The 62,619-nt window shown below is 43.8% G+C and overlaps 1 protein-coding gene and 1 pseudogene across 1 annotated transcript; one reads left to right on the top strand and one right to left on the bottom strand.

The window, feature by feature from the left end:
* Window positions 1-5,722: 5,722 nt before the first annotated feature.
* Window positions 5,723-7,413, bottom strand: LOC150066372 (cytoplasmic dynein 1 light intermediate chain 1 pseudogene; annotated as a pseudogene).
* Window positions 7,414-32,517: 25,104 nt separating this feature from the next.
* On the top strand, window positions 32,518-35,603 carry LOC150066371 (protein O-mannosyl-transferase TMTC1-like). The gene is made up of 3 exons (XM_090320137.1): window positions 32,518-32,676; window positions 33,836-33,958; window positions 35,443-35,603. The coding sequence occupies exons 1-3, from the start codon at window positions 32,557-32,559 to the stop codon at window positions 35,578-35,580; spliced, it is 381 nt and encodes a 126-aa protein (XP_090176263.1). The 5' UTR covers window positions 32,518-32,556; the 3' UTR covers window positions 35,581-35,603.
* Window positions 35,604-62,619: the final 27,016 nt, after the last annotated feature.

Genomic DNA, 62,619 nt, shown 5'->3' with positions numbered 1-62,619 from the left:
AATTTCTACTTGTATTTTTTCAAGTTACTGGAAATCAATGGAAGTATTATATCATTTGTTATATTCATACGGAAGAATAATCTTCAACATGCAATTAGAACTTCTATTTCTTTCTTTCTTTGTTTTTTTTTTTTTTTGCCAATCCTGGGCTTGAGCTCAAGGCCTGAAGACTGTCCTTGGATTTTTTTCTCAAGGCTAGAACTGTACCACTTGAGCCTCAGCACCATTTCTGGCTTTTTCTAAGTATGTGGTACCAAGGAATTGAACCCGGGTCTTCATGCATGCTGGGCAAGCACTCTACCACTAGGCCAAACTCCTGGCCCCAGAACTTCTATTTCTTTGATAAATGGGGAAGAGGGGATGGAAGAGAGAGAGAGTAACAGAGAAGATGAGACTGAGGTACATTGTATGCATGTATGGACATGGCAAAATGAAACCTCCTTTAATATTAAGGTGCTAATTAAAAAGTATGAAAGAAAAGCCTTCTACTTCCATAACTAATTTTGCATGTTAAACTTAAAATAACGATTTGGTTAACATCGGGGACTGAAATGTAGTCGTCTTTGTTCATATTTCAGTGGGCTTCTATCTAACCATCACATTAGGCCAATGTAATGGATTCTGGATATCAAAGTTAAAAGGAAACTAGGTGCTGCTGGTTCACAATTTCCATCCTAGTTACACAGGAGGCTGAGATCTGAGGATCACTGTTTGAAGTCAGTCTGGACAGGAAAGTCCCTGTGACTCTTCTCTCCAATTAATCACCGAAGAGCAGGAAGTGGATCTGTGGCTTAAGTGCTGGAGCACCAGACTTGAGCGCAAAGAAGCTCAGAGACAGCACTCAGGCTCTGAATTCAAGCCCCAGGACTGGCACACACACTCATAAAGACAAAACACAAAACAAAGAAACAAAACAAAACCAAAACATGTTTTCCTAATTCAAATACAGACATTAGAAAGTGTATGAAATGGAAGGCAATGAGCAGTGTAAGTCAGAGAGGCTATAGCATTTTCCTAGATGACTTCCTGGGACACATTCTTATCCAATGGCTTTTTATTTCTGTTTTTGCTATTCCTTTCTTCTTCTTCTTCTTCTTCTTCTTCTTCTTCTTCTTCTTCTTCTTCTTCTTCTTCTTCTTCCTCTTCTTCTTCCTCTTCCTCTTCCTCTTCCTCTTCCTCTTCCTCTTCTTCTTCCTCTTCTTCTTCTTCTTCTTCTTCTTCTTCTTCTTCTTCTTCTTCTTCTTCTTCTTCTTCTTTTTCTTTCTTCTTGTTATTATTATTATTTTGTCTCTCTTAGGGCTTGAACATAGGAGTTAGGCTCTGTTCCTAAGGTATATTTGATCAAGGCAAGTACTCTACCACTTGAGCCACAGCTCCAGTGGCTTTTTGTTGGTTAATGAGGATAAGAGTTTCACAGATTTTCCCACCCAGGGTCCTCAGACCTCAGCCTCCTAAAGGGCTAGAATTCCGGGCATGAGTTACTGACACCTAGCTCATTTGAGTTTTGTATCTATAAGTGTTCTCTGTCAACAAATGTTATTGAAATTCTTCTGTGGATTGTTGCTCTCAGATATACAGGTGTGTTTCTCCTAAAGAAAAATAGACTACATTCATTTGCCATAATATTTTTCAACCTGCCTAGACAAATTAGGTGAGAAAAATAATTAGGTGATAAAATGCAAAATTTGAAATACTATAACATTTACTTAATGTCATTATGTCTCTGCGTTCTAAGAATTTTCCTTAATAGATTATTAAATTTATATAATTTGTGTATACATGTGTAATCTACATAATTATTTAATCACTGCAAAGTAAATATTACCTTCACATTACAGATGATGAAATGCAAGCTCAAAGAAGTCAAGAATCTTGCCCCAAGAACAGAGAGCTAATGAGTGCAGACCTCTGTGGAGTTCAAATATGATTCCAATTTTGTTCAGGGAATAAGGGAACAGCATCATATCAGCTCTCTATTGAGGATGTAAAAATGCAGAATAGTGATTATGACGGTATCTAAAGATATGTGGATCATTTCTTTGAAGCAAATAAGTAAATTAATACTAAGTTCTGCTTATCATAAATGAACACATTTCTCCTGTAATACATTTCCATCAGTTCAAGATAGAAGAGATGAACATTATTTAATCAAGTGTAAATTTAATCTGTAATAAATGTTTTCAACTCTATATATTGAATAATTGCTTGAAGACTCAAAACAAGAGCTGGGAGCGGGGGACTGACGCCTGTCACCCTAGTATCAAGAGGCTGAGCTCCAAAGACTGGTTTGAAGTCATCTTGGGCAGAAAAGTCTGTGAGACTCTTTTCTCCAATTAATGAGCCAAAAGTCAGAAGTGAAGCTGGGGCGCAAGTGGTAGAGCACTGACTTTATCATAAAAGCTCAGAGACAATGCCTAGCCCCAGGACCACCTCCTCCAAAGAGGACTTTGATCCCACCCCCCCAAAATACATGACTGTGTGGAATATAGTGTTGGCTATTTAAGTATGAAATTACTGGCTGTGTAATGTTGTTCAGTCATTATTCCTCCAAAGTTGCCTAAAAGAACAGCTGTCCATGTAGCAAACTACCTTCACAGGAGTGAAGGAAACAGATGAGGCCCATAGGCCTAAATTTACTTCTTCCCGCCTGTCGGGCTCAAGGCCTCTCACACTTGAGGCCTCAAAGGCTTTGTTCCTTGAGCCACAGCCCATAGTATAACATGATGAAAAACAAAACGAAACAACAATTTGAGGAAGCAGAGGAAAGAGTTGCCTCTACCTCTCTCAGCTTGGAGCAACCCAGACCTGGAAGAGAGATGCCTCTCACTTGGGAAAAAGAAATAGAATTAACCAGGTGCTGGTGGTTCACGCCTGTAATCCTAGCTACTCAGGACGTTGAGATCTGAAGATTGCAGTTGTAAGTCAGCCAGGGCAGGAAAAGTCTGTGAGACTCTTCTTTCCGTCTATAATCACAGCTCTACTTCCAGCTTTTGGGTAGTTAATTGGACATTAAAAAAAGTTTCTTGGATTTTCCTACCAGGGCTGCCTTTGAACTATGATCCTCAGATCTCAGCCTCCTGAGTTGCTAGGGTTCCATGTATGAGCCCCATACTGAGTAAGGCTGTACTTGTATACAGTAGTGATTCATTATCTGCCTTCTGTCTATGTGTTCTCCTTTACAATGGAGTCTCTATGGTCTGGAAGGTAAGATGTGAAAATATTCAAATCAACCAAGGAAATAAGCACTGTGTTGTGTCTTCTTCTCAACTCCTCCCAACACAGTTGCCTCAGTTTCTAGTGAGTTCTTCTATCCTCTGTGGGTATAACATACAGGGCACCACTGTAAGTTAGGACTATACTCCAGAAAAACCTGCCTGAAATCTATGTATATGCTCCTCTGCAGTCTCAATTTCCACAGGGATAAATAGCAATAAGCTCATCCCACAAAGTCATGATACATGAGCTGAATACTAAAGACATTTACCTCCTTTTCCAAATAGCTCTAGATGCATCTTAAAAAGTGTTTGTTATCTGTAATCTAACCTCTACCTTAAAATATGATGAGGAGGAAGAATAAGAGGAGGAGGAGGAAGAATAGGATGTTGTTACTGGGGAGATTATGTGACTATCATAATGAATTCAAAGAATTGGGAAGCCATAGCAATTGCCCATCCCTTCTATGATATAGAAGAGAAGGGTACAGGGCCAGGAGTTTGGCCTAGTGAAAGAATGCTTGCCTAGCATGCATGAAGACCAGGGTTTGATTCCTCCACACCACATGCATAGAAAAAGCTGGAAGTGGTGCCATGCCTCAAATGGTAGAGCTCTAGCTTTATGAAAGGAAAGTCCAAGGATAGTGCTCAGGCCCTGAGTTTAAGCCCCAGGACTGGCAAAAGAAAGAAAATAAATAAGAGAAGGCTACAGGCATGCGAGCAACAATATAGAATGGGTACTAACCAGAAAAAGATCAACAGGTCAAGGACTCTATTCTTTATTCTGACTAAATCCTTGGTATTTTCAATTCTGCTTTATCTAGTAGTCTGTAAGGAGATGAACTTTACTTTTCCCTGAGAAAAATTGTTAAGAACATTACATTGCCTCTGGGTTAAAAAAAAAGAAAGAAGAAAAGAAACCAACTATGAAAACAAATTACGTAATGCTATTCCTGAAAGAGACAGAGAAAAAAAAATATATGTACACACACACACACACACACACACACACACACACACACACACAGACACATATTGTTTTTGCTTTGACTGTCCTGACTTTAACTTAAGGCCTAAGCACTGCCCTTGGGCTTTCTCAAGGTTAGAGCTTTACCACTTGAGCCACAGCACCACTTCTGGCTTTTTCTTTTTTTCTTTTCTTTTTTTTTGCCAGTCTTAGGGCTTGTATTCAGGGCCTGAGCACTGTCCTTGGGCTTTCCTCAAGGCTAGTTCTCTACCACTGGAACCACAACACCACTTCTGCACTTCTGGCTTTTCTATATATGTCGTACCAAGGAATCGAAACCCAGGTCTTTGGTGCATGCTAGGCAAGCACTCTACCACTAGGCAAAACTCCCAGCTCCACAAGTACATTTTTAAACACACATTTTCAGAAGAAAATGTAATGATATTATCATTTCTTGAAAGGCAGTAAAAATGTATGTATATATATGGGCTGGGAGTTTGGCCTAGTGGCTAAAGTGCTTGCCTAGCATACATGAAGACCCGGGTTCGATTCCTCGGTACCACATACATAGAAAAAAGCCAAAAGTGGTGCTGAGGCTCAAGTGGCAGAGCTCTATCCTTGAGAAAGTCCAAGGACAGTGCTCAGGCCCTGAGCTCAAGCCCAGGACTGGCAAAGAAAAAGTATGTATATATGTATGCAATGTATAAATACATATGTATCTATTATGTATGTATATATATATGTGGCACCTTATTATATTTTTTTTTCAAAGGCAGATGCCCCATTGTAAAAAAAAATTAGGGATTTCTAGTCTGTAGAGGTTAGGGAATTTGTCTTACAGTTAGGGAAAAAAATCACATAATTTCATCATTTTTCTTTTTTTTTGCAGAGAATAAATACTTTATTAACTGATTACAGTTGAAAGTCACAAACAAAAAAAGGAGTATATTAAGGCAGAGCCATATATATAGATATATATGTATAGACAAATCCAAAGACTGTTATCTCTTTACATTTTTATAACCTCTGCATTTTTCTTTTACACATTTAGGCAGTGTGCTTTCTTTCCTTCGAAGTTAAAGAAATGTTTTGGCCAATAAACCTAAATCATATTTTGATGATTTCTGATTAGAGACAATGACTAGTTTGCCACACACTATCTGATAAGTTTCCTCAGTATTTCCCGATGTACATTTATGTTGGTGTGCAAAATCTGACAATTGATCACTTTTTCTTTTTCAGCAAAAGACACAATTATTTTTTAAAAATGATTTTAATAGTCTTAACTAAAACAAGTTTGGACTTCCAAGTCAGTCAAATGCCCAAACTATATATTTTCTGCCCTTCCCAAGCCCCTGTGTATGGTTTATATAACCTTTAGAATATGATCACATGGTTCTATTTTAGGTCTATAAATTCGGACATTTTCAAAATCCCAAATTATTTCCTTATGCAAAATGGCAATGCAAATAATAATTCCACATAATGCAGAATAAGATTTCTTTGTATAGCTCCTTTTACAAAAATGGGTAGCCACAAAAAAAAAGAGAGACATAAACTTAATTGTCTGTAAAGCACTCCAGCTCCCTAATTCCACCTTTAAAGAAAAGGCAGAGGCAAGTTTACATTATCCCAGAAAACTGAGTACATGGCTTTATTTGGTATCTTCAAGAAGCTTCTCCTTCTGTAGGAGATGTGGGTGATGTGGGAGAAACTGGAACTGGTTTCCATGTAATTCTGTCTAGTTCCGCGTGAACGTCTGATAAGACAGGCTTCTGACCTGACTTTTTGGCAGATGGTGGAAGAGCGCTGCTTCCACCTCCAGCCTCAGGACTTCCACCACCAACACCAGGGCCCCCAGGAGAGCCAGTCTTTTTACTCAGCAGGCTATTGAAGAAGTTCGCCAGGACACCCTCGCTGGTAGCTCCAGCTTTCATATTTGGATCAATTTTTTTTGAGCCAGCAGGGATAGGTGACACACTGGCAACATTGGATGACACAGATCTGTTTGGTGTCCGAGGGGAGCCTCCAGGGACTCTTGGTGATGCATCCACAGGCCTTCCAGCTGTAGTTGGTGGCTGCTTTGCTAAAAGAGACTGTAACTTCATAAGAAACACTTGGTCATCTTCTGCCATGATTTCTTTCTCATGTACAAACTTTCGGACAGGTGGTTTAGTTACGATGTCTTCAAAATTATCTTCTACTTTCAGTGTTTGAAAATTCTCATGTAATATTCCTATTTTCTTATCATTATCCCACCCTGCTGGAATAAATACTGCATCCTTTTCCACAACAACAGCAGGAATCTTATAGGGAAATCCATAGAGTTTTTGAACAATGTATTTATACACTAAGTCTATATTTTTGTTTTCTTTTACTGAAGTGTAAATAAGTGCTGTGCCATATTGTACACAAAACTTCCGGATGTGTGACTGGATAAAATCAAAATGTTCATCTCTGTAGTCATGTTCTTTCTCCAATATACTAATGGCATCACACTTGGTGCAAACGACTAGCACCGGAATGCCCAGGTTATGTGTAAGTGTGTCCGCACCCAGAGGTAAAACGATGCTGTCATCTCTGTCTTCCTGTGCTGCAGTGTTTCTTCTCTGAGGAGAAGCTGGAAAGTCTTCTCCTGGTTCTGTGTATTCCTGAAAGTCTCTAATCAACTTTTGTTCCATTTCTTTCATCTCTTCAGGAGGAATTTTCAACTTATCAACGTGCTCTCTCACAACACGTGCCCATTTCTGTAAAGAATCCAAAGCAGTCCACGGCGTTGACACATCGACGACCAGCATAACCAGAGTGTCCTTTAGAGAAATGGCATCCAGTGGACATGTAAGGAGCACTTTGTGATACAGGTCTCCATCTAAGATCCACACATGACATCTTGTTTGATCGTCCCTACCTTCATCGTGCACATGTCAGTACAAATATTCCAATCCTCCTCCTTTCTTGTATTCTTCTAGTCCCTGAATTTTTCTTATTAAGCTTGGTTTTCCAGCTCCATCTTCACCCAGCAGAAGCACGTTCTTTCCCGCCGGGAGCTTGGAGCACGAGCACGTGCAGACCTCGCTGAGGATGCAGGACCAAAGGTTCTGCTGGTCCTCGTCGTCGCCCCCTGGGGCACCGCCACTGCCCGACGCCAGCTCGTGGGTCAGGGGGCCGCCAGAGTAAGCCGAACCCGGTCCCGGTGGAGAGGAACCAAGGAGCCTACCGCCCCACAGCCGCCATCTCGGTGGGAATCACACCACCCCCAGCCGGACTGAATGAGCATGGCTGAGGCACCGCGGCGGCGGGACCCGGATATGGTCATTCAGCTCACGGAGTCTTCATCATTTTCCTTTTAAGTAAAAAGTTTTTCCTGAGAATTAAATTGTACGAACAATCTGTTCTGAGTTCGGCTACAATAAGCCTCATAAATATTCAATTCTGCATGTAAATCTAGTGTTTGGTGTTTAGTTTTGTGAGTACATTTCTGTTCAGAAAAAGGAAATATTTGTGGTCAAGAAGAACTGTCTGGTTTTGCTGCTTTGACAAAGATTCTGGATACTGAATAGAGCATATCAAAGAATCATGAAATAAGGCTTGCAATTTCATAAAATCGAGGGAGAGAACTGTCAGGGAACTGGAAAAATATTCGCCTTAATATTGTTAGAATCACAGTCATGAAAGGAACCTGGGTGTTTTATTTAACTTTCTGTTAATCTCACATGGAAATCATCTTCCACAAAAAAATCCTGCTGTTTGTTCAATTCCCAAGTCAAAAAAGAATTTTTGACATCCCCAAGAATGGATCAGGACAGAGCACATGTTTGAAGGACATTTGGCTTTACTATGAAAGTATTTCTTCTATGTTTTATATACATTTCTGTCCCTAAAAGGGTTCAAGGCTTCTACACCATGGCCTCTGTAATAATAAATAAAAAGTAACCTCTGGTTACTACTATTTTACCCAAATTCTCTCCGCTAAGATCTAGGTTTGTTCACTTTTGCCTTTCTCACATAAGCCACGGTAGCCATTTTATCCAATCTCCAATTACTCTATGAACTCTGGCAGATTTTTTTTTTTTGGTGGGTCATGGGGCTTGAAATTCTGGGCCTGGGCGCTGATCCTGAGCTCTTCAGTTCAAGGCTGGAGCTCTATCACTTAGTCACCGCTCCACTTCCAATTTTCTGGTGGTTAATTAGAGATAAGAGTCTCACTTTATTACCTGGGCTGGCTACTTTTTGCCCTGCTACTCTGGCAGGTTTTTTAATCCAGTTTTTAGTACCAACAAGCATTTATTCATTGGATTTTCCCAGGGAAAAATAAAAAAATAAGGGTTAACATGCATTAAAAATAATTCGAACACTGAAAAGAAAGTAAGTGCTGTGATATAGCAAAATCCATCATGAAATAAAGCGCTCTGGGGCCAGGGTTACTTACTTAAAGCTGAAGGGCTCTAGTCTTCAGAAAAGAGAAATAAATAGGGAGGTAAACCAGCAAACAGACACACAGTTCCCCAAACTCTCTCCCCGTAAATTCAGAATTTCATCTGGGTGCCTGTGACTCACACCTGTAATCCTTGCTGCTCAGGAGGCTGAGATCTGAGGATTGCAGTTAGAAGCCACCTTGGGTAGGAAAGTCCATGAGACTTAACTCAAATTAATCACCAAAAAACAAAAGAAGCTTGGGGATAGTGCCCAGGTCCTGAGTTTAAGCCCTAGGACCAGCAAATACATACATACATACGTACGTACATACAATTATTTCTCTTAAAATGTTCATTCCTAGTAGTAAAAATGAAATTATTTTCATCTGACTCCTATCAAACATTCTTGTTTTTACACTTGTATACAAGTTCCTGAATAATTTGAATATTCCCTTTCCTGGTCCACTGACCCCAATTTCTACATGGAAGAATCTCTGATTACTTTTCTTTACCTTAGGATTAAAGCATAAGTATATTTGATCATCCAAACACATCAGTTAAGATCAGTGAGAAGTGCATCAAGAAAATGGGCTTAGCAGGCTGAGAGCAAGGGGTGGACAGGTTTAGCTTAGTTTCTTCAGGGTTTTTGCTTAAGTCATATCAAAGTTCAAAAGATACTCCAAAGAATTAAGTGTGTGTGGACATGAGTGTGCAGGTTTTCATTGGAGGGAGATGGTGGGATGGAACTCATTATTAGGACAGATGATCTAGTCCAAAATGAGAACTAGGAAAAGGAGAGCTGAAAAAAAATAGTGGTTCAAAATGATCACTTTAGGGTACCCCAAACTTTGATGCAGAACTTCTGTCCCAGATGTTTTTTCTAGGTGGCTCACTCCTTTTTTTTTTGGTGGCTTACACCTGTAATCCTAGCTACTCAGGAGGCTGAGATCTGAGGATCACAGTTCAAAGCCAGAAGACATGTTTGTGAGGCATTTTTTTAAAATCTTTTTTTAACCACCAAAAAGCCTGAAGTGGAGCTATGGGTCAAATGGTGGAGAGCCAACCTTGTGGAAAACAAAACAAAACATTGTGCTTTTTCTGCCAGTTTTTTACCTTTACAATTAAACAGGGCTCCCAAATGTCAGCAAGGTAAGTATTATTAAAATCATCATCTTCATCATTGTTCTCATCATTTTTCCAGCTGCAGTGGCTCAAGCCTATAATCTTAGCTGTTTGGGGGAAAGAGAACACTGATATTCATGGTTCAAAGCCAGCCTGGACATACAGGTGAGTCTCCATGCACACCAATAGCTGGATGTGATGGCACAGGCCTGTCACCCCAAGTTCTCAGGGTGACATGGTTATGCAGTGGCGTGCACAGGAAAGTATACATAGGAATATTACAGTTCAGGTCAGATTAGGTATAAGCTGAGACTTAACCACAAAACGAAGCAACTAACTCTAAAACTAACTCTAGCTGCTTGAGTAGTTATGCTTGTATTTAGTGTACATAGCAAGTAGGAAACATCATTTTTTCTTGTATTACCTATAGTAATTCATTAATTTTATCTGTATGTTTGTGTGTGCTTGCCAGTCTTTGAACTCAGGGCTTAGGCTCTGTCCTTGAGCTTCTTTGACTCAAGGCCAGCGCACTAGCACTTGAGCTGCTTGTGGCTTTTTGGGTTCTTAGTTAGAGAGAAGAATCTCACAGACTTTCTTGCTGAGGCTAGCTTTGAACCATGATCATCATTAGCCTCCTGAGTAGCTGGGATTACAGGTGTGAGTCACCTGCACCAGGCACAAATGGTAGAGTGCTAGATTTGAGCAAAAACTGCTCAGATATGGGAGTTCAAGGCCAGGCCTTGAGTTAATACAAACCTAAGACCTAAGGCTCACCGACTTTCCTGCTCAGGTAGACTTCAAACTATGATCCTCAGATCTCAGCCTCACGAGTAGCTAGGATTACAGGTGTGAGCCACAGGGCATACCTAGTCTCTCATTTTTAAGGCACTGAAGCTTTAAAAGTGTAAAAGATTACATAGAAACAGTCAAAACAAATGCTATTGTGAGTGAGTTTTTTGGACTTGAGATAGAGGGGAAAGCCCTTTGCCAATTGAATGAATTTTTGGTTTTCTTTTTTCATTTCTTGTTTTAATTTTCAGCATTAGTCCTGGGGCTGGGAGCTATCCTTAAGCTTTCCTGCTCAAGGCTAGCACTCTTTCAACTAGAGTCACAGCTCCATGTCTGGCTTCTTGCTGATTAATTGGAGTCAAAAGTCTCAACAAATTTTCCTGCCCAGGCTGCACTTGAACCATGGATCTCAGCCTCCTGAGTAGCTAGGATTACAGATATAAGCCACTGGAGGCCAGCTTGAATTATTATTTTTTATGGTGGGTTTTTATTAACAGAATCTATTGGAATATCCTTTAGTGCTTATTTTAGTTCTAGGAACCCCATGCTGTGAGCCTAAGTTGTACCACTGCACTTATTGTCCTTTGTGGCAAGGTGGGTTCTCTGGGGGTGTGTTGTTGGTTTCTGGAGGTGTTTGCTGTGAGAGGACATGATTTTATTTCTCTCTGATTCTGCGTGCCTTTTTCACCCAGCTGCTGTGTGCCCAGGCAGTCCTGTCCTGAAAGACAAAGACTCTGAAAGCAGCCAGAGTGAGAAGCAGGGTTACCACGGAGCACACACAGTGCCGGGCTGTGGCCAGGGACTGTGCTGTGCCAGTACCAGATGCTTAGGGTGCAGATGTGCATCAGGCACATGCATGGGTGGGTATTATGACACCTGATGTGTTGCCAGGGGGTTGTTGCAGAGATGATGATCTTGGCATCTGCAACAAAGAATTTTGTACACACACACACACACACACACACACACACACACACACACACCCATACACACATACACAGAGGTGCTAGGAGAATGGGAGGCATTCATGGGTATGATAGTGGCTGGTCTTAGGGAGATGGGGTTGTGACTTGGATAGATGGTTGGGAAGGGATCTGTGCATGTTCCAGTTGCCATCCCACAGCGTTCAGTAAGCTTGAGCCTTAAGTAGAAATTTGTTAGGCAGAGAGAGGTTAGGGTGAGGACTCAAAGGTTTACTGGCCTGGAATTCCTTCCCGGAAGAAGCTCTAAGCACAACTGACCACTAATTACGCACAGCAGGAGCAGCTGTGGGAGGACTAGGGGTGCTTTTCAGGACATGACTCTAGAGGGAGGGGATTGGTTTCAGAGTTCTCTCTCTACCTAAGCTGCCTCCATTCCAGCCTGGAGCCTTCGGTGCTCAACTCAGTCCTCATCCAAATGTGTGTCACTCGTCATTCTTCCTGGGCCCTACATGTGACTGTGGAACTAAACAAGTCCCTTTGTCCTCCCTTCTGTGTTTCAGAGGCTGGAGCATAAGGAGGTGCTGGTGGGCCTGCTCTTCCTGGCATTCCCGTTCCTTCCAGCCAGCAACCTCTTCTTCAGGGTGGGGTTTGTGGTGGCTGAGAGAGTCCTGTACATGCCCAGGTAATTGTCCTACTTCTGTCCCCAACTTGGGCAGCTGCAGAGACAGTCTACTGTGTATAATGACGCCTGAAGTTGGGGGGAGGGGAGAATTTAGCTTCAAGTGATTTCAACAACAGCTTTGTGCAAATATATATTTTTTAAAGATTTTATTAACACTGATTTTTATATCATATTTCAAATGTCATGTTTAACAAACAAGCATTCAAGAAGGGAATCTATATGCAACCACTGGCACATAGATTGTAGAACATAATTAAAATTAAGCAGAAGGTTTGTATGTCATAGATTCATATTAATCTATATAATAAAACATTATGCCTATAGAGTATACATCCCATCATAGATTTTATGTCTATGTAGTTATGTTTATGTCTCCAAGACCATGGCCATAATCTTGGGTTCCCAAATATTGAGTTATTGCTCTTGTACTGTTTGGATCTAATATCCACATATCAAGGAGACCATGCGCCTTTTGTTCCTTTGGTCTTGACTTACCTCACTCAACATGATTCACTCTAGTTTCATCCACTTCCTAGTGAATGCCATTATTTTATCTCGTCTGTTGGCTACATAGAATTGAAATATATATATATATATCCTGTAGTGCAGCATCTGGGTTGACTATTGTGAACATGGCTAAGCAGGTGTACTTATCATAGCAAATTTTTTTTTGCCAGTCTTAGGCCTTGAACTCAGGGCCTGGGCACTGTCCTTGGGCTTTCTCAAGGCTAGCGCTCTACCACTTGAGCCTCAGCACCATCTCTGGCTTTTTTCTATGTATGTGGTACTGAGGAATCAAACCCGGGTCTTTGTGCTAGGCAAGCCCTCCACCACTAGGCCAAACTCCTGGCCCACAAATATAATTTTTATGTGCCAGTACTGGTGCTAGCCCTACACCACTTGAGCCATCGCTCCACTTCAGGCTTTGCTTTTTGCTGGTCAATTGGAAATAAGAATCTCATGGACTTTCCTGCTTGGGCTGGCTTTGAACTTTGATCCACAGAGCACAGCCTTCTAAGTAGCTAGGATTACAAATGTGAGCCATTTGTGCCTGGCCAAATATATTACGTAAAACCATAAGAATTTTTTTCAGCTGGGTGCAGTGGCTCACACTTGTAATCCTACTAGCTACTCAGGAGGCTAAGATCTGAGGATCAAGGTTCAAAGGCAGCCCACGCACAAAAGACCTTGAGACTCTTGTCTCCAATTAATCACTAGAAAACAGGAAGTGGGGCTGTGGCTCAAGGGTAGGGCATTAGCCATGAGCTGAAGAGCTCAGGGACAGGGCCCAGACCCAGCGTTCAAGCCGTATGACCCACCAAAAAAAAAAAAAAAAAAGGAGAGAGAATTTCTTCATAAAGATCTTCCCCTCTGAGGTTTTTTTTCTGTTTAAAACCTCAAAAACATTCATTTATGTGGAGGAAACTGATTTTCAAAAAGCCTTGTACTAGTGATTTACACTTGTAATCAATCCTAGCTACTCAGGAGGCTGACATATGAGGTTCATAGTTCAAAGCTAGCCCGAGCAGACAAACCTAAGAGACTCTAATCTTCAGTTAACCTCTCAAAATCCAGAAGTAGAGATGTGGCTCAAGTAGCAGAGTACCAGCAGTGAATGAAAAGCCAAGCAAGAACACCAGACCCTGGGTTCAAGCCCCAGTACCAGTACAAAATCAGTCACTATGAAAAACTAACTGGCAAGTATGTTAATGTGGCACTGAAAGCTATGTAGTTATGCCAAGCTAGGGAATCCAGAGCCCACTTAGTAACTTTGTACCTGGGCTTATTTTTCAACATGGGCTACTGCATCCTGTTTGTGCATGGACTGAGCAAGCTCTATACATGGCTGAACCGGTGTGGAGCCACTTTGTGTCCAAGTGCTGCTACTGCTTCTCTTCTCTTGGAAAACTGTGAAACAGAATGAAATCTGGCTGTCCAGAGAGTCCCTATTCAGGTATGAATAGATGGGCAGATGGTTACCAAGCTGGATGCTGAGGGCTCACATCTGTCATCCTCCCTACTCAGAAGCCCAAGGATTGAGGTTCAAAGCCATTTGAGCAGTCAAGTCTAGGAGACTTGTATCTCCAGTTAGTCAAGAAAAAGCCAGAAGTAAAGCTATTGCTCACGTGGTAGAGGGCAAACCTTGAGGGCAAAAGCTCAGAGAAGTGTCCAGGCCTTGAGTGTAAGCCCCAGAACTGCCACCAAAAATAAATACATATAATAGATTTCAAACCATGGGTAATAGTTTTGATCCATAAAATTGCATTCACTCCTGGGTATCAGTGGCTCACACCTGTAATCCTGGCTACTCAGGAAGCTGAGTCTGAGGTTCTTGATTCAAAGTCAGGAAAATACATGAGACTTATTGCCAATAAAGAGTACTAAAAACCCAGAAGCTGAGCTGTTACTCAACTGATGGAGTTCTAGTCTTGAGCAAAAGAGTCTCCAGGGCAGTGCCCAGGCCCTGAGTTCAAGCCCTAGGACTGGGTCAAAACCTAGAATAAGTTTTAACTTTAGTTGTTGCTTTTTTTCTTCTTCCCCGATTTGTGTTTTTTGAGTATGTTTGTATGTACTGATATTGAGGCTTGAACTCCAGACCACTCTTCCTTGCTTTTTCACTGAAGGCTGGTGCTCTACCATTTGAGCCACAGTTCCAATCCCAGCTTTTTTGTTGTTGTTAATTTGAGATAGAATCTTAGGCCAGTTCTTGCCTGGGCTGGCTGGCTTTGAACTGTGATCCTTATATCTCAGCCTTCTGAGTAGTTAGAATTGTGTGTGAGCCACCAGGCCTTGGCTAATTTTAGATTTCCAAAATGATACTCTAAATGAATGTATGAAAATAAGACTCCTGGGAAAGCTTTGTGTCTGTGAATTCAGGTGGAAACAGCCTGCTGATGAGCCAGGCTGTGAAGTCAGCCATAAACAAAATGAAACCAATAAGCCTAATGTCATTGTTTAGTAAAGTGAGTGGCAAAGGCAAGAACCCAGCAAGGAGGAAGAGAAATACAGTGCATCTGTATAGAATATTCCAGTGTGTTAAGCAGTGATCAGTTCTAATTGCCTTATTTTGAACACTAGTTTTGAATGAGAAAATGAAAGATTTTTCATCTCCCAGGGTGTGAGTATGTTAGGTATAACCATGTCATGTAAGTGGGGTGTTGGCTCGGACTATGAGTTCCTGGATGCCTGTTTCATATGAGGCCCCAAGCTCATACTTGAATATGTTTTAGATAACCATTTAATAATAGCATCTGAGAATTTCTCTAAGTATTTCTACCAGATGTAGTGGTGGAGAGGGTTACATAATAATGCGTTGTTACTCTGTTTTATTTAGTGGCATTTAAAGCTTCTTATTCTGTTTTATTTAGTGGCATTTAAAGCTTCTTACTTACAAATAGGACATATGGCAAGAAAAAAAAATGATGGATCATAGAAGTTCTTTTTGTGTGTCTGTGGTAGTCCTGGGGCTCAAAGTCAGGGCTTGGGTGCTATCCCTGAGCTTGCTTTGCTCAGGGCTAGTACTCTACCACTTGAGCCAAACCTCCACTTCTGGCTTTTTAGTGTTTAATTGGAAATAAGAGTCTCATGGACTTTCCTGTCCTAGGTATCTTTGAACCTCATTTCTCAGACCCCAGCTAGGATTACAGGCATGAACACCGGCCATGCTGGTGATGTAGCTGACACCAGTCATGAAAACATAAAAACAAAGGCACACTGATGGCCTCTGGAAGATTCAGGACATTCCAGAACAAGTGGGTAGCCTTTAGGAACCTTTGCTAGGCAAATAGAATATTTTTTGTTAAAAATAAAGTTTCCAGGGGCCAGGAGTTTGGCCTAGTGGTAGAGTGCTTGCCTAGAATGCAGGAAGACCTGCGGTCGATTCCTCAGTACCACATACATAGAAAAAGCCAGAAGTGGTGCTGTGGCTCAAGTGGTAGAGCTCTAGCCTTGAGAAAGTCAACGACAGTGCTCAGGCCCTGAGTTCAAGCCCCCGGGCTGTCAAAAAAAACCCAAAAGCTTCTAGTATGCTATTTTCTTTTTTGTGATGGGAATCAAAAGTTACACATGCAGCCTCCTGAAAGAACAAAACCTTGACAAACGGTTCTGATCAGATCCAAAGCCAAAACCGGTCTGGTGCTTGGCTCCTCTTGACAGCTGTAGGCCTTTGCTGCTGACTCCACTACTTTCTTGCTGCACTTATACTCACTCCTATTTTAACTTCTTTCTGCTCCCCTCATTGCTATCCCAGGATTTTGCTTGCTGCCTTGCAGCTGCTAGGCCTCCTCATGGCTTTTAGGGCTTCATGTTTTATTAATCCATGAATTCTTTTCAGCTTCTTTTCATCTGGCAGCTTCTGCTACCTTTTCCATTGTTGCCACCTTGACGACACATGGTTTGCTGCCTCGTGGTTGTTGCAGGCTCCTGGTTCTGCCTCATGACTCTCCCATGCCATCTCATGGTTTCTTTTCTGCAGGGTTCATATTGTTTCATGGCATCTGCACCCTTTGGGTCCACTGGTGACTTACTACCCCATCCCAGCTGTCTCTTTGCTCATCCACCTCTGAATCAGAATCTCCTAGCCTAGACACCAGAACCCCTCCCTCCACTTAAACATCTGTGTGGTATGTTGTGTCCTCACTCCCCAACCATAGCTATTGACCCATTCATCCAATTAGTAAGTCTTGACTACGTCCTGTGTAAAATCCTGGCTCTTCCAAGCCGGGACTCCATCTCCCTCTTTCTCCCATCAAAAGATGTTTTTAAGGGCTCATTCCTTACCTGATAACATGTCCTGAGCTGCCTAGAATATAAACCTCTAAAGGAGCACAGAGACTGTCCACCCCCTCCTCAGGCCCAGGAAGGAGTATTAACTTTCCAGGGTCCCACTGCTAGACAGTTTTGAACCCAGAACTGGATCCAAAGTTCTCTGATATTTTAGTGCTTTTTAAGAAAACTTGACCATTTACCTAAATCCTGATCCGTTGAGAACCTGACACTTAAAGACTCTACTGTTTCCTGTAAGACCACATGATGAGTTCATGTGTGAGGGATAATGTTGAGATGAGTCAGGCAGACATTCACCAGTAATTTGAGGTGGACCACCTGGGGCTTGGAGGAGAGGTATGGAGTGGGCTTTGTGACTCTGTCCACAGTTGGATCTTGGGTAGGTCATACTGGTTTGTGCATTTCAAAAGTTAGAATAGTAATGTGTCTGTCTAGGATAGCGGGCAAGGATGCAGTTGTTTGTGAAGAGGCATGAAGTAGTATCTATGCAGGGTAAACACCATATCTAAAGCTTCCAGGACATTCCCATGCTATGTGTTCTAGGATAGGAGAGAAACATACACGGGAGGCACCGGTGAGTCAGGCACATGAACACACTAATACTCTGTAGTAGGAGATACAGAACACTAAGTAAGTGTGGAAGGTGACGAACATCAATCATTCTATTGCAGATCTGAGAGGAGTATTAAAAGATGAGAAAAGGTGGACGTAGAAAGTACACATGTAATCCCAACCACTCAAAAGGCAAGGTAGAGCTAGGAAGATCATAAGTTCAAGGCCAGTTTGAATGAAGTTGGTGAGACCCTATCTCAAAAACATAATGGAAAACAGAAGTTTTGGAATTGGGGTTCTGGTGCACTTGCCTTGCATGTGAGAAGCCCTGAGTTTAGTCCCCAGTACTACAACAGTAAGAGCAGGGGAAGGATGGGGGCAGGGATGTCAAATATAAAAAAGCCATAGTGAGCCAGGTGAGGTGGCTCTTGCCTGTAATCCTAGCTACTCTGGAGGCTGAGATCTGAGGATCACAGTTCAAAGCCAGACTAGGCACTAAAGAATGTGAGACTATTATCTCTAACAACTAGAAAACCAGAAGCGGGGCTGAGGTTCAAGAATAGAGTGGTAGCCTTGAGCTGAAGAGCTCAGGGACAGTGCCCACTGAGACCTGGCTGACCGGGAGATGGTTTGGGCTTAGCAATGCCATGAGGTTCTTCATTGAGTATCTGAAGACAGACCGTTGATTAGTGAGAAGAGAGTGTTGGCCAGGCCCCAGCACTTCCAGCAAGACCTCGTCTCACATGACACACCGCCCCTGACTGTGTTTGTAGATCCAGCTCAGCTGCCCTTCCTAGCTCTGTCTTACACACGTGGCAGAGTTTGAGCTGAACTTTCAAGGTTTGACCCTAAATCTGGCCTAAAACCTCCAAAACAGAAACCTTGCTCTCCTTTTTAAACTTTATTTACCCAGCTACCACTGCCTGGGTAAGAACATTCTTATTAAAACTAGTGTAAGAACAGGGTGGTCACACCTACAATCCTAGCTACTCAGGAGGCTGAGATCTTAGGATCGCAGTCCAGACTACAAAGTTGTGAGACTCCTATCTCCAGTGAACTCATCAGAAAAAGCTGGCCATGACACTGTGGCTCAAGTGGTAGAGCATTAACCTTGAGTCTTGAATCAAAGCTCAGGGACAGTGCCCAGCCTCCAGAGTTCAAGCCACAAGACTGGCCAAAAAAAACTGTTCCTAGAGTAGGGCCATCTATGTATGTAATATAAAAACCCTGCGCCCACACAACGTTCAAAATTAGGAGCTTGAACCTGGGTCTCACTCTCTTTGTGTTTTCCACTCAAGAGTGGTGCTCTACAGCTTGAGACACACTTCCACTTCCAGGACTAATTGTGAATAAGTCTCCTGCTCAGGCTGGCTTCACCCTTGATCCTTAGACCTCAGCCTCCTGAGTAGCTACGACTGCAGGCAGGAGCCACCAGAACGTGGCTTCAGAGTGACTATTTTCTTTCTGGTTTCTCTCAAGTCTTCTTCGAAGAAGAGGTGTGGAGGAGAAGCATGAAATGCATATGTTAAACTACTGAATTAAAGGGTGATTTTTACCAGGTGCTGGTGGCTTACTTCTGTAATCCTAGCTACTCAGGAGGCTGAGGTCCGAGAATCATGGTTCAAAGACAGCCTGAGCATGAAAGTCTGTGAGACTTATTCTCCAATTAACCACCAAAGAGCTGAAAGTTGACCTGTGGAGCACTAGCCTTGAGCACAGAAGCTCAGAGGCAGAGTCTAGGCACTTAATTCAAGCCCCAGGACCAGCATTAAGCAAATGAATGAGTGAATCATTGCAGTTATTAACCAGGCTTTGATCCAGCCATGTGGTGTATGAACGTTGCGTTGTTTTTGCAGAGTGTGCACTGCACAGCTGGGCATTACCACAGAAACAAATGGTAATCAGAGCTTGAAGGCAAGGATGGGGTCCCCTGCTCAGGCTCAAGGCTGGGGTCATCTGGCCATTTGCGGGGAAAATGTTTTCTTTGGCTAATTGTTGACTTTCACAAGCTATTCATTGTACAATGAGATCTGGGAAAACAGCAGAAAAATACCCATGAAGGTCAAGATCAGCCATGGGAACAGCCCTGTGGTGGAGTGTTAGTTACCCCACCCACCTGCCACCTGTGCAGGTTTCCTCTCCACCACCCAGCTCCACCCTGACCCCATGCAGGCCTGGGGTTGCTCATGCACCACAGGAAGTCCCACAGAGGACACGCTCGGGGACAGGACTGTGCCAGTGGCATCCAAGTTCATCTGAGAACCTAATACCATGCACTGTTGAATTCTACATGGAAAGCACTGAAATTTCCATGAATAGAAATTTGATTTTCTTTTTTTTTTTCAGTCCAAGATGGAGACTTGAACTCAGTACCTGATGCTTTTGCTCACTGACTAGTGCTCTACCAACTCAGCCATGCCTCCCACCAGAAATTTAATTCTTTTTTTTTTTTTTGCCAGTCCTGGGTTTGAGCTCAGGGCCTGAGCACTGTCCTTGGACTTCTTTCTCAAGGCTAGAGCTCTACCACTTGAGCCTTAGCACCACTTCGGCTTTTTTTCTATGTATGTTCGAGGAATCGAACCTGGGTCTTCATGCATGGTAGGCAAGCACTCCACCACTAGACCAAACTCCTGGCCCAAATTGAATTCTTTTTGAACTGTTACATTCACCCTGATCTAGATCCTGTGTGTGACTTCACCCTGAGTAATACTCATTTCAAAATCTGATTTATTTTTATTTTGTGTGCCGCGGAGCTTGAACTCAGGCCCTCGAAGTCTTGCTTCGCTGGTTCTCTACCACTGGAGCCTACCTGCATTTCTGTGACAGCCCCTGTCAGGACTCTGAGCATCCAGCCTTTCCTCCTTCTACTCAATTTCTGCATGGCTGCCATTACAGCCCTTCTCTGATGCTCAACTATTAATTCTGGCTTCTATGCTTGGAACCACTCATCCTGCAAAAACTCAAAAGTTGCAGTGGCCATAAGACCCTTTGGTGTCTCCATACTCTCAAGACTTGTCCTTCTATAATCTGTCACCTGAATTTCTTTCAGTCCCTGAAAAGCTCCTGCTTTCTTTTCTCTGAGTTCACTGCTCAGAATGGTCCCTTGCCTATTCTCAAAAGTTAATTCAGTTCTTTTTGTTGTTGTTGTTGTTGTTGTTGTTGTTCTTCTTCTTCTTCTTCTTCTCCTACTCCTCCTCCTCTCTCTGTCTCTCTCTGTCTCTCTCTCTGTCTCTCTCTCTGTCTCTCTCTCTGTCTCTCTCTCTCTGCCCCTCTCTCTCTGTCTCTCTGTCTCTGTCTCTGTCTCTGTCTCTGTCTCTCTCTCTCTCTCTCTCTCTCTCTCTCTCTCTCTCTCTCTCTTTCTCCTTTCTTTTGTTGCTGTTCCTGGTACTTAAAAACTCAGGGCCCTGGGGACTGTCCCTGAGCTTTTTTTTGTGCAGGGATATTACTCTACCATGGAGCCACAGCTCTACTTCTGGGACTTGAACTCAGAGCCTGAGCACTGTCCTTGGGTTTTCTCAAGGCTAGAGCTGTATCACTTGAGCCACAGCACCACTTCCGGCTTTTTCTATGTATGTGGTACTGAGGAATCGAACCCGGGTCTTTGTGCATGCTAGGCGAGCACTCTACCACTACCAGCCAAACTCCCAGCCCCTACTTCTGGAATTTTGTGTGATTAACTGAAGATAAGAGCCTTAGAGACTTTCCTGCTCCAGCTGGCTTTGAACCGTGATCCTTAGAACTCCAATCTCCTGAGTTGATAGGATTATATGCTTGAGCCACCAGTGCTCAGTTCACTTCTTTGTCTTTAAAATCTCAGTTTTCCTATCATTGCCATAATCCTATCACACTTAATTGACAGATGGTGTGCAAATCACTCCAGTTGTCTAGCTGCCTTTATCTCCTCACCCCAGTAAGTTCCCAAAAGGGAGATACTTGAACTAATGTATATCTGCATCCTGGGGATAGGGCATGACACTCCATAGCTGTTGAACAGGTGAACAGGTGTGCTGCTTACTGCACTGCAGAGGAATGCGTGCAAGCCAATTTTACCAAACCATCAGACTTCTGCAAGAACTTCTCTAACCATTCTACTGGGCTGCATTTCTTCACGTGTGTGTGTGTGTGTGTGTGTGTGTGTGTGTGTGTGTGTGTGTGTTTGTGTGTCTTTTTTAAATTTGTTCTACACTATCCATTCTAGGGCCACACATGTGATCACTTCCCTGAAGGAACGCCAAATTTTCCACCCACTGTTTCTGTGGGCCCAGTGCTGCAGGAAACTATAATCAGGGATAAAGCAAAGGGTCTGCACAGCAGCTCTCATCTCAGCTTTTTCTTTTTGTGGGTCATGGAGCTTGAACTTGACCTGGGTGTTGTCCCTGAGCTCTTCAGCTCAAGGCTACTGCCCTACCCTTGAGCCAAGCCCCACTTCCCATTTTCTAGAGGTTAACTGGAGATAAGAGACTCAGGTCCTTTTGTGCCTGGGCTGGTTTTGAACCTCAGTCCTCAGATCTCAACCCCCTAGTAGATTAGGATTACAGGCATGAGCCACTTCGACCAGCTCCATCTCAGCTTTTGTGGGTACAGTGGCTATGGGCTTTGCCTGCTCTTGTCTGGTGTCCCCTCAAACCATGCTGTCTGTATTGACACACAGAGACCGCTGGGACCTTTTCACTGAGTCTCAGTGTAAAAGCCTGCTCCTGACATAGACATGAAAGGGAGTCAGGTCTTGTCTAATTCTGAGCCTCTTGCAAAGTGGGATTTCTCATCATGCCCTTCAGAATTCCCAAAGCTCCTGCCTCTTCTTTGGGTGAGGTACCCCCAGGTCTGTAACTAGCTCCTGAGAACAAGCCTCGGCAGATGACCACAGTGTCTTCAGGTTCAGGTGTGCCTCCAGCGTATTTTATTTTTAAGCCCTTCTAGCCAGCACCAGTGGCTCACACCTTTAATCCCACCCACTCGGAGGGCTGAGATCTGAGGATCACAGTTCAAGGCCAGCCCAGGCAAGAAAGTCCTTGAAACTCTTATTTCAAATGAACCACCAGAAAACCAGAAGTGGAGCTGTGGCTCAAAGTGGTAGAGCATGAGCCTAGAGCAAAAAAGCTCAGATAGTGCCCAGGCCCTGAGTTCAAGCCCCGGGACCAAAACAAAACAAAGCAACAAAAAAGAAAACCCTCTTTTTAAAAAAATTATATTTTATTGTCAGGGTAATGTACAGAGGGCTACAGTTACATTAGTCAGGTAGTGGGGAAAAACTTCCTTATAATGCATGTATTTCAGGTCTGGAGTTGAGACTCTGCCGCACAATGCCAAGGTTCATTACAACTACTCCAACTTCCTGAAGGAAGTCAGAACCAGGAAGCCGTGTACCACTACAGCACCGCCCTCAAGTAAGCACGTTGCCAGGAATATGTCCCGGAGGTGGCACCATGCTTGAGCTCTGTCTCAGAAGAGAAGCTCAGGGTTCCAGCCTGCTCTAATGTGGCAACTCTTGTCTATTTCTGATTCAATGTTTTATTTGTTTGGTTTTGTACTAGTAATATGCCTTTAGCTCAGGGCCTTATGCTTTAACTTAACTTTCTCCACTCCACCACTTGAGCCACTGCTCCACATCCAGCTTTTTGCTGGTTAATTGGAGTTAAAAGTCTCACAAACTTTCCTGCCTGCGCTGGCTGTGAACCATGATCCTCAGATCTCAGCCTCCTACATAGTTCGAGTTACAGCCATTGATGCCCTGCTGGCTTCTGTCACACTGTGTAAGAAAGAAGGGTAAATACAGAGATACCATTTTGATAATTTTCTATTTGCTGTGAGTAGAAGCTTGCCCTTATTTTCTTCGTGGAAGTTGCTGAGACAGACTTCTGTCCCTCTCAGCTACTCAGCGCCTGCTTCAGCCACCTTCTGCATTCCCCCATTGCAGGAAGAGCCACCAGAGAAGGCAGGTTAAAGACCTTGGGATTTGATATCAGTTCCAGCAGCTATTCCCACTGCTCTAATGATCAGCGCCACCCTAGAAGTTGTAGTGGAATTTGTTGTAAAAGTTGAATCTATACTGTCTCTTGGATGTGTATGTGGGGGAGTGTGTGCCAGTTTTGGGCCTTGAACTGAGGACCTGTGTATAGTCTTTGAGCTTTTTTTGTTCATGGCTAATACTCTACCACTTGAACCACACTGCTGCACTTCTGCCTTTTCTGCTTTGTTTTGTTTTAATGCTTACATTGGAGACAAGAGCCTCCTGAATGGCTAGGATTACAGGCATGAGCCACCAGTGCCCAGTGTAGACTCTTATTTAACACTAAAAAGCCAGACGGAGAAGTCTGGCTCAAACTGAAGTATACCACAAAAAAGCTAAGAGCTTTGAGTTCAAACCCCAGTACATCATATATACAAAAAGGTTCACACGAGGGTATTAGCTACTTGCTCCAGCCCAGCAGGATGATTGTAACCCAGTCCCGTCTCCAGAGAATCCACACAGGAACCTGGATATGGCAGCGAGTGCTGGCACGGGTGTGGTGACGGGAGTTTCACAAGCACAGATGCAGATCCAAAGATCACACAGCTGGACAGTCATTCTTGTTTTGTAATTCCTTGTCTGTCATATTTCCATGTACCAAGGCAGTTTTCTACCCATCCTATGACAAGAAAAGTAAATAAATAACAAAGTTCACTGTGGTCACTCCGGGTCTCTGAGAAAGACTGCTTACATTCACGGAGCCATTTAAACAAGTAGTGGCATTCATTCCGTGTATTTCCTCCTACCTCACAAGTTGGGAGAATTCCACCATTAGGAGTGACTCCTTTCCTCAGGACATCCGAAAGCCATGACTTCACTCTCAGAACCTGGGTGCTGGGCTGGGAGGAGGGAGGCCTTTTGACATTACTCTTGGAGGTCAGATGACACACCCACCCTTCCAGTGGAGGGTGTGTCACATCTCTCTAACTTGTCCTTGACATTTTGTCCCCAAGGCTGTCTTTCATGACATGAATCAGAAGGGGGTACAGTGCCAAAAATACAGGGGAAAAAAAGTAGGAAGACATACTTTCTAGGTGTTTATGATCATTTTAGACAAGCCGGTCAGGGTGGAAGGAGACCAATTGAAAGGGTGACATTGATCAGAATGTATTGTACGATTCACAGTTGAACAACAGGAATGCCAAGAAGCTGAAACATGCTTTGGGTAGGGGGGGGTAGACAAACAAATGGAGAAAGGAAGAGTGGGGCAATACTGTATAATGTTCAGTGTACATGTTTCAGAAAGGAATGAGGTGACTTGAGATGAGAGGGGTTACAATGGGGAGGCATAAACTGCCATGTCAAATTGCAAGCCCTTTGTACAACTACTTAAAGATAAATACTCAGGGCCCTGGTGGCTCATCCTATCTCACCTCAAAGTCAGCCTGGGAAAGAAAGGCCATGAGATTCTTTTTTTTTTTTTTTTGCCAGTCCTGGGCTTGAGCTCAGGGCCTGAGCACTGTCCTTGGACTTTCTCAAGGCTAGAGCTCTACCACTTGAGCCTCAGCACCACTTCTGGCTTTTTTTTCCTATGTATGTGGTACTGAGGAATCGAACCCGGGTCTTCATGCATGCTAGGCAAACACTTTAACCACTAGGCCAAACTCCCGGCCCGGCCATGAGATTCTTATCTCCAATTAATGAGCAAAAAGCCAGAAGTAGAGCTGTGGCTCAAGTTGTAGAACACCAACCTTGAGTGAAAAAGCTAAAGGAGAACATCCAGGCTCTGAGTTCAAACCCAGTTATCAGTGTCAAAAACATATGTATGAAAACAGGTCAATAAAGTTAACAGATGTACATGGGTGCAGTTTAATCACATGCTCACTTGAATTTTGTGACACGAAAGAATCAAGAATTTTTTAAAATGTCAGTGACTGAGCTGATTGAAAATATCCTGTCGACCCTTAAAACCAAAGTTTCATTTGTATATATTTCAGTCTAGGGAAATTTGGCTTTTATAGTTGTTTTTCTTTTCCCCTCTAGACCCAGTGTCCTTTTGGATTATTTTGTTGTTGTCGTTCTACAAGAAGTAGAAAATAGACTTCCGGCGGCGCGGGCAGCGCGCGTGGGCGGGGCGCGGGGCGCCATTGGCACCAGCTCCGATCTTCCCACGGCGGCGAGCGGCGGGAGCTGGGGCCGAGACTGGGGGCGGTGGTCCCGAGGACCGAAGCCCTAGAGTACGGGCCTCCGCCGGAAGCGCGGCCGGCCCCGCCCCACAGCCCCCCCACTCCTGGTCCCGCTCGCTCCTATGGGTCGCGCCCCTCGCGCCCGGGCCCGCCCCCTCGCGCCCGGCCCCGCCCCGCCCCATCCCCGCCCTCCTCCCCGCCCTCTGCGGGATTCCCGCAGCTGCAGCGGGGCGGGCGGAGCGGGCGGCAGGTCCCGGGTTCGGGCACTGAGGCGCGCGGAATGTGAGGCCGGCAGGGCGGGCCGAAGCGCGCGCGGACGTCCGCACCGTCCCCGGCCAACGACCCCTCGCGGACGCTGGGCCGCGCGCCCGGCCAGGGACTCGTGCTCCAGGCTCGCCCTTGGAATCTCCCGCTGCCCCGCGGTGCGCCAGCGGGACCATGAAGTTCTTGGGGATGCCCAAGTCGGAGGGCAGCGGAGGCGGTGGCGCGTCCGGTGGCGGGGCCCCCGGGGCGGGGCCGGCGGCGGCGGCCAGGTCACCCTGGAGGAGTCGCTGGCCGAAGGTACGGGAGGCCGGGGAGGCGCGGGCGGGCAGGTGAGGGAGGGCTCCGGGGTGTGGCCGCGGGGGTTCTCCCGCGTCCTCCGCGTCGACCCCACTCTTCCTGGTTCTGCCGGGCCGCCGGCGGGCTGGGGGAAGGAGTAGCCCGGGGCCGTTCGCTGCCGGGCTGGCCCCGCAGCGCGCAGCCGGGCAGCTCTCCCCGGGACTTTTGAGTCCATTTGGGTCGTGGACGCGAGGAAATACACACAAGATGTCCTAGCAAAGTGATGTGGTATCTCGATGGAAGCCGTGACTCAGGAGAGGGTCAGATGGAGCGGGGCTGAGGCTCGGGCCGGGCCAGCTGTGGCTCAGGTGGGTGTCAGGAGACGCAGGGCACCGAGCATGTGGAGCCCGGGCTCCCTTCAGCCACCCGGTGACAGCTGCATACATCATCTCTCTCTCTCGTTTATTAACGTATATGTATACACGCACATCTGTATGTGCACACCCATATACACGCACGCACGAACCAAGTGTGTGGGGTGCCTGGACACCGCCCCAAGCCCAGCTGCCTGGTTTTGGGGGGGGGGGAGCACGTACACTTGAAGCCCATTTGTGTCTGTTAACTTAGGCACACGTCTTCTCTGTGGGACCAGGTACCATTCTTGCCGCCAAGGGCACGTTGAAAGATGAGGTGAAGCTGGTTAGCTTTTCATCTGAGCCCTCCCCTTCTCTTCCTCCCTACCCCCCTTCTCTTCCTCCCTATCCCCCCCCCCCCCCCCCCCGCCCGCCCGTGTTGGATCCTTCATTGTCTGAAACAGACAAAAGCAGTTTACTCAGCATTAGAAACAAAACAGAAAGCTGGTCTCAGACTTAGTTTTCTAATCCTGGTGTAATTGGCTTCTAGGAGACACTTTTATTTTTACTACATAGCCCACTGACCTTTGAGGTTTTTTTTTTTTTTTTTTTTTTTTACTTGCAACTGAAGTTGTTACAGACTAAGGATTCATAGATTTTTGGTTGTTGCTGATGAATGGCTCTTCTAAGTTCTAACGTTAGGAGAAAAGAAATCCAAGAGTGAAGTTTTGGGCTTTTCCAAGTTATGAAAATGAGTATGATTGAAAATGATGTGGTCTGAAAACAGAAGACTGAGATTCTGCCTCTACTTTTTGGAATGTCATCGACAATAGTAAATTAATGCGAGGAAACGCTGATTTTTTTTTTTTTGTATAAACTAAGGAGAGGGAAATCTTGGAATTATCTGGAGTAGATGTCCTTGTTTGGCAAACTACTTTCCAGCGTGTTGAACCTTTCTGTATGTTGGAGATGTGGAGGGAATACCTTAATTTTCAAAAGATTGAATTATGGTAATTAGTTTTGCTAGATTTACCACGCTGAGAAATTTATTACATGCAATTTATTATACATGAATTTCAGGTGTTGGTTTAGATTGGTTTGTAGATTTCAAGTGCACATGGATATTACTCAGAGGTTATACTTCTATCTTTTGAGTTGCATTAGTATTTGTTTGAAATGTACCTTGAGCAATGTTATACTTTCTCACTAAATCCTAGATAAGTTATTTAGTTATTGCCAATTAAATCTAGTTTATGGACTAGATTTTGAATTTGTAACTTTCATTGGCAAAGTATGTTACTCAAAAAGCATGTCTTACACATGAAAAGCAAGAATGAATTTCAAAGGGACAGCCTATATTCAATCATAAAAACAAAAACTCTCTTTAAGTGCTAATATTACTGTTAAAATTACCCATTGGCCTTTTCTAGAAGTTTGTCATTTGTTTTGAAAAATGAGTAAGTGCTTGGAGGAAATAAAAGTCGAAGGCTCTTAAAAAAAAAGAAGTAGAAAATAAACAGGTGGCTTTAGCAAAATTAGCCTCAAATAATGTGTGGAATAGAAATCTGAGTGCCAACTAAGGGTGTGTGAACTCAGAAAGGAAATTACAAATGGTAGCACAGGATCCAATAATATTTGAACAATGAAGTGTTTTATAAAGCACTAAAAGTATACAAAGTAATAACATTTTTACATCTAAATAGATTGTACAACATTTCAGATAAGTCATTGATATAAGTATGACACCAAGACTTTAGTTGTAAGCTATCTGTAGGTTAAAAGTTTTTTTTTGTGTACCAGTACTGGGGCTTGAACTCTTGCTCCCTTTAGCTTTTTTTTTTCTTTGTAATTTTTTTATTGTTGTATAAAGGTTATAGTTATATAAGTCAGGCAATACCACATTTCTTTCTCTCTCTCTCTGTCTCTCTCTCTCTCTCTCTTTCTCTCTTTCTTTCTTTTCTTTCCTTTCTTTCCTTTCTTTCTTTCTTTCTGTCTTTCTTTCTTTCTTTATTTCTTTCTTTCTCTCTCTCTCTCCTTCCTCCCTCCCTCCCTTTTCTTTCTTTCTTTCTTTCTTTCTTTCTTTCTTTCTTTCTTTCTTTCTTTCTCTCTCTCTCTCTTTCTTTCTTTCTTTCTTTCTCCTTCCTTCCTTCCTTCTTTCTTTCTTTCTTTCTTTCTTTCTTTCTTTCTTTCTTTCTTTTTTTCTTTCTTTCGCCAGTCCTAGGCTTGAGCTCAGGGCTCAGTCATGGATATCTTAAAAATGACATTTGCTTCTGAAGCTGAGCCCTAGTGGCTCACACCTGTAATCCGAGCTACTCAGAGGCTAAGATCTGAGGATCATGGTTCCAAGGCAGCCTGGGCACTAATACCATGAGACTCCAATTAACTACCAGAAAATGCCTAGATCCTGTATTCAAGCCCCTTCCCCCTCACCCCCCGCAAAAAAAAAGAAATAAAAACAAACCAACAATAACAACAAAACAAATAGGGAAAGAATTTGATGTAGCAGACTGGGAGGGGAAGCAAGAAGCCTGTGGAAATCATGGCTTAATGCTGTCAATCTTCCAGGTTGTATCCTTGACAAGCAAGCGCTCTGAACAACTTGGGAACACTGACAAAAGACACAGCGGAGGCCAAGATGTACTATGAAAGGGCACTGCGGCTCCATCCCCAACATAACCGGGCTCTCTTCAACTTGGGAAACCTGCTCAAGTAAGTGCAGCACTGGCCAGCCAGGACCCCGTGTCATGAGCCTTCAGAGCTTTAACTTAGACACAGCATCCTATGCTGCAACTACTGCTGTTTCTACATGCTGCTGAAAAAGAGTGTGTTCCAATATTGGGAGAATGTAATATTCATGTGTATGTGTATGTGTGAGTGCTGGGTCTTGAACACATGCTCTTGTACTCTCACTTGGTTTTATTCACTCAGGCTGGATTTTTACCACTTGAGCTTCAAACTGGTAAACTTTCCTACTTGAGTTGGCCTTGAATCCAGATCCTCAGATCTCAGCCTCTTGAATAGGTAGCACGAAAGATGTGAGCACCCAGCTTATATTTTCCTTTTTTAATAATAAATCTACATTTCAAGTGTATCATAGCAATTACTATATTGGACAGCTACTATATTGGACCTTTGCTAATTTAATAACCTTGACTTTGAAGGAAATAGCATTCACTGTGCTGGAGTGAACCTAAGGAAGACATGATTCTGTCAGACGATCCCGGAAGGCTTGCCTCAGCTCATTTGAATTCTTGGCATCACAGCACAGACAGCTTTAGTCCAGGTCCCAGCGCAGACCTTGCTGCATGTGATCCAAATACATTTGGCCTCTGGTGCCATTTCGTGTGTCACTGAGGCTGTTCTGCTGCTCCATGCAGCTCATCTGTAGAGTGAGTGCCTGGCAAGGACCAGCTTCCCAATTTATATTAATAGCTGTTGGCTTTGCTTGGAACCCAAAGTATGAAAAAGGAAAGACAAGAAAGAGAAAAAAATAGAAGGAAAAATTACAACTAGCATAAAATTCTTATTGATGAAGAGAGCTGAAGTCAAGAGAACATAGTAAAGTGTCTCAATTGCGATATGATCGGTGGTGTTTGCTACTAAAATGGAATATGAGCAGATCTTTAAAAATTATGCAGTAGTTGGGTACTGGTGGCTTATGCCTGTAATCCTAGCTATTCACAAGTCTGAGATTTGAGGATCATGGTTCAAAACCATCCCAGGCAGGAAAGTCTTTGAGACTCTTACCACCAAAAGAAAGCTGGAAGTAGAACTGTGACTCAAATAGTAGAGTGCTTTCTCTGAGGGGGGAAAAATAAATCTGAAGGATAGCACCTAGGCCCTTAGTTTAAGCCCCAGGCTGGGCACCAAAAACAAAAATAAACAAAAAAAATCATGGTGTATGTAGGTATGACTAGGGCATGGTGACACATCTAATTATCTAAGATTCCAACTTTGTTTTTGGTTGAAATGATATTATACTTATATCATGGCTGCTAATTAATTGTGCTTGAGTAATGTATAGATCCTGTACATTGTTAGCAAGGGAAGAACCTTGTCCCAGTGTTGCCTTTACCATCGTGGCTGCACTCCACACGGCTAAGGCAGAGGACAGCCACACAGGAAACCCTATGTCCAGAGCAGGCTTTATGAAGCCCTGTTCTTGTTTACATTCCCTTGCAGGATTGGAATGTCATCATTTTTTTCCATGCATAAATATTTTTAGCAGAGAATAATTACCCAGGCCTGACTCCTTTGCCAAGTACAAGAGTTTGCAGGCGTCTCCGGTGCCTTGTAAGTCATCCCTGTCCCCTCAGGCTCCTCATCTTTCCTGGGTTCACTTGTACTGGAGTTCCCAAGGCTAGGGAATGACAGAATGACTTAAAAAGATGGGGCAAGGAGAGAATGATTCAATTAAGGTATAATAGAATAGCAGTAGTCACTGAACATTTCCCTTTTCTTCTGGCCCTAATTCTCATAGCCTTATATAGAGCTAAAGGTCAACTCTACCTTTACACAAAAGGAAAATTCTACATAGAGGTTTCGTGTTTTTTCCCAATACTTAAATTTGAACCTCAAGGTCTTACTTGACCTTTTTTACTCAAGGGTGGAGCTCTAGTACTGGAATCATACCTCCACTTTGAGCTTTTTGCTGATTAATTGGAAATAAGAGACATTCAAGTTTGTCTTCCCTATGGCCTCCAACCTCAAACCTCAGATCTCAGCCTCCTGAGTAACTAGGATTACAGGTGTGAGACACCAGTGCCTGGTATAGTCAGTTTACTCTTGTAGAGAAATTCTCTTAACTGTTCTGACATAGCTCATGTGGGACAGACTTCAGGTAGTCAGAATGGGTAGCCGTGGAACAATATTCAGAGGATGAATTATATGAATACAGTACAGTCGTGTGACTGTACTGACTCTGAATGTTGTATTAGAAAATTGAGCACAGCAACAATGATATCTACTCTGTGAGCTGTTGTGTGAGAATGAAACGAATAATGTGCTGTGACATTTCATGATATACAGTCATTACTGAATCAATGGAAAGGGAAAGCATAGGCACACTGTTCTGTGGTGTTAATGCTTAAGCTGGCACTATAGACCATGCACTCTCCAGACTTCATTATAATGTCTAGTGCTAAACATTAATTACATCAGTTCTTGTAGAACTGCAATCATCGCAAAATTATCACTGCCCAGTGTCTGCGTCTGACTCAAAGACATTGAATTCAGGATAATAAGCCAGTGTCTCTCCGTGATACTGCCAGGAAAGAGAACCATCACACAAGAGAAAGTAGATATTAGAGCTTGATCCTCCATAAGAGCAAGTACAATCCTAGCTACTCAGGAGGCTGAGATCTGAGGATCGAGGTTCAAAGCCAGCCTGGGCACTCAAGATAATGATATCCAGTTAACCACTAGAAAATCTGAAGTGGTGCTGTGGTTCAAGGGGTAGGGCGGTAGCTTTGAGCTAAAGAGCTCAGGGACAGTGCCCAGGCCCATAGTCCAAGCCCCACGACTGACCCTCCAAAAAAGAAAATTAGACTTTTCTGCCACTTGAGCCATAGTGCTACTTCCAGCTTTTCTTATTGGAGATAAGTCTCTTGGACCTACTTTCTTGGGCTGGCTTTGAATTGTGATCCTCAGATCTCAGCCCCCTGCGTAGCTGGTATTACATACATGAGCTACTCGTGCTCAGGTTTTGTCACTTTTTTTCTGAAGAGGCAAAAGGCATTTCTCTGGACTAATGCTGTCATTCCTGCCAGTCACAGGCCTTGATGTAGACTCATGCCTATAATTGGACCTACCCAGGAGGCTGAGATCTAGAGAACTGAGGTTCCAAGGGCCAACCCCTGCAGGAGACACCTTGAGAGACTCCTCCAAAATAAGCAACTGTTTTAGCCTGGCTGCAGCTGTGGTTCAAGCAGTAGAACACTAGCCTAGAAAGGAAAGGGAGCAGATGGGAGGCCCTAAGTTCAAGCCCCAGTACTAGAAATAATGCAGCAACCAAGCAAGCAAAGGCATGCACCCTGAGACATGAGAGCCCCGTGATTTTGCAGGCACAGGTTCTGGCAGTGATGGAGCAGACAGAAGAAGCAGAGCAGATTGTGAGTCTCATGGTGGTGGAGGAGGCAGAGTGCCTCGAATGCTATCGCCTCCTGTCTGCCATTTACAGCAAGCAGGAACACCATGACAAGGTACAAACCAAGCTGGGCCTGAGGAAGAGATGTGCATATGTGTGGGTCTCTAGCTGAGTCCTGGTCAGAGGAGGGTGACTTCGTTAGTATTGGATCTTAGCAGCTTTGCACAGGTATCCCTGAACTCCTGAGCTCCTTTGAAATATGCTTAGCTCCTTCTTGGTCTTGCTATCACCTTTTTCTCAGGCTAACTCTGCAAAGTGTGGTATTGGTGGGCTATATCTTCTGCCTGGTACTGCGTGGAGTCCTGTCACAATCCCTTAGGGCATATCCATTGACCACTGCCATGATTTTCTCAGATAGCCAGTCCAGTGCTGGACTCGTGCCTGCAATCCTAGGAACTCAGAAGAATCATGGCTCAAAGCCAGCCTGAGTACTAAGTCCACTGACATTTTTTTTTTTGCCAGTCCTGGACTTGGGCTCAGGGCCTGAGCACTGTCCCTGGATTTTTCTCAAGGCTAGCGGGCTCTACCACTTGAGCCACAGCACCACTTCTGGCTTTTTGCTACGTATGTGGTACCAAGGAACTGAACCCGGGTCTTCGTGCATGCTAGGCAAGCACTCTACCACTAGGCCAAACTCCCGACCCCTCCACTGACATTTTTTTTGGCCAGTTCTGGGGCTTGAACTCAGGGCCTGGCACTGTCCTTGAGCTTCTTTTTCTCAAGGCTGACACTCTACTACTTGAGCCACAGCATCACTGTCAATGTTTTCTGTTTATGTGATGCTGAGGAGTCAAACCCAGCGCTTCATGCAAGCTAGGCAAGCTCTCTACCACTAAGCCACATTTCCAGCCCCCACCCCACGGACTCTCATTTCCAATTAACTAGCAAAATGCAAGACTGGAGACATGGCTTATATGGTTGAGCACCAGCCTTGAGAAAGAATCTTGGGAGAAGCTTTGGGGCTTAGGAGAAAACTAAGATCTGTTGGTGCTATGAGGGAAGTCTGCTCCACCAGAGGGCAGTGGGGACTGGCCCATGAATAGAACACATAGATTTTTGTCAGGGCCGTGAATGCTGCATGAGGAAATCAGAGGAGATGAAGAGTGTGGTTCACCCGGCTAATAGATGTGAAGAAACAGACTGAATCTCATCATCTCTGCTAGGCTTTCTTGATCAAGCTCCATTGATCAGTTCTCCCTATGCTACCTCTGCAGGCGCTCAGTGCAATCGACCACGCTCTGCAGCTGAAACCAAAGGACCCCAAAGTGCTGTCTGAACTGTTCTTCACCAAAGGAAACCAGCTGAGAGAGCAGAACCTTCTTGACAAAGCATATGAGGTATGACTCTTAAAATGATGCCAGTACATTTGTTGATTCAGATTAAGAATTCATAGTCTTGTGTGTGTGTGTGTGTGTGTGTGTGTGTGTGTGTGTGAGCACCAGTGCTGGGCCTTGCATTCTTGCTTGGCTCTTTTGCTCAAGGGTCCTGCTCTAACACTTTAGCCACAGGTCCACGTCCATCTTCTTCATGACTGGTTGGAGATAAGAGTCTCCCAGATTGGTTTACGTCGACTAGTTTTGAACTGTACCCTCCTATCTCAGCCTCTTGGTCATCCTGGATTTTAGGTATAGGGCATCAGAGGGTATCAGCACCCAGCTTCGCATTTCCTATCTACAGGTTTGAGATAAGATTTCTGCATAGTATGAAATCAAGAAATAAATTAAATACAAACATTAGGAAAATGCCACCACTCGTCCTGGTATCTGATAAAGTCACCAGTTAAAATTGCTGATGTTATAAAATTACACTAAACACGATACGGTAGATAGTAAAATATCAGGTCATTGTGTGAGGAAGCTAGCAAATGACTAGTTATTGAAATATTATTTGCAAACATCAGTGGCTCATACCTATAATCCTAGCTACTCATGAGGCTGAAATCAGGAGGATCAGTGTTCAAAGCAAGCCTGGATACAAATGTCTGAAGACCACTCCCATCCCTAGAATCAGCAAAACGTCAGGCTGGAGGCATAGCTGAAGTGGTAGAGCGTCAACTGAGCAAGTACGTAAGAAACTATGAGCTTAAGCTCTGGTACTGGCCAAAAAAATGAAACAAAACAAATGAAAAACTATCCCCTAGTACAACACATCGTGGCATTAATCCTAGGTTAAACTTCTTAAAAATTCTATGTTTTGGGTTTCTTTTTAAATTGTATTATAGTTTTTCAGTGCTGAGGATTGAACCCATAGCCTCATGCACGCTAAGCACCTGCTATATAATATGCTCTGCTTTGGCCTTCGGATTTTATGATTTTGAAAAAAGGTATTTTATTACCAACTCCATTTATGATAGAACATGCCTAAAAGAGCAGTTTTCTTATAGTTGGAGAAAGGTGTATGGGAAGTGCATTGTTACTACAGAAATCACTTGATCACCAGCAGAGGGCTTGCATTTCCTTTAAGTCCACAATGACAGTTATCAGCTTTGAAAACCAGAAACAACATGAGCCATGGCTCAGGCCTGTAATCCTAACTACTCAGGAGGCTGAGATCTGAGGATCGTGGTTCTTAATATCCCAGGCAAATAAATTCATGAGACTCTTATCTCCAGTTAACCACCAAAAAGCCAGAAGTGGGGCTCAGGTGGACGTGGTGGAATGCCAGCCTTGAGCAAAAAAGTCAAGCAGGCTCTAAGTTCAAGCCCCGCCCAGGCACACAAACACATATCAGACACTGAGTTGGGTGGAAGGTGTTTCTGCAGTCCTGCTGGGTTAAATGCAGGCTCTCCTTTCCTAACCTGCTTTCCTCTTGGTGTCTTTAGAGCTATCAAGCAGCCGTGGAATTGAATCCAGATCAAGCCCAGGCCTGGATGAACATGGGGGGTATCCAGCACATGCAGGTAGGAGTATTGCTGCTGTCTTCTCTTCTGCTTTCGTCTCCATTTTCCTGCCCATACTAGTGTTTCATCTCAGGACTTGGTTCTCTCAGCTTTTGTTTTTGCTCATGGCTAGTGCTCTTCAGCCACATCTCCACTTTTCACATTTTGCTGGTCAGTTGGAGATGAGAGAGCCTCACAAATTATTCTTCCCATGCTGGCTATCAACCAAGATCCTTACATCTCACCTGAGTGGCTACGATTGTAGGCAGGAACCATGGGGGCCTGTTGTACTGATACTAAGAGTTGATTACAGGCCATCGCCTTCTCATTTGCCATTTTCACTCAAAACTGATGCTGTATTTTTGAGCCATACCTCTACTTCAGGCTCATTGATAGTTAATTGGAGATAAGGAGTCTTTTACATTTATCTGCCCAGCCTGACTTGGAACGTTGATCCTAAGAGCTTAGCTTCCTAGGAATCCAGATATGAATCACCAGCATCCAGCCATACTGGCACATATACCACACGCCTGGGGGGGCAAGCAGATTGGAAGCCATCTCCATGTCAACCTTTTACACATGCAAAGCCTACATTAGAAGTTTTCTTTTAAGTTGAATGTTAGACTAATTCTTACTAAAAAGATCATATTTATTGATTCTTGTTTTCAGCAGTGGCTCCTTTAGATTTCAAAGGACAGTGCTCCAGCCTTTGGAGTCCTGAAGTCCTGGCCTCATCTCTGGATTCCTAGAGTTGACTTCTGTTTCTTTTCTATTTTCCTAATGGCGTGACTTGGCTTTTCAGATGATCTGGTGCTTCAAACAAACGGATTCTTCCTAAGCACCAAGCTGCTGGGGTGAAATTACAGGCAGGGCCAGCTCCCTATCTCCCAATCCTCCAAGGGGTTCTGAGAATCAGGTTGAATTGTTCTTCTTTTCCTCCAGGAAAACTATGTGTCTGCAAGGACTTATTATGAGAGAGCCTTAAGCTGGTTCCAGACAACAAAGTACTGAAGGAAAATCTCCACAAATTGCATCACCTAGAGAAACGATTGCAAGAAGTTAGAAGAAAGGACCACACATAGCCTGCTGTAATCCGCTCTCTGGGCCAGCACCGATGATTGGAGAGACCTAAGGCTCAGGCCTGCTCCACACCCCCACAGTGCATCCGGACTCTGCCGCCCGGCACTCACTTCCTGCCCCGGGGCAGCACGGGGACATCCACTGCTGACCCAGCCGAAGGACTTGCATTCCATGAGAAAGAACAGAGAAGGTGAAGAGTGGACATCAAGGCCTGAGGAGGATGGGAATCAGCAAGTAGACGTCTTACAGGTGGTTGTTTGGTTTCCCTCCCAACTTCCCTTGACATCTTCTTGTGAGTCGTTCTGACTAGAGATCTAATTTCAATTCTTCATTTAAACAAATTCACAACAGCTCACACAAGTTCAAAATGCTATAAAGGCAGAGTACCTCTTCCATTTGGGGTAAGGTAGTTCAAACAGCAGCAACAAAATCCCTCTAGGATCAGCAGATGGGAAAGGGGGAGGTCCATGGGGACGTCTTCATCGAGGTCTGAGATCTAAGAACCTTGCAGAATCTACAGAAAAGGGCACTGTTCAGTGAGCTTTATCTAACATCCCCCGAAGGCTATTATTACTAAAGGTCTTCTGAGCAGTCATAAAATTCCCTTTGATGTAAGTTATTTTTAACTTACATAATATGTTAAAAGGGAACCTTCTAGATCTGTATGTGGATATCTTTATCCCTGCAGGAAAATGAAGGAGCTTGATACTCTTAATTCTTTATAGAAATGTTTTAAATCATTTTAATTTTATTCTGAGTATTACTAGAGGAAAGATTATACTCTAATATTACAAAAGTGCATTTCAAATTATATATGTTCCTACCTTGAAATATAATCTTATTTTGGTGGAAGAAAAAAAACAATATTCTACATAGAAAGTATTGAAGGTGTTAACTGAGAGAAATCTACTTTATTAGCTTAATTTCAAGAAATCATGAGATTATTTTTTTGAAAAAATATATTCAACCAGGGAGGAATCTTTATACTGCGTACAGAAATATTCATAGATGCTTAAGTCGATAGAAAGAACTCTATTTCTCTTGTCAGGCCTGAGAATTCCATGATTACATGAGTGACTGAAATGCAGAATCTGTCTACATTGATAATTTTGGAGATTTCATGGGGAATACTCCCAACACAGCGGGAAAAATATGTAAACTCATAATTTTGAAAAGGTATATTTATATTTAAAATATAAGAAAGATAAAGATGAACTTACAGTTTAACATTTATTTTTAGAGTTATTTATTTCATAACTTATAAAATATTTAATATATAAATACATATATACATACATGATCACTATCTTCTCTACATAGTGGTTTTCATAACAGCTCCCAAAACAAATCATCAAAAGTATAAATCCAAATGACAATTTACACTTTAAGTATCTGTCAAAGTAATTGTATTGATAAATTACCAGCTGCAATTAAAGAAATTAGGGGTCAGATTAAAAGAAAACACATTTGAATAACTTGTCATCATTAAACTTGTCATTATAAAAAGCAAGGAGAATTGCTAGTAGCTCCTATCTATAATCCTTTCCACTCAGGAGACTGAATCCAACCTGATCCAGCTAACAACCAAAAAGCCAGAAGTGGAGCTGTGGCTCAAGTAGGAAAGAGCCAGCCTTGAGCAATAGAGCTAAGGGAGAACAAGAAGCCCTGAGTTCCAGCCCCAGGGCCTGTACACACACAAACACAAACACACACACAGAATAAAAAACACTGCCGGCAGTTGCTGTCCGTGGTGCTGACCAGATGCAGTTGCCCGAAAGCCATCAATCTCTCACCTGTGTAGGCCAGGGCAGAGGTAGACATTTCTGCTTTGTATACGATAGAAAAGGCAATTTCTTACTGTGAGATTTTTGAGGACAAGGCAAATAGAAATGAATGAGAAAGCTGCTTTGTAAAGAGATGATGGGAGCTGTTTTAAATGCAGGATGACAGAATTTGAATTAGCATGCATCTGTTTCTATGCCTCAGTTATCCAATATTGTATATATTGCCTCTGTGACCTTCCATGTCTGATAGTGTTTCAGTGTTGCATACCATAAATGTACTCAACATTTTCAAGTACTTACTCTTGTGAAATTTTGCTTTTAGATTCCTAAGGTCCCCCCAAAAATGTGCTGTGGTGTTTATTATAAAATAAACCCCAAATTCCCAAATCAAAAAAGGGAACCTTGCTTAAACAGCAAGGAGGATCTGGGTACAACTTCTCAGAATATTTTCTAGCCAAAGCTCATGCTCAGAGCGTACATAAAAGTCGTGTGCTAGTGACTCATGACTGTAATCCTACTCAGGAGGCTGAGATATGAAGATTGAGGTTCAAAGCCAGCCTAGGCAGAAAGGTCTGTAAGTCTCATGATCAGTTAACTAGTGTGGGGTGGATATATGGCTAACAGTGCCAGCCTTCAGAGAGTAACCAAGTGAGAATGTGAGCCCTCCGCCTACCCTGAACTCAAGCCCTCGTAGTAGCGTAAAAGTAACAGGAAATTTGAACCTTACTTTTCAGAGCAATTTTGCCTTAAAGTGCTGCTAAACATCTGAGTATATATGTGTTTTGATCATTGAAGTGACAGTTGCATCCTAAAAGTTGAAGGGAAAAGATTACATGTCCTCTCCACCCTGGCCTCCCTTTCCTTCTGTTTGCCATTCTGTTCAGTCTCCCCACACCAACACCTCCTTGAACATTCAACATAAGCACTGCTTTTTTAGATCAGATATTTTCTTTACTGTCCTATGATCAATGAAATGGTTTCCATATTTGAAATAGTTCTGATAAGAAAATAAATCACATGCTATTTTTCAAATTGTTCAGTGTATCTTGTAATATTTTAGTTTGATCCTTATGGCACAGAATGGTAAGTGGAACTCATCCTTATCCTAGTCAAGATGGAGAGCCACCACTGAGGTACCGTCCTCTGCCCTTCATGCCAGTGTGATGGGGGTGTGAGTATGCCTTCCTGGATTTGTGCTTGTCTAGCCTCCAGCCGTCCTCCAAGCACCCTTTGCTTGGTCAAATGGTGTGCTGATAATTCATTTTTGGTTTGAGGTGATTAAACTCAGTACCTCTGACTCCACTTTAAGCCCATAGGTGGTACTGTACATTTGAGCCACAATTCCAGCCTTGCCTTTTCCTGATTAACTGGACATAAGTGTTTCAGGGAATTTTCTACTTTAGGTGACTTCAAACCAAGAGCCTTCTGATTTCTGCCTTCTTAGTGGCTAGGTGTGAACCACTGGCATTGGCCTGAAATTATTTTTGGGCAGGGGGAGAGGGTCAGTAGTGGGGCTTGATCTCTAGGCCTGAGCACTGTCCCTAAGCTCTTCAGCTCAGGCTAGTGCTCTACCACTTGAGCCACAGCCCCACTTCCAGTTTTCTGGTGGTTAATTGGAAATAAGAGTCTCATGGATTTCAATGCCTGGGCTGGCTTTGAGCCGTGATGGCACTGAGGCCAGGCTACAGAGTGAGGAAGGACTGCCTAGAATCAGATTAGTTCAAGGGGAGAAACAGTCCCTGAGTTCCTCATCACGTCTTCAAGGCTAAGCATCATGGATTTGGAATTATTTTCAATGACATCATGTTAGACAAAGGTATGAACAAAACTCTGTCCATCTATTTGTGTGTGGGAGTGCGCGCTTATGTGTATGCGAGCGTGTGTGCACGTGCACTCACTCATAGATGCACATCTGTAGCAGTGCTGAGTCTTAAACTCATCTATGCACCTCCACCTCCATGGTCATTTTGTAGATTGAATGGGCACTCGACATTGTGGGAAAAAGCATCCTTTATGGGGAAGCCCAGGGAATGGTGAGAAGAGAAACCATGATGACCTGTTATCTTGCATTGGTTTTGTCCCCCTGCCCCCTATTTTATACCTATTAACCGCACAGTAGCTCTTATTGCCTTACTGTGCAGATCAAGAAAACTTGCAGAAAAGGACTGACATGAAAGTTATCCCTGAGGCTGCTGATGCCGAAAAAATTGTCAATTTACACTGCCCCCCCTCCCAATCCTGGGACTTGAATTCGTGGCCTGGGCGCTGTCCTTGAGCACTTTTGCTCAAGGCTAATGCTCAACTACTTGAGCCACAGCTCCACTTCCAGCTTTTGATGTCTTTGTGGTACTGAGGAATCGAACCCAGGGATTTATGCATATAGGTGAGCACTCTACCACTAGACCACGCTACTGTCCCCTATTGTCATTTTTAATGACCATGAGGTAAGCAAGCCTCAGTGGCTCCCTGCTGTCTTAGATGCACAAGACACTGAGATCTAAGCAGCATCATTTGAAGCCAGCCCGGGCAGACAATTCCTTGAGACCTTTATTCCAATTAACCAGCAAAAAGCAGGAAGTGCAGGTGTGGCTCAAGCAGGAGAGCACTAGCCTTGGATAAAAAAGGTCAGGGAGAGCATGAGTTCAATTCCCAGCAATAGCAAAAGTACATCTTTCTTATATTTTCTCTTCATATATATATATATATATGTATATGTGCATATACATATATACATACGTTCATCTGGTGTCAAGTACTATGCTCTAGTACTGGGAACAGAGCAGTGAAGAACAAGAAAGCAGTCGGCAAGACCCAACACACCTCTGCCCCCAAAGCCTCAAAAGCAGAAACTTGTTGCAGAGAGTGCTTTGGGACGAGAACTCTGCTGTTCTGCTCACCCAAGGAGCGGAGGGACTGAGGTCCTGAGATTCCTTTCCAATCTGCAGCCTCAAGGCTCTGAGAGGCCGCTCCAGCCATGGTTCCACAGGAAGAGGCTGCAGAGTGAGGCCTGGAGGTGAGAATGACCTCGTGGGGGAGGCTGGCCCTCTCCTTCCTTTCCTGTCAGCAGTGTTGTGTCCTGAGCTGGCAGGATGGACCGGCCCTGCACACACACACAGTGCAAGTCACCACCACAGGTCATAGAATTTCAGGCTTTCTAATGACATCTATTAGTAAGCTAACAGCCAGGAGGAATGGAGTGAAATATCGTATTTTATTCAACAAAATTATATGCTATATATGACTTCGGCATGTTTCAATGTAAAATATTCTATACTCTATCTTTGTGGATTCTTACATTTCTTTTACAATAAGTGCTATATTTGATATGTAGTTTTGAATTACAATATATCTCCATTCCCATTTTTGCAAAATATTTAGCTTATATGTTTTCTTTTTCTTATATTTATTCACATTTCCAGTTTGCCAATTATGGCATTTGTAACAAAAATAATAAAGTTCACTATTGCCATAGAAGGTAAGTGACTGCAGTGTGGAAAATGACACATAAATATCCACACACATGGTCAAAAATGAATATACACAATAATTATAAAACTATATTAACTCTTGCATTTTCCCAAGTTCCATACTGAGGACACTTGTCTTTGTCACAGTCCTTACCAGCAGCCCTTCCCCTCAGTGACTCAGCAGGAATTCTCTTTCTTGGTTCAGGTTTGATTCCACTGCTCACATCAGTCTCCCTCTGTGAGCTCTGAACATAACAGTTAGTCCCACGAAGGCTGGGGCAGACTTCAGTGTCCTCTGACAAAGGTGGACCATGAATACACTGTCATTCAGCTTCACACAATCAGTATCACAAATACAATGATATATTATGTTTTGGAGATAATATAATCAACAGCAATGTAAAAAGTCCATATATAAACTAGAAAGTCTTAGGAAATATAAAGTAACCTTATGAAAGAGAAATGTAAAGGTATTCCATTGCCCCAGTTGGTCTCTGAGGAAGTTTGTTTTTGAGGACTCCACCCTGGAGTTGGTCCTTCCCTGGGCACCCAGGCTCTGCTGATGGCCTAGAGCTGGTCCAGTTGTGAGCTGCAGTTCGCTCTTCCATGAGGAGGCCTGAGAGGGCGGTGTGCAGTGGACCTGCCCATGTGCCTGTGCCAGGCAGGAACCCAGGGCACTGCTTGTGCCACGCTGTCCGGCCTTGTTGGAGACCGCAGCGCAAGGATTTGGTGTGTCGGGAACTGGGGTGACAGGGGTGGTGTGGGGCCGAGCCCTGCCCCGCTCTCGGTGGCCCTCAGACCTCAGGGAAGCACCACGACCTCCACCAGCTCATCGTCAGCTGGGCAGGGGAGGGCAAACTTGTCATCCATGACTGCTTGTGCCACGGCCTTCAGGAGCCGGGGCAGCTACATGATGTGGCCAGTGAGGCTCCCGAGGCTCCAGGCCCAGCGAGGCCGGGGAAGGGGCTGTGGGTGGCCAGCGTGGCTAGGCTCCCGCTGCTCACTGCGGTGCTGCTCCGGGATGGGGATGAGCACGGGGCACGCACCATCGGGGCTGGGCAGGGCAGCAGGGGTCTGGGCAGCTGCCAGTTCCTTGGCCTGGCGCTGTGGGCGCTGTGGGTGCTGTGGGCCCAGGGCCACCTGAGGCGCCTGCAGCTCCTCCTTTTCCTCTTCCTGATCCTCATTCTCCTTCTGATCCTCCTCTTTGGCCTCCTCCTCCTCTTCCTCCTTCTTGACCTCCTCCTCCTCCTGGCTCTGGCCCTGAGCAGACAGGCTGTCCTGCATCTTTTGGACTCTCATCTGCAAGGCCTCGCTCCCTCTGTGGAGATGGCGCAGGGCGTCCCCCAGCTGACCGGCTCGGAGCTTTGCCGTGCGCACCAGGCTGGAGAGATCCTGCAGCTGTGTGTGGACGGAGGCGGCGGCCTGCAGCACGCGTGCTAGGGCGGTACCCATCTTCTCCTGCTGAGGGGTACCTGGCACAGTCTGCTCAGGGTCTTGGCGGCCTTTGGGAGGCTCCTCGGGGGCCTTGCACTGCCCTAGGGTGGTCTTGGGGCTCCCGCAGGTTCGGGAGGTCTTCATGGGGTCGCTGCTGGGGAAGGCACACCGGGCAGCGCCTCTCAGGATTCCTGCAGCTGTCTGGGCTCTGGACACTGGTCAGGGATTGGTGTTTAGACAGCAAGGGCTGGGAAGGGGAAGGTGTGGGGCCGCCCTTGGGGACTTCACCAAGAATCAGTGATCGCTGCTCCCACAAATGCCAGAGCTGTGTCCACCTGGTCAACTGTTGGCCAAGTGAGAGCCTGAAGAATGGAATCCAAGTGACACTAGGCAACCAGGCTTGTTTGTGGGCGTGGCTTAGATGCCCCCAGGCCATTGGTCGGTTGGACGTATGCAAATGAAGGGGTGTGGTCATCCTGAAGTCTCCCACCCTGGAGCCAGTGGGATGGGTGACATCACAATGGAGTCACATGCCAGGGGCTCTGGCCTCACCTGACCCAACCTTGGCTGATTTAGAGGCCACAGCACAATCAAATCTCAGGAAGGACATGCACAGATGCACAGGACACCACTCAGTGCCTCCATCACCTACTGAGTAGCTCCTGGCTCAAGGAACATGCCCGGCTCAGGCCGCCCTAGATGTTTCTATATAGCGCATTCTCACACATCCCTAGACACACCCTAGGCCAAGACATGGTTGAAGGATTTGGCCAGAATTCCATCTTATTCTGGAGATGTCTGCCATGTAATCAATTTATTTACTCTACTCTTCATGATGTCACTCTATTTGTCATAAGAATGGGATAGAACTTCCTAGGAATTCCTGGGGTTTGGGCCTGGTTTGGTTTTAAAAACACCATTATATGGCCATGCTAACCCTACGATCCTCTCTCTGTAGGTGCATCTTGGGGTGGGGTTGGGAGAGTAGCTCAATGAGAGGATTAATTTGTAATGGGTAGAAATGTCCTATCCATTGTCTCTAGTTTAAAAACTTTGCAGCTTGTATAATATAACCATTTCGGCTCCACTTTTAAGTCAGATTTGCATGCCTCGATGCAGTGAGCTGAAAAATGTCACATTCCCCACCCCAATCTCTCTCTCTCCCTCTCCCTCCCTCTCTTTCTCTCTCTCTCTCTCTCTCTCTCTCTCTCTCTCTCTCTCTCTCTCTCTCTCTCTCTCTCTCTCTCTCACACACACACACACACACACACACACACACACACACACACACACTTGGTGTTGATAGGCCATCCTGTAATCTGAGCTACTCAGGAGGCTGAGATCGGATGATGGCTATTCAAAATCAGCCTGAGCAGGAAAGTTTTTGAGACTTTTGTTTACTATTAGTCTCCAGAAAACTGGAAGTGGGCATGGCTCCAAGTGGTAGAGCACTAACCTTGAACAAAATATCTCAGGTATATTGCCCAGGCCCTGAGTTCTAATTCTAACCCCATGACTGACACAAAGAGAAAAAAAAGATGGAGCCCAGTCCAGTTGAAGCCACCCATAATCAAAAGAGGAAGCCTGAACTAGAATAACCTAAGTCTATGTGCAGTCATTGTCAGAACCTAGACCCTATGTCAAATATAATCATTGCAAAAAGGGCAGATGACTCAGCAATAAAGAGTGTATCTAGAAACTGTCTGGACTTCACATCAAATTTCTCTGCTGCCAATTTACACACACACACACACACACACACACACACACACACACACACATACATATATATAGACATCTCTATATATCACTCATAAATGAAAATTTAAATATATATTTAAATATAGTTATACATATACCATATATATATCAGATTTTTTTGTTAGTACTGGGTCTTTAACTTGTGAGCTGGACAGTGCCACTGAGTTATTTTGCTTGAGGCTAATGTTCTATTATTCAAGCCATAGCTCCATTTCCATAGCTCCATTTTCATACATACATGGATAGCTAGCTAGACAGTTACCATCTCTGTTCTCCAATATTAATGCTGATTTCTGTGTGTGTGTGTATGTATGTATGTGTGTGTGTGTGTGTGTGTGTGTGTGTGTGTGTGTATGTGTGTACATGCAAGCGTATGTAAGACCGTTTCTGCCGCTTTATTTCTTTGGGGCCTAATAACACTGAGGACAGGTGTGGGAAACTGAAGATTTGCCCATCTGTTTCATGCTTGCTTTGACTAGTTTCCCTGTGCTCTTGCAAAAAGAATTGCCTGTTCTCATCACAAGGTACCTTGTTTCTACTTAAAATGTTTTTGTGGTTTAGTTGCCTGGATACCCATTGACCTTCAATAAGGAGAACTTCCTTATTCCTAATACCCTATATCTACTCTGCTTTTACCCTGAATAAATGAGACTTGATCAGAAACCTGTCTTGTCTCCATCTCCTGTGTGTCTTGTCTCTCCATTCTCACTCCCCATCTAGGTTCTCCGTTGACATACCCTCAGGCCTGGACAGGTGACGCCCAATGTGGGGCTCGAGCACCCGGGATTCCGTGAAGAATGCTGCTCAGAGAGGCCGGCGTTACAGTGTTTTAGAGGGAGAGAAGCATGGGAGCCTGCTATGTCTTCTGAACCTCGGTAAGTGGAGCAGCAATTATGGGACAAGATATTAGTTAGCATGAATTATTTGTAGAAGGATTGGATAAAGCTTTAAAGACACGAGGGGTAAAGGTTAAAATCAAACAGTTGTGTGACTTTTTTGATTATATTAAAGATGTAAAACATGAGACTGTGAATAAAAACTAAACTTGTTTATTCTGTACTATAAAAGCCATGCTAATGTTAGGACAATTGTCATTAATTCTGGTTTGGAACCTCTGGTTTTGTGTTCTGTATTTGTCTGCAGGTTCTGGGTTGGTTGGCAAGAGGTCCTGGCGGATGCCCTATAGGATAGGACAGCCAACAGGGCCATCAAGAGACGTCCCCTGTGCCCTTCTGGGGGACTATCCTAAGGATGGACTTGTGACCATTCCACTGTCTGATAGTTCCCTGCTGGTTTACAGCCGGGAGGTGCATGCGATTTAAGTGTTCTGTCTTGTTGAATGATTGTCTTATGTCACGTTAAGTGTTCTTAATTGAATAATAATAATAAAAAAAAAACTAACAGCTAAATCCTGGAGACAGTTTGCAACTGGCTGTGCTCTCCTGAGTGACCTGGGAGAGCAGAGAAGGGAAGGGCACTCAATTTCAATGTGGAAATTAGAGAAAGGTAAATAAGTTACACTTTGCAGTGAGAAATGTCCCTCCTTTGAAGATGGATGGGCAGCTGAGGGAACTTTTGATCTCCCCCTTGATTAAAACACTCCCCCCACCCAGTTTTTGTCTTGACCATCGGCACTGTGCAGCGCTTCTTTATTCTTTCAGTGTGTATTGTGTGCCTAATTGACTTTGTTTCAGCAGCCCTGGTGTTCATTTGCTTTGTTCTGTCTTGCATATAAATCTTTACAGGATAAATTTGTTACTTTTTGTTCTGTAAAATGACTCACATTTGGGGTCGGATGGCCTTGGACGGCCAGCTGCCAGAGAACAGAAGTCTCCACAGGCGAGGTGCCCCCTGAGTTTTCAAGGCCCTGAGGCCCTCACTCTGACTGCTGCCAGGCATGCCATCAAAATTTGGGGTTACTTAAAGGTCTCTGCTACTCTGTCTTGTTTTGTTAAATGTTTTTTGTCCTGTCCGAATTTGTTTTCGAAACTGGTACCAGTCCTAAATATGGATTCTTGTTTTTTGTATCTTTGTCACTAAGCATTTGAAAAAGCTTCAGCCCCAGTGGGTAGGTCTCAAGCCTGGTATGGCTTCTCCCACTCAGCTGCAATTGAGGCAGGCGAGACAGCTGCAAGCCTAGTCTAGTTACCTTTTTCCTAACAACCTGGCTGAAGTGACAATCTGGAGACAATTGGTGGCAGGACATAGGCATCAGTCTTGGTTCCCCCAGGTTTGAATTTGGTCTTGTAAATTGGTATGTGAGATGGCCTAGTCAAAATTGGGAAAATGACTAGAGTTATGCTCCAGGTGGGCTAAATTTGGCACTGGAAGACTCCCCACCAATGAATAATTTTAACTAAGTTGCCTTGTAAAAAGTTTTGTTTTGAACCTGGTTCTCACCTGCAAGAGTAAGATTGGCAAAATTCTCTTGACACAAGCTTCTGGAAAATAAACAGATGATATTAATTTTGTGTACTTTAAGATCTTTGAGTATGAATATATGTATGAATGGGTGCGAGTGATCATGTTCAAGGTTAAATTTTCAGCATGCTGTGTAAAATAATAGGTGAATTTATACTTGAAACACAGACAGTTGTGTAAATCTAAGTCTAAACTTCAAGAAAATGATTAGGTTTGAATGTTTCCAATGTCTCAAAGGATTCTTGCATTGTTTTAAAGAAGAACTGATTAATAGGATTTTTCTAAAGATTCTGAAATTTGCATTAAAAATCTAGTATTGTAATGCACAGAGATATTTACCTTGTAAAAGTTGTGCGCTGTTTACTACAGAGGCATTAGGAAATTTGGAATTTATTTCCTTGAGTTAAAATTTGGACAGAAGTATCAGAAATTTAAATGTAAATTTATCAATGTCAGAAACTTTGTCTGTCTTTTAAAACTGTTTAGGTAAACAAATGCCAAGAGAAAGGACTGGGAAAACTTAGGATAGTCCTGTGTGGCCATTTTTGGGGGTGAGAGATGAACTGGCAGAGGTGCAGATCTGGGTTCCCATGGTGGAAAAGTCTCTATGGGAGGGTCCATGCATGGTGGAACAAAATAAGCTGGCACAAAGGATGCTCATCTAAACCTGGTCAGATAGACTGAGTGGACCATCTTTGTCCTTTTTCCTTGCAGACTGACACTGAAAATCTGATAGTAAAATGTGGGTGATGTAATTTGTATTTCTTAAACTACCCCCTAAAATGGATTAATTGGGGAAAAAGTTTAAAGAAATGTTTAAAGGTTTATCTCCTTATGAATTGGTTTCATGCTACTTTATAATTAAATGTATTTCAAAAAAAACAGAAGAAAAAAAAGAGGAAAATTAGGACTACCAAAATGATTGCTTAATTGCTATTTCAGTTTGCTCTTGTAAGTTTCTTTATAGCAATTTCCAGCTGGACCATGGAAAAGGACAACAAATCTTTATTCAGATGTAATTTTGGCCCTTACCAAGTTCCAGGTAAGATTATGCTTAGAGACTATTTCTGTGTTGACCACCTTGTTGCTTTAATTGGAGTAAAGTGGCCTTTTGTAGGACTCATTGATCTGAAAGCTGCAGTTCTGAGCCAGCCCGGGCAAAGCAAAGTCCTTGTGAGACTGTGGTGTCTAATCTAGTAGCAGAGTGCTAGTGAAGCAGAGTTGGTTTGGAGCTCAAAGTGGTAGAGTGCTAGCCTTGAGCTGGAGAGCTGAGGGACAGTGCCCAGGCCCTGAGTTCAAGTCCAGAAACCAAGCAAGTGATATGCCCATTGTCTGTGTAGAGACATTCCCGGGACAAAAGCAATGAAGCATCCAGATGCAGTAAGCCACTGCTTGGATGGTAGAGATGGTGTTATATCCTAGCATCACTTGTGGTTGGCCATTCAAAATTAATCAGAGCCGGGAGGTCATAGAATAGTTTGTAAGCATGCCTTACTACTGTCTATGTCCATTTATTCCATAACTGGGCAGAAACTTGTTAGTCATCTCTAATAGTAGGTAGTTCATAATCCTGAACCCCATGTTTGCTCAAACCCTAACCTGAGCAAACTCTGAGTTGACACCAGCCACAAATTCTGGAAAAAGTTTGTGGACCTGAGGCTGTGTCCATACTGATCTATATATAGGCTTATATAGGTAACTTAGGCATTGTTAGGGTCACAGAAACTAAGATTCCCCAGACAATCAGAAAAAAGCCTCTGTAAATGGGTGCTAAGTAAGATACACTGTTGTAGCCAAAAAAAAAGGGTTTGTGCAGTTGTTAAATGTTGTGTTGCTCCTGATATCTAATCCTGGCAATGCCTTGGTAAAATAGGCTAAGATTTTAGGGTCCCTAGAAACAATGCCCCTGAGTCAGCTTGAAGAAGTTACAGAACATGGATCTTCGCCCATCAACCCCCCTCCCCCTTTAAGATAAAGGGACAAGTCATTTTGAAAAAAGAGACAGGGACTGAATTGATAAAGAGGATTCAGTTTTCCAATGACAGGTAAGGTTTGTGCAAAACATAGTGCATGTATCCCCAGACCTAAGACAGGCACAGTCCCCTCAAGCACTCTTACAAGCATGCTTCCCATGGCCTAAATTTTAAAGAAAAGGGGGACCAGTGGGAAACTGAAGATTTGGCCCTCTATTTCATGCTTGCTTTGACTACTTTCCCTGGCTCTTGCAAAAAGAATTGCCTGTTCTCATAACAAGATACCTTAAAACATTTTTGTGGTGTGCCTGGATATCCATTGACCTTCAATAAGGAGAACTTCCTTATTCCTAATACCCTATATCTACCCTGCTTTTACCCTGAATAAACGAGACTTGATCAGAAACCTGTCTTGTCTCCGTCTCCTGTGTGTCTTGTCTCTCCATTCTCACTCCCCCTCTAGGGTCTCCGTTGACATACCCGTGGGCCGGGACAGACAGGAAACCTTCTTACTTCTGTTGCTTTCCCCACACAGTCTCTTCCACATAATGGCCTCAGAAAATACTTTCATTGTTTCTTGTTAAGGAATGATCCACTGCCAAACTTGGTCACTTGGTTGCTGGGTGTGCGTAGGTCACCCCTGCAATCCTACCTTCTGAGGAGACTGAGATCTGAAGATTTTGAGTTGAAGCTAGCCCATGCAGGAAAATGAGTGACACTCATGTCTCCAATTGTGTACCAAAAAGGCCATTAGGGGACCCGTGACTCAAGTTGTACAGCACTAGCCTTGAGAGAAAAAGCTCATGAGCAGTGCACTGTTCCTCAGGACAAACAAGAAAAAGAAGCAAAAGGAGAGAAGGAAAGAAGGAGAGAAGGATGCCCAGTGACTTGAAGAAGCTGCTGCTTATCATATGCAGGGAAAACAGAAAAATCAAATTGGGAGTCATTATTAGAAAGCCAGCAACTGCATGGTGGACTCTGGCCTCAAAGACCAGCAGCCACGAGCAGAGCTTGAACCAACTTTTTAAAAACAAAAATCATATACTGGAAGTGGAGAGCAAGCGTTAACAGCCTTCAAAGAAGTATTATACATAAAACACAGCAATGTAGATGTGGAGATTTACTTCTAATAAAAGGGTCACGAACAGGCAGAGTAAACTCTAGGGAAATAATCAGAAGTGCAATTATCCACAGAGAACATGTTTCCTGGAGCCTAAATCATGACATTTCTGCAACCAAAGAATGTCTTCTATTACCTCCAGAATTCTCAGAAAGTCTCATCTTCTCTTACTTTTTATTAAGATGGCAAGATGGCATTTCTTAGCTCAAGCACCCTATTTCATTCCCCACTGGTATTATGTACATGAAATCAAATCACTGATTACCTAGTGAGAGAGCTTCACTGGGCTCTTAGTATCATGAGCCTGGCCATGATACTTTCACCAAAATTTACAGAGGAGTTTATCCCAAGGCTGTCCGGAACTCCCCTTTAATTTTTGCCTGGGTTTTTCCCACCTGTAATTCAAGAATTCTCCAGCAGTTAAAGCTGGTTCCATATGATGGAAACACATACAGTGAAGAGACTTTGAACATGCTTTTCCAGGCCCAGCTGGATAAAGTTTACAGATCTGGGAGGCACAGAAAGAATGTCACAAACCCAAAGTCCAAGTTCTAGTAGATCCGAAGCAGTCTTCCATCAGGACCAGCTGCATGTGCTGGAGTCAGGCAGGGGTCCCACCTACTTTCACCATGGTGGGGGTGGTCAGGATGACAAAGTCGATGGCTGGGAATCTCCAAGTTGGGAGGAATGGGCTGGATCCAGGCTGGTCCATAAGCAACGTGTAGCATCATCTCCCAGACAAATTGCACACCTTCTGCTGAGGTGCCTGCAACTTAACTTAACCTGAGGTGGGAGCCTTATTTCCATGAAGTCTCCCAATACTTTCCTGGTTGCCACTTGTGAATATACTGGCTCTTGATTACAATGCAAATTGCTTTATGCATTAAAATACCATTAAATGTTTTCCTGAATATACTTATTCATACACATACATACTTGAACACAGGATCTTCAAGTGTACAAAAATGAGTATGAGCCACACAATTTCTGGAATTTTAGTAGCAAGTGATACTTTCCCCAATATTACTCTTATGGATAACCAACATTTAAGACAAAATTTTTTAACCAGTTAACAGATCACCTTCCCATGCCCAGCCCAATTTCTCCAGGGCTTGCTTGGTGGCCAGGCACATGAACATACCAATTGACCTTTCAACACCTTTGAGTGTTCTTAGCCCAGATGGTAAACTGTCTTTTACCAATATTAGCCAGGAGCTCTTTGCAATTTTACACTGCCAAGATTGTTTAGATGTCCCAACCAAGGCTGTGGTGGCCCCACCTCCAAATGTGGCCACAGGAAGGGGCCACAGCCTAAGGCTAGTGGATTTAGCCATTTTTCTAGAATGCTGTTTTCCACCAGATGGAGATGCAGAAAACAAGGTTCCATGTTGTAAAACAGACCAAACAAAACAGAAACACACAAAAAAATCCTGTTCACCAGATCTCCTCTGTACCCTAAAATCCTGTCCTCACTAATCACTGAGCCCTGATTGGGGTTTCTTGAACATATTGGCTCTCCTTTTCCAACTATTCCAACTGAATAGATCCCTAGTAAACACAAAATGACAGAAAAACAGAAAGCAGAGACAAAACTTATTCTGGTGCTGGAAATGTGTCTTAGTGTTAAAGTACTTACCTAGCATGCCCTGGATTCAATTCCTCAGTACCATATGATCAGAAAAGTCCAGAAGTGGCACTGTGGCTCAAGTGGTAAGAGTACTAACCTTGAGCAAAAGAAGCCCAGGGACTTGCCCTGGCCTGAGTGCCAGCAACAGGACTGGCCAAAATCAAAACAAAAGAACAAGAAGCCTATTCTGGGGTCTCCTGAGGGACTCCAAACTCTAAAAATATTTGGATGGTGTGTCTGGCATCCATGAGTTGTGTCAGAGCAGATACGCCACAGAATTCTGGAACATCATAGGAGTCATCTCCCTTGTGGGGTTCCCATGCTTTAGCATCCAGCTTACCGAGATCATCCATGAGTGGCTTTTTCATTTTCTGATTTATTTTTTTGTGGGGGGGGGGTCTGTTGTAAGCCTGGGTGCTATCCCTGAGGTCTTCAACTCACAGCTAACCCGCTACCTCTTGAGCCACAGCACCACTTGTGCTTTTCTGGTGGGTAATTGGAGATAAGAATCTCACGGACATTTTAGGGCCCAGTTTACCTTTGAACCTTGATCCTCAGATCTCAGCCTTCTGAGTAGCTAGGATTACAGCTGTGAGTCACTCTTCCCAGCTGGCTTATTTTTCTTTAGGTTGGTCGTGGGGGTTGAATTCTGGGTTTGGGCACTGACCCTGAGCTCTTCAGCTCAAGGCTAGCACTATACCACTTTGAGCCACAGAAGCACGTGCCATTTTCTTGTGGTTAATTGGAGATAAGAATCTCACGGACATTTGTGCTGAGCTGCCTTTGAACTGCAATGCTCAGATCTCAGATTGCTCATTAGCATGACAGGAGTGAGCCATGGGTGTCCGGTTCACCATGTCTTTTCTCTTTTTAATTAATTGTTTTGCCTTACCTGGGGCTTGAACTCAGGTCCTGAGCATTGTTCTTGAGTTTCTCAAGGCTAGCCCACTACCATTTGAGCGAGAACACTACTTCTTTTTGTTCATTGTATGTGGTACATAGGAATCCAACCCAGGATTTCACGAGAAATAGATGAAAGAAATAAAAAGAATCAGTTAAGAAGAGGAACAATCCAAGGTGGTGCTCCCTCTAACCAAAAAAGGGCCTTGGGATCCCAACAAATAGTTCCACCAAGAGACCGACAGCAATGAACATACTATTACCCGGAACCACTACACAGAAACCGCCAGAAAAAGTTCTGTGGCTCAAGTGGTAGAGTGCTAGCTTTGAGAAAGACAATGTTGGAAAGACAACGTTGAATGCCTAGGCCCTGATTTCAAGCCCTGACACTAGCAAAAAAAAAAAAAAGGAAATGGATGAAAAAACCATCACATCACACCTATAATCTTAGCTACTCAGGAGGCTGAGCTTTGAGGATCCTGATTCAAAGCCAGTGTGGGCACAAAAGGAGCTGAGACTCTTATCTCCAATTAACCTCCAGAAAACTGGAAGTGGGGCTGTGGCTCAAAGACAGGGTGGTTGCTTTGAGCTGAAGAGCTCAGGACTGCACCCATGCCCCGAGTTCAATTACTAAAAGACAAAATATCAACAACAGCCAAAACAAAACATCAGAATTGCCACAAAGGCAGAGATTTGCAAAGACCCCTACCCACCAACCCCTCCACAGACGATAGAACACGAGGAGAGAACAGAACCCAACACAAGGACCTCCAAAGCACCGGGTTCCAGATAGAGACCACAGGCGAGAATAGGTGAACCCCAGACTCGAAAGCCCCCACTGCCGGCCTGCTCTGCTCACGACCAATGCGAAGCAGCACCATCCCCACAGGGCAGGATTGCCTGTCAGGAAGATTAAAAGATAAAAGTAATGCTTCCAAAACCATAAATGGCTCAATTTCCACAATGCAAAGCACAATGGAAGCTATAGGAAACAGAATAAGATGAAAAAAAGTTTCAGGAGAAGAGGATAAAATGGAGGAGCTGGAGCAGAAAGTCATAGAAATGGAAACACACACACGCACGCGCACACACACACACACACAGAGAAAGAGAGAGAGAGAGAGAGAGAGAGAGAGAGAGAGAGACAGAGACAGAGACAGAGACAGAGACAGAGAGAGACAGAGAGAGAAATTACCAAAGGGAAGTTCAATGGCAGACGAACCAAGGAAAGCAAATATACATACAGTCAAATCTACATACAGTCGGAATTGATGAGGGAGAGGAATACCAGAACAGCAGAATGCAACACCAGTTCAATAACTATCAAAGAAAACCTCCCCAATCTGAAGAGAGAAAATCTCACCCCCATAGCAGACGCATGTAGGGCACCTGGTAGACAGGATCCAAGAAGAAACATTTTTAGACACATAGTAAAAATATTACACCATAGCATGGGGCACAGCAAAATCAAAGAAGGAGCTATATTAAAAATGGGGAAAAATCAGAATAACTGCAGCCCTCTCCACACAAATCCTCAATGTGTAGAGAGCCTGGAAAGGTATGATTCAAGCTCTGAAGATCACAATTGCCAACGCAAACTCCTCTAAGCAGCAAAGCTAGCCCTTACATTGGATGGCCAAACTAAAACCTTTCAGGATAAACAAACACTAAAGGAATACATTAGAAGGAAAACAGCAATACTAAAAATAATGAAAGGAGGAATAGAATATGAACAAAATAATCAAGGGAACCACATCAGACAGTACTTAGTAGAAGATAAATGAAGCAAGGACAACGAAAACAAACAGTAAAAACTACAATGCTAGGAAATACAACATAGCTGTCTATAATAACCCTAGACATTAATGGACTCAATTCTCCAATCAAAAGAAAAAGAACCACCGATTGGGTCTGAAAACAGAATCCAGGGCTGGAGTGTAGCCTAGTGGCAGAGTGCTTGCCTACATGCAGGAAGACCTGGGTTTGATTCCTTGGTAGCACAGAAAACCCGGAAGCGGTGCTGTGGCTCAAGTGCAAGAGCAGTGTGACCACATGAGGACAGTCTTGGGAGAAAGGAACCTGATTGTAATCCTCAAGAACCCTTCATATGTACATAAAGTAATATATAGAGTGAAGGTAACCCAAGGATGTGGTACAGAGGGCCTCTTCTTAACTTGTGCCATGGTTTGTGGAGGGCTCTGTATTCACGACCTGATACATGACACAAACAAGTTCACATCTGTAGGAAGATGGAGGAGGGCAAAGGATAAGTGGCAGGTGGACTGAACAACTCAGGACCAGGGAAAGGAGGGAGGGACAGGCAGGAAAGAGGGAACGGCTGATGCTAAGCAACAGGAACAGAAAGAAAAAATCATCAATAATGATCCAAAAATTCAACTTTTTTCCTATATAAACTTGAGTTCTTTGTATTTTATATTAGTGACAGGTTTGGTAAATCAGAAGGATGATTCTTAACAGTGTGAATAGAAAAACATGTATATGATTCCCCAGGCTCAATAAAAGAAAGATTCAGTTACTTAGTGTTGTCCGTTGTGTTAAAACTCCGTGATCATCTGAAAGAGCAAGGACACTGTGGACGTGCCTCATTGCCCAGATCAGGTGGAGACACCAGGTAGGTTGAAGGCAAGATGTGTACAGAACAAATTACTTCATGTTAGGTGGAAATCACCAAATGTGAAAAGTCAGCGCTGACCTGTGCTTCCTGAGCATGCGCAGTAAGAAATGGGCATATGTGTTCTGAGCATGTGCAGTATAGACATGGTACTATGCGCGGAGCATGCGCAGTAAGGTATAGCATATGTGTCCTGAGCATGCGCAGTACAGAAATGCTAGTATGCACTCTGAGCATGCGCAGGTCGTCCTCCTGGCGGTCTCCTAGGAGCCGGAGGCTGACATGGAGACAGGGCGGCTCCCACGTTGAGCAGAGCTGATACCCATGGAGCCGGGCTTCTCCAAGCAAGACCTGGCCTCCCCTCTGTGCAGATGCGGAGAGGACGACTTCCTTTAATGCTCAGGTGAGCAGCTTTAACAACTTGCGTCTCCTGAGGTTCCGTGGCCGCAGTGGTTTCTTGGCGGGGCTCCCCCAGCCCGCAGCGGCCATGGCGGGCAGGGAATCCTCTTGGGGTGGGGGTGGAGATCCGCCCAGGCTTGGTGCCCCTCGCCCAGTCCGGTGGAGGTGGGGATGGCCGTCAGGAGGACTGGCTGTGCGGAGGTGTGAGGACGGTGCTCTCCCCAGCCAGGCCCTCCCTGCAGAGCCCGAGCCCTGCTTCTCCAGAGCCAGACATGAATGGCGCCCCCGGACACCAAGCGAGCGCTGGGCGCCAGTCTCCCCCCCACCATCCCCTCCTCAGCCCAGCCTGCAGCCAACGCCCGTGGGGCTCGGTCCAGGTGTGGACGAGGCCGTGGGAGCCTCTGTGCAGAGCGAGCCTCTGTGTCCACGGGCGCCTGGGTGGTTCTGAAGCTCAGCCGCAGCGAGGGCCCCACTCACCAGCTGCTTGGGGACTTCGCTCAACCGGAAGCCTGGCTCCCAGGCTGAGCTGCTCCTCCACTGCCCCAGCTCTTCATCAAGACTCTCAAGTGTACCTTTCTTTACTCCTTGGAGTTTGCATTTAAAATGATCAGTGGTTATTGATTTTTTTCTCTGTATGTTGTGTTGTCCAGTCCTGAATCTTGAACTCTGGGCCTGGGCACTGTCCTTGAGCTTTCTCAAGGCTAGAATTCTACCACTTGAGCCACAGCACCACTGCTGCTGTTTTCTGTGTATGTGGTACCCAGGAATTAAACCAGGGCTGTGTGCTTTCTGGGCCAGCACTCTACCCCTAGGTCAAACGCCTAAATGTCCCTAAATGTCAGGCACTGGGATCCCAAGCCTGGAATCCTAGCTGCTGGGGAGGCTGAAATTGCAATGTCCAGGTTGAAGCCACCCTTGGGAGAGAAATCTAGGAAATTAATCTCCATCTAATCAGCAAGGGCTGAAGTGGTAGAGTTTCAACCGTGAATAAAACTGCTTAATCAGCACATCTCCGTGACTTCAACTTCTGTACTACCATACACACACACACACACACACACACACACACACACTCCACACACACAGGCACACACACCCATAATCCAAGCCTCTGTGGCAATGAAAACAAGGTGCTCTAGACTTGTCCTAAGTAAGGCTCCTTTGATTCCATCAAAGTGAAGGAGAACCCTGAAGTTGAAAGAGAAGAACTGGCTGTGCCTCCTATCAAAGGACTTTCCGTCCTCTCCCCCCCTCTGGGGGAAGGGGGGAGAGGCAGTGGTTGCCAAACATGGCAGGGCTGTCCAGGACTCAGAGACCATCAGACTAAACCAGGTCCTAGCCTGGGCAGGGTGAGCCTGGCAGACATTACATGACCCTTGAGAAAGCAGCCTGGCTGAAGAGTGCTGTAAACGGGCGGTTGCTTTTCTATACTGTCTAACTTCCTCAGGTGCGTTACTGTTCCCCATTCACCAACTTTTTCAGACACTTTGGAAATCACATCCCAACTTTGTAGTGTTTGGGACACTGAATGTTAGATTAGGAACAATTGTAAAATAGAGTCAAAGGAGTGGCTTTCATTTTCCTCTGGTTAGACTGGTCAGTCATTTGTCTTCTCTTAGAAATTCACACTGGGCAATCATGGTTTGACGTCAGCCAAGGCAAAGTTAGTGAGGCTCTACCTCAAAAAGAAAATATAGACCAAAGGACTGGAGACCTCATTCAACAAGTACAGTGCTTGCCTAGAAAGCACAAATCCTATAGTTTAGACTGCAGTAGTGTACAACAAAGAGAAAAGAATTCAGAAAAGTAAGAAAAACAAATACTCTATTGTTCAACTTGTTTTTGTGTCCAAGAGGAAAGCACCCGTGCCAGAACTGGAAAGGCAGCAGAACTTCATAAGATGTCCATGTGGGCTGGGCTGCCTCTCTGTGCTGTGCTCTGTGTCGACACTCATAAAAAATAGGCGACCACAAAGGTTTTGCTCTTCCTTACTTTTAAGACTGCTCCTGGGCTGGCCATGGCATGAAGTGGTTAGGGAACCAGCATAGCACATGCAAGGGCCTTGCTGTAAGTCAACTCCTAGCACTGCATACACTGGCCAACGTTCTTGCTACACTGGGCACGGATGACTAACACCTGAAATCCTAGCTACTCAATTGACTGAGATCTGAGTATCACAGTTTGAAGCCAGGTGAGGAATGAAAGTCCATGAGACTCTTAAATTCAAATATCACCACCAAATATCCAGCAGTGGATCTATGGCTCAGGTGATAGAGCTCTAGACTTGAGCAGAAAAATTAACAGAGACAGTACATAGGCCCTGAGTTCATCCACACATACTCAACAACATTCCCTCCATTCATATCTAATTAACAAATTCTCATCAACCTCAAGAGAAATAATCTCAAAATTTGCTGAGCTTATTCTCTCTATTGGCAAGAAGGGGGAGAGAAAATGGCACGTAAACTCCACAAAAGGGAATATAGTGGCCTTGTCCTGTTTCACATCCTCAGGAATGAGCACAGTGCCTGAATTAGAAATAAATGAGCAAATATGTGAATGGACAACAAATGAACCTTCAAATCTGCACCTAGAGGACTTGTTAAAGAAACCTCCTCATATTAAATTCTAGGTAAATCTTACAAATAAACAGTACCATGGCACTGTCAGAAAGAATGACGTCACCCATTTGTAAGGAAATGGAAAGACTTAGAAAAAGTCATAGTAAGAGAAGTAAGCCAGACTCAAAGGAACATAGGCTCAATGGTTTCCTCATTTGTCATAATCAGTAGAAACCTTGGGCTCTCCTAGCAGAGATTTATAATAGAACAAAACCTAGACACATAAGGCCATATGAGATGACGCTAAATGAAAGGACCACCAGGATATAGAAACAAAAGCCATATAATGAGTGATTATTGTCCTTAATGTGCTATGTTATCTCTCATCTCCTTTGCTGTCCCTTGGTTATCTCATATTGTTACAGTATTTTTATCTTGCTATTTGATATATTTTATATATGCTCATTTTGTTATTTGAAATCAGTTAGGGAAGGAAAATAACAAGATGAGGACTGGGGTTGGGGGGGGGAAGGGAATGGGGGCCTAAACATGAGAAAGGGTATCAATGTTTGTAAAGAAATGCATCTTCTATCTGATGAATATAATGCAAACCTTCTATTAAGTATAATAAGAAATATATGAAAAAATAAAAAAATACTCTTCCCGGTTCAGCCACACTATTGTCAATGGTAAGATGTCTTTGGGTTTATCAATAAAAATATTTCTTTCTTTGTGTGCATACCTATTATAGATATATGTAATTAACATAATACATTTTATATGTATTGTACCATTATCTATGACATAAAGCAAACATAAATGTACATGTGTATTTTTTGGTGGTTATACATAGCTCGTATATATCCATACTTATGGATTTGTGTGTGTGTATATTATGGTTTAATCCATATATATATATGTAAATATATTAACAGATACACTCATTCCATGCCTTGCTTATTGTGAACAATAACACAAATAACATTAGGGTACACATACTAAAGGAATTCCACAGAGTAAGGGTCTCCTGAATTTGCCAAGAGCTAGGCAACACCTTATCCCCTACCTTACCTCCTGAGTAGCTAGGATTATAGAGGAAAGCCACTTCGCCAGACTTATTTTTGTTTTATTAATGGATATGTATGTATGAAATTCAGTACTAACAGAATAAGCCTAATGACAATTGACTCCTGATGGTAAGAACAATATTGTCAATCCAAATTGAAAAGGCAATCTCAGTGAGTAATACAACACATAAGAAATGCAGCACCTCTACCCCATACCTCACATGTAGGCTTGCACACTCATTATAAAACAGGCCCTGGAGGAAGAGTGCTTCTAGGAATGCCACCTTCTGAACTGTGCTGTACCTTACCCCTGTATCTTAGGTTTCTCTTTTCTTTTCTGTCATACTAAAGTTTAATCTTAGGGCCTCACATGTGGGTGCTCTACCACTTTGAACTATGCTTCCAGCTCATCTTTTGCTGGTTATTCTGAAGGTGAAATCTCTCAGACACCATGATTTTAAATGATGATCCTCAAAATCTGAGCCTCCTGAGTAGTGAGGAACACAAGTGTGAGCCAAAGCTGCTACCCTCGTTTGGCTTTTCCTAGTTTCAGTGCAGAGATACTAGAAATACTTAGCTCACTGCAGCCAGATTTAGTAGGTAACAGCAGTGCTTAGCTCATAACAGGTTAGTTTTATAAAGTGTTAAGGAAAAAGCTTGGCATATGGTTACAATAATCTTACACATACTAGAATAAAGTGAATATAAATGAAATCTTATCAGTATCCCTTAGAAGACACAGCTTTGGGTTAGGTTCCGGAAGAAGGAAGAATAATTCTGAATGGAATGTCTTTTGGGGTTTATAGATCCTAACCCTAAGTGGATAGAGGACAAGAAGCTCAGTGTCTTATGAGTATTATTTACTTATTATACATTTGTGGAATAAATGACAGAATGTGTGAGTAAATAAATGAGCTATTAGTAGATGAAAGAGAGAAAGAGCCACATACGTATACCTAAGATGACTGCTGTCCTTCCCAAATGCTAGGTGGCACGCTGGCCTCTATGCCTTTCCAATACTTCCGCCTGGTTCCTGAAAGGGAAGTTGCCTGGAAGATGGCCACTCAAAAACTGAACCACTCTCTAGATCTGCCAAGGGCTCTAACACCTGTGGAGTGTCTACTTCACGACTAGGCCTCCCCACACATTCTGCACAGAGAAAGAGGACATGAGAAGAAGCAGGGGACTTGAGAGGAGACAGAACAATGCTAACATGAGTTGGTGGCATTTGCTAAGAAAGGAGGGGATGCAGGTCCTGGAGACCTAGGACTTCTTCATGCTGTCTGCACTCTTCCTTCCTCTTCTCTTTCACCTTCTCAGGGGAATTTCCATTTCCCAGGAAACTCTGGAACCTGCGTCTAATGAAGTTTTCTTTCTAATGAGATGAAAAATTGGGGTTTGTTGCAATATGTGTTGGGGGTTGGGATGGGGGTCACTTGTTTCCTAAGAGGGATTCCCTACATAGACAAGGCTGGTCTCAGGTTGATGATCCTCCTGCCTCAAACCTGCAAACATTAGGATGTGCATGTACCACCATTATAATTTTATTGACAATTTTCACTTAATACTATTACCCTAAAACTGTATTGATCAACACATGTTCCTCACCACTGGTTCTACACACACACGTTAGGTTGCTGGGATCCATTGTTCACACCTGTAACCCTAGCTACTCAGTAGCCTTTATCTCCCATGAACCACTCAAAGCTGGGCATGGAGATATGGCTCAAGTGGTAGAATGCTAGCCTTCACATAAATTTTAAGGAAAGTGCCCAGATGCTAAGCTCAAGTCCCAGGACCAGCACTCACACACACAGACACACAGACACACAGACACACAGACACAGACACACACACACACACACACACACACACACACACACACGGGTCTTAATAACATTAAGGATCTTAAATAACATTGTATGGGCCTTTCTCAAGGTGTAACTTGAACATGAGAATAGACCAGAACGTTTCCAAAGTGGTAAGATGTTAGAGTGCTGGCCTGGCAGTTCCATTGTCTCTTGGGCTGCTGAGGCACAGAGAGCTCGGTCACAGCAGCACCACTGCAGAGGTGTAACTGTCTGCAGTTGAGTGGGGATGTCCCCAGGGGAATCACAGCAGCATTGCTCAAATGAGGCAACAGTGCAAGAAGCAAAGAGGAGCAGGAAACTTATAAAACTTCCCCAGCACACACAATCTATGTAAAAGGGAACTGAATAAATATAAATGGTTCTTTCTAAATCGGGTGCTAGAGGTTGATTTGAAATATTTACAATAGATATGTTTACTTTTGATCCTATAAAATATTGCTGTTCCACGGTTTCTAATTATTCATAGGTAAACATACTTTTTGTGGATAATGTTTATATACTTTAGAACATACGGTAGTTTAAAGTTCAGTCATTGAATGTTTAATGTAGTTCAGAGAACTAAGTGCAGACAACATTCAATTTGTTGGCAGTTAAGGTAAAAATAAGAATGCGTCTAAAGTATTTCCATTTTAATAACAATGTAAATTTCATTTTGATTTTATAATATTCACAATTAATCCTTTTTTTAAAAAAAAGAGTCATTTGCTGTTATGTATCTTTTTTTAAAACAAACACATCATGGGTGAGAAAATAAAATCTATTTTTAAGTATAGATATGTAGAGAATAGACAGTGATTTAGAAAACCTTATTACTTGCTTGCTTGCTGTGTGCATATATATGCCAGTCCTGCGGCTTGACCACAGTACCAAGGTGCTATTCCTAAGCTTCTTTGCTCATGACTAGCGCTTTACCTCTTGAGCCACAACACCCTTTCTGGCTCTTGGATGGTTACTTGGAGGTAAAGGTCTTGGGCACTTTCCTGCCAAAGCTAGTGTGATCCTCAGATCTCAGATTCCCAAGGA

The sequence above is a fragment of the Megascapheus bottae genome, chromosome 2, assembly GCF_031878675.1.
Source record: "Megascapheus bottae isolate mThoBot1 chromosome 2, mThoBot2.hap1, whole genome shotgun sequence".
NCBI lineage: Eukaryota > Metazoa > Chordata > Mammalia > Rodentia > Geomyidae > Megascapheus > Megascapheus bottae.
Note: the sequence above shows the minus strand (reverse complement) of the source record. Positions and strands in the feature narration are given on the sequence as shown.

Excerpts from the sequence above, each read along its gene's own strand:
- LOC150066371 (XM_090320137.1), top strand. The coding sequence starts at position 32,557 with ATGGAGCAGACAGAAGAAGCAGAGCAGATTGTGAGTCTCATGGTGGTG. Across the intron at positions 32,677-33,835 it reads AGCAGGAACACCATGACAAG|GCGCTCAGTGCAATCGACCA; the intron begins GTACAAACCAAG and ends CTACCTCTGCAG. Across the intron at positions 33,959-35,442 it reads TTCTTGACAAAGCATATGAG|AGCTATCAAGCAGCCGTGGA; the intron begins GTATGACTCTTA and ends TGGTGTCTTTAG.